At 50.6% G+C, this 54,327-nt stretch overlaps 1 protein-coding gene across 2 annotated transcripts; it reads right to left on the bottom strand.

The window, feature by feature from the left end:
- Nucleotides 1–16,808: 16,808 nt before the first annotated feature.
- NLGN2 (neuroligin 2) lies at nucleotides 16,809–51,311 on the bottom strand. 2 transcript variants are annotated; one of them, XM_033170030.1, is made up of 6 exons: nucleotides 50,824–51,289; nucleotides 41,841–41,897; nucleotides 32,285–32,434; nucleotides 27,149–27,334; nucleotides 19,713–20,502; nucleotides 16,809–17,661 (listed from the first exon to the last, which is right to left on the bottom strand). In XM_033170030.1, exons 1-6 carry the CDS (start codon nucleotides 51,287–51,289, stop codon nucleotides 16,842–16,844), a joined length of 2,469 nt encoding a protein of 822 aa, XP_033025921.1. In that variant the 3' UTR covers nucleotides 16,809–16,841. The 2 variants fall into 2 exon arrangements, with proteins under 2 accessions (XP_033025921.1, XP_033025922.1); XM_033170031.1 differs by lacking the exon at nucleotides 41,841–41,897 and having other exon boundaries at nucleotides 16,842–17,661; nucleotides 50,824–51,311.
- Between the last annotated feature and the right edge of the window lie 3,016 nt (nucleotides 51,312–54,327).

The following is a 54,327-nucleotide window of genomic DNA, read 5'->3' as shown; positions in this document are numbered from 1 at the left end:
CGCTGCTGTTAGGATCCATACGGTAAGCACGTGGCAAATAGGAAAAGTCGGCTGCGCGTTAAAATCCTACCAACCTCCGTCCCATCTTTTTGGAAGGAAGGAAGAAATGGTGCGGGCTCCTTGTTTAGAATATTTACGGCACCCCAAGTATCTCCACAGCGCCGCCTGGTGGAGTAAAAGGGATTCCCATGTGGTTTCTCCTTTAAATCCATTGCCTCCTTCCTGCTGCCTCTTCCATCATATATCAGGAAGCATTGTCTGTTTTAGCCTTCCCCAACCTGGCGCCCTCCAGATGTTGCCGACTACAGCTCCCACCAGTAGTCCAAAATATCTGGAGGGCGCCAAGTGGGTTGTTGTTGTTGTTGTTTTGCGAGGGGGTCTATTTCTATATTGCAAACAAAAACAAAAAGCAATAAATAAAAAATAAAAATTCAAAAAATCCTCAAAGCACTCGTTGGTCCTTTGATTATTTTTCGTCATCAGGATGACGATTTCTCTCTTCGCTCCCCCACCCCAATTTTTTTTTGCAAGGGTCGACCACCAGAGGGCAGCAAAGGCGCGACAATTCAGCGCAAGGCGACAGCATCGGGTTTTTAATGCTGGGTTTGGGGATGGATGATGGCTCTGCCATCTGCATTGCTGGTTTAGCAATTCCACAAATTATTTTTTTAAAAAAAACAACAACTTTGCCCGGTTAATTGCACGAGCGTCAGTCGAGGAATCAATCGCTTTACCCCTGCACAAAAAATGAGCACGAATGTAACAGGTTTGGGTTTAAAAATAAAATAAAATTGGAAAATGTTTTCCATGTGTGACAAAGGGGGACACCCTCGCTACTAAGGCGACCTGCAGTTTTAGCAAATATTCAGGGTTTTAAAAGCGTTTACTGGTGCTGCATCCCCAATTTAGGGAAGTTTTTAATGATTGATGTTTTAATGCACTTTTAACCTTTTTTTGGAAGCTGCCCAGAGTGGCTGGGGAAACCCAGCTAGATGGGAGGGGTATAAATAAATTATTGTTATTATTATTATTATTATTATTATTAATTATGGATTGGCCAGGCCTCACAATAAGACCGCAATCCCATTTCCATATGTGATCAGATCCAGATGTTTGCTTTGAGCCAGGATCCCACGTCTTCTAAAAATTCTCTCTGTCTCCCATTGCAGTCTTCCTCCAGATATTTGGACTACAACTCCCATCAGTTCCCATTGGGACAGCCATGTTCCCATCAGCACTGGCACCCGCCCTCCGGCTGATGGGAGCTGATGGGATCTGTAGTCCAAAACACCTGCAAGAGTGCCAGGTTGGCGAAGGCCCCTCTAAGCCGCTTTTCTCAGGCCCCCGGGTGCTTCCGGACTACAACTCCCATCGTCCGTGACAATTGGCTACGCTTCCTCAGGATGATGGGAGTTGTAGTCCGAAACATCTGATGGGCGCCAGGTTAATAACGAAGGCTGTCTTTGTGGTTCTCCCAGGCCCGGGAGGTGTTCTGAAGGCGGATCTTCAAGACACGCGAAATATAAGAAAGGGCGCCGGAGCATGCGCAGAGTGGGATTCGAGAAAGGGTGGGAGGGCAGCCCTCCTTCCTGCCGCCACCTTCGGTCTTGTGATGTCCCGTGTTGCTCATCTGAGGAAGGTGCCAAGGAAGTGTTCGGTGTAAATTGCATTCGCCAACAACACCTCCTCCTCCTCCGCTCTCCTCTGCCCCAAATAGCTCATCTCATCCTGGGGTTGTTGCTTTTAACATATACTTCCGTTCTATAAGTAAAAAAGCCAATGCAATTCTGGGCTGCATCAATAGGAGTATAGCATCTAGATCAACGGAAGTAATAGTACCACTGTATTCCGCTCTGGTCAGACCTCACCTGGAATACTGTGTCCAGTTCTGGGCACCCCAGTTCAAGAAGGATACTGACAAAGCTGGAACGTGTCCAGAGGAGGGCAACCAAAATGGTCAAAGGCCGGGAAACGATGCCTTATGAGGAACGGCTTAGGGAGCTGGGTATGTTTAGCCTGGAGAAGAGAAGGTTAAGGGGGGATATGATAGCCATGTTCAAATATATAAAAGGATGTCATATAGAGGAGGGGGAAAGGTTGTTTTCTGCTGCTCCAGAGAAGCGGACATGGAGCAATGGATTCAAACTACAAGAAAGAAGATTCCACCTAAACATTAGGAAGAACTTCCTGACAGTGAGAGCTGTTCGACAGTGGAATTTGCTGCCAACGAGTGTGGTGGAGTCTCCTTCTTTGGAGGTCTTTAAGCGGAGGCTTGACGGCCATCTGTCAGGAATGCTTTGATGGTGTTTCCTGCTTGGCAGGGGGTTGGACTGGATGGCCCTTGGGGTCTCTTCCAACTCTAGGATTCTATGATTCTAAGTGGCAGAATCCTGAGACCCAGCCTCCTCTCCTGCCCCCCAAAAGAAACCTAGCAGAAGGGCGACCAAGAGATCTTCCTCTGGCTATTTCCATTGCTTGTATTGTTCATGTGTTTCCATCTGGGGGATCTTTAGGGAGGAAGGTGAAATCTTCAGTTACAAGGGCCAGGACATAAATTTAACTGCTTCCCAGTTTCTGTAGTGAGAGACCATTTCCGCCTCCGCCTCTTCCTCCTCCTAAACTGCTGGGATTTATACTCCCCGCTCAGTCTGTCCATTCCCTCCTCTCCGACATCAGACCCCCATTATCCACAGGACTTTCTTCTGAAAAGAGAGAGGGTCTGGGGCTCACGGAGGCCTTCAAGCCAAGCTCAGAAGGTGGTGGAATCTCCTTTCTCGGAGGCTTTTGAGCAGAGCTTGGGTGGCCTGGCACTCCAGCCAGGGGCTCCACCTCTGAACTGTGCCCTCTGGGTCGTGTGTTCGAGCCCCACATTGGGGAAAAAAATCCTGTATTGCGGGTTGGACTAGATGACCATTGGGGGTCCCTCCCAACTCTAGGATTCCCCACGCGGCCTGCTTCCTTCTGCCCCTACTTCCCAGCCCTCTCTTCCTGCACCCAGGACCACCCCCCTAGCAGGAACAGCTGGAGCCACGAGAAGGAAACCAACTTTATTTTGCTTATTTACAGATGGCCTTCGTGCCCCGCCACTCCTCCGAGGATCTCAAGGTTGCATATACAGTTCTCCCTTGTGCCTGATTCCCCACAACACCCCTGCGAGGTAGGTTAAGCCGAAAGGCAGTGCCCGGCCTGTGGATCTGAACTCTGGTCTCCTCAAGGGGCTAGTCCTCATTGAGGTGGATAGCCATGTTGATCTGTCATAGTTATAAAACATAGGTAGGCAACCTAAGGCCCGGGGGTTGGATCCGGCCCAATCGCCTTCTAAATCCGGCCCACGGACGGTCCGGGAATCAGCGTGTTTTTACATGAGTAGAATGTGTCCTTTTATTTAAAATGCATCTCTGGATTATTTGTGGGGCATAGGAATGCGTTCATTATTTTTTTTCAAAATATAGTCCGGCCTCCCACAAGGTCTGAGGGACAATGGACCGGCCCCCTGCTGAAAAAGTTTGCTGACCCCTGAAATAGCTTATACAGGTGAAACTCGAAAAATTAGAATATCGTGGAGAGGTTCATTTCTTTCAGTAATTCAACTTAAAAGGTGAAACTAATATATGAGATAGACTCATGACATGCAAAGCGAGATATGTCAAGCCTTTATTTGTTATAATTGTGATGATTATGGCGTACAGCTGATGAGAACCCCAAATTAACCATTTCAACTTTGGGGTTCTCATCAGCTGGACGCCATAATCATCACAATTATAACAAAGGCTTGACATATCTCGCTTTGCATGAGTCTATCTCATATATTAAACTTCAGTAGCTAATGAAAACAATCGCTTACATAAATGGACTTTCCCACGATATTCTAATTTTTCGAGTTTCACCTGTATTTAGTTGATCTTTAAGGTGCCACTGGAATTATTGAAAAAGATGTTTTCACCTGCCAGGTAGGATGGACTGAGAGGTGCTCTACCTCTGAGCGATGGCCTTTTCTCCCAGATGATGTGGGGGGGGGGTCCTCTGGGCAGAGAAGGCTGTTCCCTGGCTGAGCCTCAGCCCGGACGCCTGGGTCCTCCTTGCCCCAGCCGAGAGGCAGGATGGTCAGGCTCCGAGCAAAGAGGAAGGGAAGCAGGTTTAAATCTGCCACTGCCAGCGTATAAATTATCCATGCCTGCCACCGGAGAATATAAATGAACCGGGGAAGGACGTGCCTGAGAAACCCCACAAGACACTTCTGGCTGCCGCAGGTTATGGAGCAGGAATGTTAAACGCCTGGTTGGAGGCACAGCTCTCCCGGGCTCAGCCCCAGGACCTATTTTTAGGCCAAATCGTCCTATAACGCCCTCTTCCCACTCGTAGCGCATGTTTGCTGACGTTTCTTTTTTGCCAGTGGGCTGCGTGGCGAGGGCCTCTGAGCACGCACAGAGTGGCTCTTGCTCAGCACTCACCTGGCCTCATTAATATATATGTGTGTGTGTGTGTGTGTGTGTGTGTGTGTGTATCTCTGTGATGGGGAGCCTTGACTTCCTTCATCCAGGCTAGCATATCACAATTTAGGAAAGTAGGGAGGAATAACTATTTGTTTGTTTGTTGCGTTTATACATGGTTTGTACATAGTTCTTCCCTTCTTCCATTAATCCACAACATCCCTGTGAGGCATAGAAAGGGGATTTGAACTCTGGTCTCCCCTGACGCTCTAACCATTGCACCCCACCACCGGCTCCCACACTACACCCCGAGCTTGGCTTGAGCCAAGGCCTTCCCTCTTGCCCCTCCAGAACAAACAGAGAGTTCAGCCGGTAGACTCTTATAATCTCAGGGTCTCGGGTTCGAGACCCGCAATGGGCATAAAATAGGGGGTCGGGCAAGACGGGCCTTCCGGCTCTGCGGCGCTAAGGGGAGGAGGCAGGGCCCCTGAGCATGTGCAGAGTGGCCTTTGAGCAAGGAAGCCCGGCTGAAGGTGGTCCCCTCTCACGCCCCTTGCTGGGGTTTTGGACTCTTGAGAGGGACCCCGGGACTCCCCTCCAGTCCGCATCTGCGCCCCCTCCCACAATAGAGACCCCCAGTTGCCTCCGTCCATCAGCCTCTTATCTGTCTTCCTCCCCCCCAAAAAAATCCCCTTTTTCCCTCCTCCCCTTTGCATCCCTCCTTCTCCTGAAAGAGGGGGCAACCAGGCAGGCGTTGCCATGACATCCCTCCGCCATCGCAGCCGCCCCCTTCTCCCCCCCCCATCCCTCTCTCTGCGACATAGTTGGGGGGTGCAGAGAGAGGGAGAGGAGGGCTATTTTTAGCAGCCTTGAGCGCAGAGGCAGAATGCAAAAGAGGGAGAGAGGGAGGGAGCCCCCCCTCCCCACGCGAGACAACGACATCGCCTCTCCCTGACTCTGACACGCGTCGCCTCCTCATCTTCTCCACGCGCACCCCCCCCCCCCATCCCAGTCCCCACAACTTCCCTTCCCACGTCGACTGGTCCACATGCGTGACTTGGGAAAAGGATCCCCCCTTCCAGGCAAATAAAATGACGTGTTCGGGGACACGTGTGTGTGTGTTGGGGGGGGTCTTTTCTGGATTGAACCCCCTCCCTTCCAGGAGCGCCGACCTCTCCGTTGCAGCCCCTTGGGGTGCCAACTTGAATAAATAATTGGGGGGGGCAGATACCCCCGTTCTGCATAATCGATCACACGATGGTTCGCCTGCACGTCATATGAATGGCAATGCGCATCGATTTTTTTTTGGGGGGGGTGGCAGGCCCCGTGGTCATAGCCAGGGGGGTGCAGGGGGGGGGACAGCTGCCCACCCTAAATAAATCAAGTAAATAAATAGAAATAGTTAACGAACTGACCAATTGCATCACAGATATCTTGGTTCTGCCCCCCCCAATAGATCCTGGCTACGCCCATGCCCCTTAAATATTTTATTCAGGGGAGGGGGTGGAAGGGACTTCAGGCCCCTAGGAGTTGGCGCCTCTGTTGCTCCTTGAGGGTTTTTTTTTTTTCCAAGGGGGGGAGAGAAGGATTTATGGGTGCACACTTGGAGCAAGGGAGGAGCAGAGAAAATATATGTTTTTGAGGTGGTGGTGGGGTGAGATTTAACAGACAGGGGCAAATGACCAGGAGGGAAGGGGGGGGGGAATGGGGCGGGGATGTGGACAGGATTTCTGAATCGCAGGGGGTTTGACCAGATGACCCTTAGGGGTCCCTTCCAACACTTGCCGGGAAATTCTGGAGCTTTGCTGCAGCCAGTCCGTGTGCAGGGCCGACGCGTCCATTTAGGTGAACTAGGCAGTTGCCTAGGGCGCCAAAATGGAGGGGGCACTGGCCAGCCTGCCCCCCACCGCCACCCGGTGCCGCTCCGCCAGCGACAGAGTGGCGGGGGAGGGGGAGCAGCCCGAAATCGGGCTTCTCCACCCCCTCCGCCCACGGCAGAGTGACAGGGAGGGGGGAGCAGCCCGAAATCTGGCTTCTCTGCAGGGCCGGTGCTAGGGATTGGCGGGGGGGGGGGGCGGACGCCAGAGGGTGATCTCGCCTAGGTTGCAAAAAAACCCTAGCACCGGCCCTGTCCGTGTGGACAATATTGAGCTAGGTGAACTCCGGAGAAGGCAGCTCCTGGTGCTCCAGTTTATCAGGAGTCATGAGGACTAGAATCATGAGCACAGCTCAGCGGCACAGCAGCTGCTCAGCATGCAGAAGGAAGCCAGTTTCGGTCCCCAATGGCATGTGCAGCAGACGGCGCTGGGAGAGACCCCGGGTCTGAAGCCTTGGAGAGTTGTTGTTGCTGCCAGTCAGTGTAGGCAATGCTGAGCTAGGTGGACCCCCCCAATGGTCTGACTCACTGCCTGTGTTTACGGGGGGAAGGGGCATAGGTCAGGGGCAGGGTGCTTGCTTGGCCTGCAGAAGTTTCGATCCCTGGCAGCAGCTGGGAGAGACTCCGGCAGATGTTGGGTGGCCACCTGCCAGTCATTCTCTAGGTATGATTCCTGCGTTTCTGGGGTTGGGCTAAATGACCGCTGGGGACCCCTCTCCAGCTGTACACAATCCTCTGACCCTGTGACCTTGCGAGGTGTGGTGTGAACTCTCCTCCCGGGGACGTTTTTTTTAGACAAAGAGTTTGGATGGCCATCTTGCTGGGGGGGGGGAATTTTCTCTTTGTGGTTTTCCTGCACTGCGAAGGGGTTGGGCTGGATGACCCTTGGGGATCCCTCCCGGCTCTCCCGTGACTCGCAAGGGAGAAAGGCAAAGAAGAAGAAGAAGAAGAAGAAGAAGAAGAAGAAGAAGAAGAAGAAGAAGAAGAAGAAGAAGAAGAAGAAGAAGAGGAAGACAGGAGAGAAAGCGGAGGATGGATGAGGAGGAGAGGCAACCAATGAGCGGTGGAGGGAGCGAGAGATGGATGGATGTAGAGCTTTAGGGAGTGGAAATGGCTCTAAATGGAGAGGGATGGAGCGGCAGGAGGGGGGCTGCCCCATAGCCCTGCCAAGCACACACACACCCCACCGCCCTCTTCCAGGCCTTTCTCCTTGCCTGCCCCCTCCAAAATCCTCTGCAGTGTCCCCCTCTGGATTCCCCTGCGATGCCACACATTCTGCACCGTTTGCAAAATATATATAGGTCACCGTCGCTTTTGTGCCACAGCTCTGCAATTGGGGGGGGGGGGGAGAGAGAAGCCGCAGGACCCATTGGCCTGGCCTGCGCAATCCCTGCCCCCCAAAATAACCAGGAGGCCAAGTCTCCCTAGAGATATATCCTTGCTCTCTCACCCTCCCAACAACCTTCTGCCTGCAGAGGGGTCACAGATCTCTTTCTTCGCTGGGGTTTTTTAAAGCAGCGGATCCTTTTCAGTTGCAATAGTTGATCCTTGGGAGATCCCTTCCTAGGCCACGCTTCAGGGATTCCAAAGTGAAAGGCCTAATGGGAGAGATAGAGGCCTGCCGGCGGCTGGGAGCTGTAGCCCCACACATCCGGAGGGCACCAGGTTGGGGCAGGCCACAAGCCCCGCAGTGCCCCCTGTTGGAGAGACTGGGCTTGCTCCCTGCCCTCCATTTTTTCCCTGCAGGTTCTGGGGGCGGGGGCAGTCCTGGTATGCTTGCCCCATAGTACCCTACACTCTGGAACTCCCTGCCACTTGACGCCAGGCAGGTGCCCTCGCTGTATTATTTTTCGGCACCTGCTGGAAGGATTTTTGCTAAGGCGAGCGGACCCAGATGTGCAGAACGTCGGTGTGTACGTTTCAATCCCCTTTCCGTTTCTTGCTGATTTTAGCCTTTTTTTAAAATGTTCCAAAGAGTCGGCTTTCTCCGACAAGCTTACTGTTTTGCAAACCGCTTTGGGGTTACTGTTCCTTTTATATAAGAAAAGAAAAAATTGGCTGGTGGTGTGAAAGTTTTAGGAAATGCAACGAATTAAATAAACCCGGGGATTCTCGGCGCTTTGGAAATCCGAATAGGATTGCTGCAGCGATGGTCCCGTAGGGAATCTATAGGGCAGAAAACGTGGGGCAGAAAGAAGGGTTCGCAACCCAGATTCAGGTGAGGCGTGCCCAGGCCCTTAGTGGGCAGTTCGGCATCTAGGGGGTGGTGTGCATTTGGGGTGGGGTTGTGAAGCGAGGAAATGGGGCCTGGGGAGGAGCGTTTCCAGGGGTTGGACTAGATGGCCCTTGGGGGTCCCTTCTGACCACGATTCTGTGTGCTGCCTCCAAAGTTTGCTCTCAAAGCCGGTTTGGGCAAAGGAAGTTCTGTTACTCTCCGTGCCGGGAAGAATCCAATTAAAATGAGCCGCGGGGTGTATTTTAACAGCAGGCTCGGCTGAGTGAGGAGGTGGATCTGCAGGCCGCGTTGCATAAAGGAGAATTTGAACCCGGCACCTTATGGGGAAGGGCCGCTGTAGCTCAGTGGTAGGGCATCTGCTTGGAGTGCAGAAGGTCCCAGGTTCAATCTCTAGGTAGGGCCTGAAATCCTGGAGGGCCGTTGCTGCCAGTCATTGTATGCCTTCCTGGCGGAGCCCTATGGTCTGACTCAGGTAGAAGCCCGCTTCCTAGCTGGGGATTGAACCCAGAGATTCTGCATTCGTAGCATGTGTCCTCATCCCCTGCTTTGGGGGCAAGGGCTCCTCTAGATGAGTGGCAGCCAGCCCCCCCCCCCAAGACAAGGAGGTGGATGCGGCACGGGGCACGTCCAGGCAACAACCCAACAGGAAGCACCCATTGCAGGGGGGTTGGGCTGGATGACCTCCTGGTGTCCCTTAGAACGCTACGGCTCTATGACAGGCCAGGTTGGTCTTCCTGACCCAGCAGCACCTCGACTTGGGCCGATGATGGCGCTCCAGGGTTTCCTGCGGAAAGTGGGGGCGGTTCTCTTCTATGATGTGCTTCTAGATCCTTTTAACTGGAGCCAACCAGGATGAGATCTGGGATCCAGCTAAGTTACGCTGGACACAAGGGAGGCGACTGCATCCGCTACCTTTGGCCGCTGCCACACAACACCTATTGGTAGAGCACATGGCGCAAGGGAGAGCATCCTGGGAAGGGGTGGCCTTTTTCTGGGAAGGGGTAGCCATTTTCAAACCGGCCTTATGCCATTTGGAGCCCTCTGGTTGTTTAGGACTACAGTTCCCATCAGCCTCTCTGCCAACTCCAGCGGTTTTGGACTCCAACTCCCATCGGCCCCTGCCAATTCATCTGTTTTGGACTCCCATCAGCACTTGCAAGTGATCTGGCTGTTTTGGACTCCAACTCCCACCAGCCCCTGCCAATTCCATTTGTTTTGGACTCCAACTCCCACCAGCCCCTGCCAATTCCATTTGTTTTGGACTCCAACTCCCACCAGCCCCTGCAAATTCCATCTGTTTTGGACTCCAACTCCCATCAGCCCCTGCAAATTCCATTTGTTTTGGACTCCAACTCCCACCAGCCCCTGCAAATTCCATTTGTTTTGGACTCCAACTCCCATCAGCCCCTGCAAATTCCATCTGTTTTGGACTCCAACTCCCATCAGCCCCTGCAAATTCCATTTGTTTTGGACTCCAACTCCCATCAGCCCCTGCAAATTCCATCTGTTTTGGACTCCAACTCCCATCAGCCCCTGCCAGCTCCAGATGTTTTGGACTCCAACTCCCATCAGCCCCTGCCAGCTCCAGATGTTTTGGACTCCAACTCCCATCAGCCCCTGCCAGCTCTGGCTATTTGGGTCTACAGCATCCAGCACGATGGGAGTTGTAGTCCAAGGCAGTCTTGCCAGCCCCAGGATACAGGCGGCTCTTTTCAAGGGTGAAGCCCCGGGGTCTTGGCCCCACCCCAACCCGCCGCAGCCCCCCACAGCTCAAGAAGCACGACCCAGCAGCTAAATCATTTTTTTTATATATTTACAATATCATTTTCCATTTCTTGCAAGGTTTAAAAATGTGTACAGCATCTCAGCTCAGACCCCCGCCTCCCCCCCATTGCACCCCAAGTTCCTCTTCTCTCGGAGGCTGGCGGGGGGGGCGGGCAACCCACCCCAGAGGTGTTTCGATCCACCAGCTGTCTCGGTCGTAACAAACCAACGAAATAAAAAAAAGAAAGAAAAGAGGAAGAAGAAGAAGAAGAGCACCACCTTGGATTTGTGTTTTTGATTTAAATCGCGCCTTCTTCCATAAGCTGGAGAAATGGTCCTTCTTTCCTGGGGTGGGCGGCAAGAGTCCGGAAGTTCGGGGAAGGGGCCCAGAGGACTCGGCCGTGTGTGTGTGTGGCCCCCGAGTGCAGGAAGGACTTCGCATTTTCTGCTAAACCCCAAAATCAACCCCCTCCTGGCCCAAAACCTAAAGTCTCATAAAAATAGATTTCTCTCCAGTTTGCAAGTGGGGAATAAGGGCGGTGGGAGGGAAGGGGAGGCCGACGGCGGAGGCCGGCCCTCCTTCTTGCGCCGCCTGAGGCGAGGTTCTTGGCAGCCATTTTGGGTCGCGCCGCTTGGCTCTCGAGCGCATGGCGGTGGGAAGGGAGGCGGCCATCTTGAAACGGCCACGAGGACGGGGCGGCGGCCATCTTGAAATGTCGGAAGGGGGCGGAAAGAAGGGCGACGAGGACAATGGCCGCCGTAATCATAGCAAGAATAAATCCTCTGAGTCGGGCTGCGAAGCCGACGGACGGAGGCCGCGCTTGTTTTTTTTTTTAGAAAACGGAGTTGCTGAGGCGTCGTTTCCCAGGCGGCCATCTTGAATGGCAGGACGAAGCCGCCCCCCAAGGAGGCCACGTTGGTTGGCTTTCGGAAAGCAAGGAATTTTGCAAACGGGAAGGGTCTGAAGGAGGACACCGTCGGAAACAGACGGAGGGGAGGCCCCACGCGGCAACCTTTCGATTTCGGAGCTGCCGCCATAGTTGTCATTCCCAGGCGGCCATGTTGGGTCGGTGGAGAACGTCTGGGCTGCCATCTTGGATCTCCAAACAAAATGGCCTGTGCTTTTCCTGCCGGCGGACGGATCCGGGATATTGCCGTTGGCGCTTTTGGGGTGCGCAGGGGTGAAAAGGACAAGGGGGCGAGGTTTTTTTTGGGGGGTCGGCATTTGGCAACAGTGTAAGGCGCTGACATCTCTCTTTCCGGAGGTGCGATCGCACCCCACGTTGGAACTTCATTCCGTTCCTTGGCACAGACTTTATTTTTTTGTTCACAGGAGTCCCAGGAAACTCGGTATTTGCAAAAACAAGAAAACAAGGCCCACCCCTCCCAAGCAGACAAACAAACAAACAAACAAACCACCCGGAAAAATATGCTCCCCACCCCCATCCAAGTTTGCTGAGTTTGGCACAGATTTTGCTTTTATTCCCCACCCCGCCCCGTCTATTTAATTATTTTAAATTTTTGTTTTCGTTCTTTTTTTTCTATTATTTTTTTTTACAAAATAATTGTTTTCCTTTTTTAAAAAAATGGAGATATCTATATATATATTTATTTATATTTATAATAAATTCTTTTATTCTTTTCTTTTTTTAAAAAAAAGGAAACCAAGTCGGAACATCGCAAAGTTAGATGGAGTCTCAGAATGGCTTAGAACCAAAATCGCCCTCCCGGCGCCCGACCTTCATCCACTCCCTTTCGTCTTTCCTCTTTCGCCGTCGTCAGAATATTTCGGGGGAAAATAATGGTCATCGTCCCGTCCCCCCCAAGAATGAACGGCAGAGGCACGAGAACCGAGGAAGGCAGCGAGAGAGAAACGGAGGGGGGGAGGGGAAAACGAAAGCCAAACACCCACCCAAGAACGATGTGCTTCTGAAAACAAAACCAAAAAAAAAAAAACACATTTCCCTTTCATGCATTGCAGGGGGTTGGACTAGATGACCTTTGGGGGTCCCTTCCAAGTCTACAATCCTATGCTTCTACGATCCCCCATCTTACAGGACCCAGCAAGTACAAGGTCACTCTAGAAAGAGCCTACTACAGCCGAGGAGAGGGCGAAGAGTCTCCATGGGAATCTCAGGCCATTACTGGAAGTGCAAGTGGATGCATAGAAGGGTCCATATTGCATGGCGGGATGGGAGACGGAAGTCAGGAACGAAGGATCGCCGGGTCGGGGAGTGGCGGCACACAAGAACGTGCCATTTAGACTTCGCCCCTGCCCACCCCCGTCTGAGAAACGAGCCACCGGCCCTCCCTTCCCCCGCAACCTACACGACCCGGCCCCCGAGCAAAAGAAGAAAAGGCACACACAGAAAGGAGTGCCTCCGGAGGAAAAAATAGCTGGCTCATGCAAGCTAGCCAAGCTGCGTATTACAGGGAGAGGCACGCGGGGAAGAAGGCTCAGTTCTGCGGAGGCGGGCATTGATCGAGGGCAGGGTTCGATGGGCAGGCAGGGCGAATGGGGTGGATTTGGCCCGCTGGATCAGGCCAATGGCCCATCCTCGCAGTGGCCAACCAGATGCAGGCAGAAAGCATTCTCCTGGTTTCCGGAAGCATCTCTGCCTCCGACTTTGGGGGCAGAGCACAGACATCCAGGCTAGTAGCCCTCGATAGACCTCTCCTCCTCCTCCGTGAATTTGCCTAACCTTCTTCAGAACCCAGCTGGGATGGTGGCCATCGCTGCCTCCTGTGGCAAGGAGTTCCATAGTTTAACTCGGCACTGCACGGAGAAGGACTTTGCACATTTGACTCGGTTTCCTGTGCTGGAGCTTCTCTCTTGAAGGTTGCCGTTTCCCTGCCTCCCCCGCTATCCCACCTGCCCCTTGGGTCGGTTGCCAACCCAAACGTAACTAGAGAGATGAAATCCAAAACTACATTTCACTCCAGGAGGAGAGAGGTCGGATCCCGCCCGCGTCATGCACGGAAAATCTTGCGCAAAGAGGGAATGAAAAGCCGGCCTTCCTGGAAGGAACAAGGGGGAAACGGGTTTGCAAAGGAGGAGGCGCACGTCTAAACCCACCACAACTGCCTTGTCTCTCGAATTAAGAGCCTGTATTGCGAGGGGTTGGACTAGATGACCCCTGGGGTTCCCTTCCTACTCTCCAATTCTACGAACCGGAGTAGCCGCCATCCGGTAGGAAAAGGCTGCAAATCGCTAGCAAAAGCACACTCTGCACTTTTGCAAAACTACAGACACCGTCGTTCTTCGGAGGGGGAGAAGCGTAACTTTTAAACCTGTTTCACACCAATTTAAATTTGCAGCTCTTGGCGGACCAGTTCCTTCCACGCTGGGGGCTTAAGATGCTGTTCATTCCTTCGCCGGCTACTGCGGTTGTTTTTAAATTGCTGGATGTTTCGCAGAAAAAGGGTCGGCTCAAGGGAAATGGGGAGGGCGAACAGGCTGGCATTTCCGACGCCAGAAACGTCCTGCGGGTTGTGCGGAACAAAACAAAATTGCACTTGCAAAACAACAACCCGCAATAAGGACCCACCTAGAAGCACCCACTCTGCGGACGTTTTATGCAGAGAAACAGGGTGCTTGCCGGTGACCTGCTTCTTGTGCCATGGTGCCAATTTATTTCCAGGAGAATCCGTTTGCAAGGAAATCCGATGGCATTGCGTCAAACCAAGGACCCCCCCTTTAATTTCCCATCGTCCACATATTGTTCACTGGAAACAACTGCTGTCCCAAACTCCCCACCCCCAGAGTTTCCCTGTCCTTCAAAAATCCAGAAAGGACACCTGCTCCTCTTTAAAAGAGTTCCTTCTAGCTTCCTGTGATTTTTTTTTTAATGGGCATTTTTGATGTCGAACAGCTACAGAGGTGAGGTTGCTTAAAACAGCAAATTGTGTGAAATGGGGAGAATGGATAGGTTAAAAAAAAAAATCACACCTGAATGTAGGCTGCTCAGGTATGCACCGCCAGGGGCAAATCGATCACATAAAATGTGGATTTTGTGGGCTTCACCCACACTTTCGTTTGACCCATATTTTGATCGTACTGTGTCCCGACTGATGAGGTTCGAGGGCTTTCCCGTCGTTCCACAGATGTGCTTTGCGGAAATCTGATCTTGCCCTCTGAACCGGATCCTATCAGATGTGCGGAAAACCCGAGAGAGAGGTTTTTGCTTACCCGAGCGTCCTTTCTGCGGGTGTGATCGGATCTTCGCGAGGCACGGCGGCAGAACGGCGAGAGAACCTCTTGGGACCCGGGAGTCTTAACCGGTAGGCGATAAAATCAAAGCACGGGTCAAGAGAAAGCGTGGGTGGCCGCCCTCACTTTCTGGCGCATTTCGCACATGATGGTAAACGCACAAGCGAGACCTGAGCGCAAGAGCCCTCTCCCCCCCTGCGGTTACCAGCAAGTAAAATCCAGAAGCACAACTGCCTCCGATTATGAAGGCAGAGCACAGCCATCATGTCTGGCAGCCCGATAGCCCTCTCCTCCGCGAATCTGCCTCATTCTCTTTCGAAGCCCTGAGAAACGGCCACTGCTGCCTCTTGTGGCAGCGAGTTCCACAGTTTAACTCTGCGCCGCACGAAGACGGGCTTCCGCCTGCCCTGAATCCTCCGACACCCAGTTTCAGCGGGTGCCCACGAGTTTGTGTTATGACATTGGGGGGTGGGGGTGGGGGGGGCAGAAATGGGTATGTTGGCACGAGACCTCCCAGTCAATTCGATCAGCACAAAGTGAATTCCGCCCAGGCGTGGCTGAATCCCACCCAGAAAGCAGCGATAGTTCAGAAGTTCGCAAGGAGGATGTTCAGGAAGAGAGGTGGGGTGGGGGAGCCTCCCCCCAACGCCATAGAAGAGGGGTTGTGGGGGGAGGAGAAATGATCTGGGGGGGGGGAGGTCTGGTTCTCCGAAGCAAAAGGCAAAGGATGTTCACCCCCTCCCAAACTCTGATGCCCCATGCCCCGCGATCGCCACTCCTTCGTTTCCTTACTCAAATCTTTAAAAATAAAATAAAGCCTGGAACATGCACCACACCTTTGTAGATTTTCTTAACAGCTCCCCCCTCCTCCCCAAATCTTGTAGTCACACCTTTCAGGGGGGGAAAGGGGATTTCGAGTTGTTGCGTTCAAAATTTCACCTTGGGAACAAGCTGGTTGACGCATGCGGCCCGCCCACCCCCACCCCGCTTTGGACCCCCCCTCTCTGGATTCCCTTCTAGATGCTCCACAGCCCCACACCGTCTTTTAAGTCGTCCCCCCCCCCCCGCACACAAAAAAACAACCTAGTGATTCTGGGCAAAGCTGTAGCTGTTGCACCAAATTGGAGGGAGGTGGGGGCAGCAAAATTGGCGGCCCTGCCCCCCAACGGACGAGAAAGGGAGGGTCAACTAACCCTCGGCAAATTGTGCGAGGAAGGCACTGGGATTTTGACAAGTACCCACCCCACGGTGAAGGGAGGAACGGACGGATCGCTCCTCTTTCCAGCAGGGCAACCCTTTTTCGGCAGCCGCAAACCAGCCTTGGGGAGGAACGCGCCCCTGCTTCTGTACTCTGGACGCGCACACCTCCAGATCTCCTTCCCTTCTCTCTCCATCCCCCCCCCACAACAGCTGAACAGGAGGGTAGCCGAATGGCACTGTGTGCGTGGACTCGAAAAAGGAAAAATAAGGGGTGGCGGTGAAAGAAAGAGGGCAGGATCTGCCTTGCCTTCTCTAGCAAACCTCTCTCAGCCTGGAAGGAAATTTGTCTGGGCTGGCCGGCTGCTCCCTCTGCAGCAATCCAGCACTGAGAATTAGACGCTGAGTGGACCACAGGGCACGAGGCTAACCGGCTCCTCTCTCTCTCTTTCTCCCCTCTCTCTGACCTTTGACCCCCACCCCTCCTTTCCACCGTCCATCCATCCATCCAAGCCGAGCTGACAGCTTTGAGTGGCGTCGCCGACCCCCCTGGGGGCAGAGGGACTGCCTTCTTTCGTCAATCACGGGCACGGCGGGGACTCTCTCCGCATGTTTCCCTGCGAGTCGGACTTCCCTTATCTCCGCCAGGAAGGACAAAGGATGCCTTTGACGGCCGGACCCGGATGGACGAGGAACGGCAGGCCAATCTTCCTCCCGGGAGCGCCAGCGAAAACCACGGCCGCTCTTCCGTCGCCCGTCCGTAAAACGAGGGGTGGAAGGCGACCCCCTTCTTCGCCTCTTCCCGGAAAGAACACCCAGCAACCCCAGCTTCCCGAAAGGAGGCGAGATCTCCGGTGCCGCCCTCCTCTTCTCTGCTGCCATGCCATGCCGCGGGTGTCGCCAAAGGGTGTCGGGACCCAAGCAGGATGGAGAACCTTTCCCAGCCCGTCCGTGCCAATTGCCGTGGGGACAGACGGGCGGACCTCTGATTCTCCCGACCCCTCCGTCAGCTAGACCCACCCTCCCCCCGCAATGTCGTACAAAAGACCCGTCCACGTGGCAGGAACGGTGGCCCCCCTCTTTGCCCGAGCGGGCTGGGCCGGCCGAGGGGCACGGAGGGGAGGGCGACTATACGCGGGTGGTAGAGTGAGGGTGGGGCAAGGTGTTGTTGTGTCCGGTGGGGAAGGTGTTGAAAGGGTGGAGGGCCTGCATGCCCGTGATAGTGCTGGGGATCATGGTGATGGTGTTGGGGGTCATCAGGGGCACGTCGTCGGGGGCGCGCCGCAGCGCCAGGGTGTAGTCGGGGGGGCAGGCGGGGCGCAGGATCTCGTGGGGCCGCAGCGGCTCCAAGTCGTGGGCGTCGTGCTCCGAGTGCTTGATCTGCAGCGACATGATCTCCTCCTCCTGGCCGCCGTGCACCAGGTCGTTGGCCGCGTTGCGCTGGGGGCTGAGCCGGCGCCCGCTGCGCAGTTCGTGGCGCTTGTCCCGCTTGTAGTACAGGGCGGCGAAGGCCAGGATGTTGAGGAAGAGGAGCGAGGCCCCCACGGCCACCGTGACGCTCAGTTCGGTGGAGTAGTCCCGCGAGTCGCCCGGGAAGGGGACGTAGCGCTGGGGGCGGACCACGTCATCCTCGTCCGGCGGCAAGGTGGGGATGGGCCGGCGTGTGGTGCTGGGCCCCACGCGGGTGGTGGGCCAGCGGGTGACGTAAGGCGGGATGCGGGTGGTGGTGGAAGTGTACGGCGGCTCGTGGAGGTTGTGAAGGTGCGGCACCAGCTCCAGCCAGAAGGCCACCTTGTTGGCGCGGTAGTTGTCTCGCACCCGGGGCTTCAGGCCAATGTGGAGGTACTGCTTGTCCTTGGTGTTGAACTTGGTCCACACCACCTCCTCAAAGCGGTTGGGCTTCGTGTGGATGAACTTGGTGTCCTGCGGCACCGGCTGGTTGGGGTCCCTGCGGAAAGGGAGGGAGGAGACGGAGGTCATCACCGTTACCATTTGCGTTAATTAAACTTCTTTTTAAAATTATTTCATATATAAATTTTAACAAACAAACAAGGCAACAACATTTCAACTTTAGCAATTGATCATTCCACCTACAACTTTCCCTCCTTCCACCCCTCCCTCCTTGGTTCCCTCAAAATTTCAAATTATGCTGCCTATCATCGTTACTCTATAGGTAGGCAAACTAAGGCCCGGGGGCTGGATCTGGCCCAATCGCCTTCTAAATGGACGGTCTGGGAATCAGCGTGTTTTTACATGAGTAGAATGTGTCCTTTTATTTAAAATGCATCTCTGGGTTATTTGTGGGGCATAGGAATTCGTTTATTATTATTTTTCAAAATATAGTCCGGCCCCGCCACAAGGTCTGAGGGACAGTGGACCGGCCCCCTGCTGAAAAAATTTGTTGACCCCTGCTCTACACCTTCACTTTATCTCACGATAAAAACAAAAAGTTCACTGTGATTTTTGCCGGCGCCTGCTATTGTGATTCGCTGCCCTCTGCAGGAGTCGGGGGATTGCTGAGCTGGCAGACTCAAGAGGCGCTGCAGGAATTGAGAGAAGCATTGGCTAGCTTTTCAGTTTCCCCCACATTGTGATTTTTGCATAACACACACACACACACACACCATGATTCGCAAGATATTGCCAGTTCAAAAATTATGAAACTGATGTCACAATATGCACTCCAGACAACATTTTGCCTAGCCCTAGTAACTGCCGCTCAGAGATCTGGATTATGTGAATAAATGCTACTTTTAAAGGTAAAGGTAAAGGACCCCTGACCATTAGGTCCAGTCGTGTCCGACTCTGGGGTTGCGGCGCTCATCTCGCGTTACTGGCCGAGGGAGCCGGCGTACATCTTCCGGGTCATGTGGCCGGCATGACTAAGCCGCTTCTGGCGAACCAGAGCAGCGCACGGAAACGCCGTTTACCTTCCTGCCAGAGTGGTACCTATGTATCTACTTGCACTTTGACGTGCTTTTGAACTGCTAGGTGGGCAGGAGCTGGGACCGAGCAACGGGAGTTCCCCCCGTCGCGGGGATTCGAACCACCGACCTGATCGGCAAGCCCTAGGCTCTGTGGTTTAACCCACAGTGCCAGCCGCGTCCCTTTTACTTTTTTTTTTTTTTTTTACTTTTACGTCTACTTTTACATCTTCACAAAACAATGTTTGTGAGGGATGGTTATTTTTAAGTGGGAGAAAAGGAAAAATACCGGGGGGAATCCAGTCCGCCTTAGAGCATCCTGGGTTATTGTTTCTAGAAGGTTTAATCAGCTTCCAAGTTTTAAAGCTGCAAAGGGCAGTAAGCTGCTGATCTCACCAAGGAAAGTAAATAGCAAGCAATATATCTTCTCCTAGTCCAGGGGTCAGCAACCGTTTTAAGCCATTGGCCAGTCCACTGTCCCTCAGACCATGTGGTGGGCCGGACTATATTTTTTAAAAAAATAATGAACGAATTCCTCTGCCCCACAAATAACCCAGAAATGCATTTTAAATAAAAGGACACATTCTACTCATGTAAAAACACTAGGCAGGCCCAACAAATAAATCAGAGAAGAAGAAGAAGAAGGAGAAGGAGAAGGAGAAGGAGAAGAAGAAGAAGAAGAAAAGTTTGGATTTGATATCCCGCTTTATCACTACCCGAAGGAATCTCAAAGTGGCTAACATTCTCCTTTCCCTTCCTCCCCCACAACAAACACTCTGTGAGGTGAGTGGGGCTGAGAGACTTCAGAGAAGCGTGACTGGCCCAAGGTCACCCAGCAGCTGCATGTGGAGGAGCGGAGTCGCGAACCTGGTTCACCAGATTACGAGTCCACTGCTCTTAACCATTACACCACACATTTTAAATAACAGGACACATTCTACTCATGTAAAAACACGCTGATTCCAGGACCGTCCGCGGGCCAGATTGAGAAGGCGATAGGGCTGCATCCGGCCCACGGGCCTTAGGTTGCCTACCCCTGTCCTAGTGCATCAATCCATTCGCACAATCGTCTCACCCTGTCTTGGCGAAGTTGGTCCAGTAGGTCATGACGACGGCGCTGAGCATGACGTCGTTCTTGGAGAAGTTGCAGGGGAAGAGGTCGGTGGCGCCGATCATGGGCACCCCGAAGACGTAGGGGATCTCGTCCCCGTGGGCCGCGTCCGCCCACTCGGGGCGCGTGTCCGTCTGGCAGTGGTGGTAAAAGGTGTAGAAGTACACGGGCGACTGGTATTCGGCGTGAAGCTTGGCGGTGGCCACGGCGGGTGCCACCCACTGGTGGTCGGTGAAGAGGGCCAGGAGGGTCTTGCGGCGCATCTCGCCGTTGTCCCGGTCGGCCCAGTCCGTGTACATGAACTTGATGGTCTCGCGAAGGATGTCCTTGCCCTCCGGGTAGCCATACAGGTTGTCCACAAAGTTGGAGATGGTGAAGTCGAAGTAGCTGGCCGAGATGCCATCCTCGCTCTCCATGGAGTCCTCCACGAACTTGAGGCCCTCGCCCTGGTTGACGCCAATGAGGATGTCGTAGTTGAGGAACTCGCCCTGCTGCATCAATATCTCCGGGTCGTCCGGGACCACGTCCCCGTCCACCACGGGGCCGAAAGCGATGTGGTAGCGGGCCGGCTGGATGTCCTGGTCTACCAGCTCCCGGTAGGCCTTGCGCCTCAGGCACTCCACTGTGTCGCTCGTGTCCATGTGGTCGCAGCCCACTTTGGAGGCCAGCATGCGGGTGTACTTGAGGGGCTGGTAGTTGACTGACCAGCTGGAGATGGCCGTGCCGCTCTGCGCGATGGCTTTCTGGAACAGACCTGGAAGGAAAAGGACAGTCAGCGGTCAAGAGGAAAAGGGAATGGCTGGAGAAGCCATTGGGATGTATTATTATTGTTACAGTGGAACCTCGGTTGTCGAACGTAATCCGTTCAAGAAGACCGTACGACTTCCGAGACTTTCGACAACCGAGGCGCAAAGCGAAGACCGCAAAGTCAATGGAGGAAATGTGCCTTTTTCTCTTTTTTGAGAAGAATTAGGAAGCCTTTCATCACTGCCTTACTGGCATACCACACTACACTTAAATCAGTTTGTTTGTTTGTTTGTTTGTTTGTTTATTGTCTCCCCCCCCCAGCGTGTTTTATTTTTTTCCTCTTGCTATTAAACTTACAGCAGTTGGGTGTATACCCCCTAGATTACTGCAAGGATTTATCAGCGATTCCTGAAGTGTGGTTTTTTTTTTTTTTGCTCTTCTCTCTTGGCTTTTGAGTTTGTTTGTTTTTCTTTTATGGAGCAGAGGGCACACTCAAATATATAAATATAATTTCCTGCTTGGATTCTGGCTGACTGGGTGGGATACGCTTTATGGATTGTGAATTTCTATACATATTGGATTGGGTTTTTTTAACTGGTGGACTCCTGCATAATTTAATCGGGATTATTTTGCTTTGTCCTTCCTTCCTGCTGACTGAAGAGGAAGAGAAGGAAGGAGAGGACAAACAGTAAAGAGGGAAGGGGGTAGAAGAAAAACTGGAATTGTGAGATACATACATACACAGGGGTACCTCGAAAGTCGAATGTAATCCATTCCATAAGGACGTTCGACTTCTGAAACATTCAATTTCCGAGGCATGGCTTCTGATTGGCTCTTGGAATCGGAAGAGCCAATCGGAAGCTGCTTGTCTGCCGCGCTGGATGTTCAGCTTCCGAGAAAACGTTTCAAAACCGGAACACTCACTTCTGGGTTTTCGATGTGAAGGAGCCGAAACGTTCAGCATCAGAGACAATCCAAAACTGACGTTTGGCTGTGTATGTGTACACACACACATGATTTAATACCAGGCATGTCCAAAGTTTCGAAGGGGCAGAGGAACCAGAGACCAAATTGCAAACATGCGCTGGATTATGGAGAAAGCTAGAGAGTTCCAGAAAAACATCTACTTCTGCTTCATTTACTATGCAAAAGCATTTGACTGTGTCGACCACAGCAAACTGTGGCAAGTTCTTAAAGAAATGGGAGTGCCGGATCACCTCATTTGTCTCCTGAGAAATCTCTATGTGGGACAAGAAGCTACAGTTAGAACTGGATATGGAACAACTGATTGGTTCAAAATTGGGAAAGGAGTATGACAAGGCTGTATATTGTCTCCCTGCTTATTTAACTTATATGCAGAATTCATCATGCGAAAGGCTGGACTGGATGAATCCCAAACCGGAATTAAGATTGCCGGAAAAAATATCAACAACCTCAGATATGCTGATGATACAACCTTGATGGCAGAAAGTGAGGAGGAATTGAAGAACCTTTTAATGAGGGTGAAAGAGGAAAGCGCAAAATATGGTCTGAAGCTCAACATCATAAAAACTAAGATCATGGCCACTGGTCCCATCACCTCCTGGCAAAAAGAAGGGGAAGAAATGGAGGCAGTGAGAGATTTCACTTTCTTGGGTTCTATGATCACTGCAGATGGTGACAGCAGTCACGAAATTAGAAGACGCCTGCTTCTTGGGAGAAAAGCAAAGACATCACCTTGCCGACAAAGGTCTGTATAGTTAAAGCTATGGTTTTCCCAGTAGTAATGTACGGAAGTGAGAGCTGGACCATAAAGAAGGCTGATCGTCGAAGAATTGATGCTTTTGAATTATGGTGCTGGAGGAGACTCTTGAGAGTCCTATGGACTGCAAGAAGATCAAACTTATCCATCCTTAAGGAAATCAGCCCTGAGTGCTCACTAGAAGGACAGATCCTGAAGTTGAGGCTCCAGTACTTTGGCCACCTCATGAGAAGAGAAGACTCCCTAGAAAAGACCCTGATGTTGGGAAAGATGGAGGGCACAAGGAGAAGGGGATGACAGAGGATGAGATGGTTGGACAGTGTTCTCGAAGCTACTAGCATGAGTATGGCCAAACTGCGAGAGGCAGTGAAGGATAGGCGTGCCTGGCGTGCTCTGGTCCATGGGGTCACGAAGAGTCGGACACGACTGAACGACTGAACAACAACAACAAATGTCCAAAGTCCATTTTGGGGGCCTAATCCGGCCCGCCGGTTGGTTTAATCCAGCCCCTGTGGCAGTTTACTTCCCAGGGTAAAATCCTTAAAAAAGAGCTCAACAACTTTGGGGTAAAATCGTAAAAAAAGCTCCAACTTTGGTCAGCCCTCATGCATGTTCACTTCATCAAATCTGGCCCTCTTTGGAAAAAAGTTTGGACACCCCTGATTTAAGACGGATCGTGGAATCCTTTCATGGAATGTAAATGGACTAAATAACAAAACGAAAAGGAATAAAATAGTGCATATCTTAACAAAGCAGAAATTAGATATCATTTGCTTAACAGGAGACACATATAAAAAGACAACATAGAAAATTACTACTAAATAATGGTCTGGGACAAGAGTTTATCTATTCTGATAAAACCAAAAAGGGAGGAGTAATGATGTATGTTAACCCCAAACTAGATCCTAAATTCACCTTTAAAGATGAAGAAGGCGAAATGATGGCTATTAAAGTGAGACTAGGTGGAGAACCAATTACTATAGTGGGAATTTATGCCCCTAATGAATGGAAAATTGATTTTTAAAAATCTGGAAGAAAAATGGTTTGATCTGTGTGATACTAAAATAATAAGGATGGGTGATTTTAACAGTGTTGTTTCCCTTGACTTAGATAGAACTGTACTGAAAACTGATTCAAAAGAAGGGAAACTACCAAATGCCTTTTTTAAAATATGGTGTCCAATTCTGACTTACCGTATTTTTCTGTGTATAACGAGGTTTTTTTTAAAATTAAAAAACTATGGTTAAAATTTGGGCTTGTGTTATACATGGGTAGTGCTGAGGGGTGACGGGTGATTGGTTGCAGCCATGAGCATGAGATTCTCAGCGGCGATAGGGCAGGTGATTGGTGGCTGTGTGAAGCGCTGTTGGCGATAGGCTGCCATTGCGTCAACTGGGTGGTTGATTGGCAGCTGCCGGCAGTGATCGGGCAGTTGATTGGTGTCTTCTGTGATGCGTGCAATTGGTAAAAAATCTCAACAACTCTGGGCAATCCCTCCCCAAAAAAAGCTTAACAACTCTTGGCAATCTCCCCCCATTTTCTTAATTTTGAGGGGGCGTCTTATACATGGGGTGTGTTATACACAGAAAAATACGGTAATTGACCTATGGCGACTTAAGCATCCATTAGAATGTCAATCTACTTTTTTCTCAAATGCAAACAACTCTTCAAGCAGAATAGACTATTTATGGGCTTCGAAAGAATTAACAACCAGGGTAAAAAGGGTAGGAATTCAACCTAAGACACTATCTGATCACAATGCCATCTTGATGCCAATAACAGGTGAGAAATGTTCTTCATTTAGGTGGAGGTTAAACGATGAGGTGTTGCAAAATGAACAAACTGTGAGTATGGGGCAACACTCCCTACAATAATTTTTTTACCTCAACCTAAATAAAGCAACTCATTTAAGTTTAGTGTGGGAAGCCAGTAAGGCAGTGGTGAGAGGCTTCCTAATTCAACAAAATGCTTTTCAAAAAAGGGGGGGTAAAGAAGCAAGAGATATTAGATGCTCTACTGAATAAAGTGAAGGAGTTAATCGCAAAACCAAAGGATAAAGATGTATGTCAAGCGATTAAACTCTTGCAAGCACAATTTTTGATGTTGGTTAATCAAGAGATTGAGATGAAAATTTAATTAATGAAACAAGAATTTTTTTTAATTTGCTAATAAACCTGGTAAATTATTAGCATGGCAACTCGAAAAAGAAAGACAATAAATAATATTGTAGATAGATGAGGATAAGCATTTGACTAGCCTAAAAGAGATAAGGAAAGTCTTTGAAAAAAAATCATTCTTTATTATACCGTTGTGAGAAGGAGGACTTTAAGAAAATGGATTCTTATTTAAGTGACTGTTACCGGTACATACCCCGGAGTATCTAAGGAAAACCAGCAAATTCTGAAAGCATCCATATCTTTATCGGAACTGCAAATGGCAATAAATCAAATGAAGATGGGAAAAGCATCAGGGCCAGGTGGACTTATTGCAATTTATTATAAAAAGTTTCAGGGTGCACTTATAAAACCAGTTAAGGATCGCATGAGCAGAATTTTGGTGATGGGAGTAGTCACAGCCTCATGGAAAGATGCATTCATTACTTTGATCCCCAAATAAGACAGCAACTTAACAAAGACCAAAAATTACAGACCTATTTCATTTATGAACTACAAACTATTTGCTACAATCTTGGCTAATAGATCGAAAAGGACATTAACTGAGTCAGTCCACAGAGAACAGGCTGGGTTTTTACCAGGCCGACAAATGAAAGACAATATAAGAAATGTAATTAATTTAATAGAGTATCTGGAAGTAATAAATGAAAAATAGGCCGCGCTAATCTTTCTAGATGTAAGAGAAAGCTTTTGATAATATTTCATGGTCATTTATGATTAAGGTTTTTGAGAAAATGGAAATAGGTAATTCTTTCGTAGCAGGAATTAAAGCAATCTATACTGATCAATCTGCAAATATATTAATAAATTATATTCTTTCAGATAAGTGCCAGATCTGCAATTGTATTATGAGGCAGCTTGTTTGTGTTGGTTAAAAGAATGGATTGTATTGGACAAGGAAGTATCTATATAGAGTCTGGGAGAAATATAAAAAAACTGCTGGAAAGAAAAACACATTTACGGTTATCTCTCACTGCAGCAATTACAATTAAGACAGTTAATATGGACAGACAATGGGTGACTTACAGGGAACTGTTGGATATTACGGGGTGGGGGGTGGGGACAATGACCCAAACTCAAATCAATGGAAAACTTAAGGAGTCAAATTATGGATTGGTTGCAATATCACCAGATATACGAGATGTAGAAAGAATGGATTTCTGGACCAAAGCTCACAATCTGAAAAAAAATTCTTACAAAATAAGGATAAACTTCTGTCTAAAATCTATTTTTTTATTATTATTACAATGGGAAACAAAAGACGAGCTTGTTAAAGCTTCAGTGAGACACTGGGCAATAGATATAGGACACAATATAGATCTTAACCTCTGGGAGAAACTTTGGAAAAGCGACCTGAAATTTACTGCATGTTATTTATTGAAAGAGAATTATTTGAAAATGATTCATAGATAGTACCTAACTCCAAGTAGGTTGGCTACAATTTATAAAATATAATCAGATAAGTGCTGGAGATGCAAAGAGGCGGATGGAACATTCTTTCATATGTGGTGGAACTGTAAAAGGGTAAAAGTATATTGGGAAATAATTTATAATGAATTGAAAAAAAAAATGTTTAAAACTACTCCCCCCCCCCAAAAAAAAAACCAGAGTCCTTTTTGTTGGGAATAATCCAGACAGAAATTCCTAGGTGTCAGAAAAGGTTGTTTATTTATGCAACAACTGCGGCCCATGTTTCATTAGCCCCCAAATGGAAAGTGAGCGAAGTCCCAACCAAAGAGGATTGGCAACTTAAATTGACAGAAAATGCACAATTTGCAGATTTAACACATAGAATAAGAGAGCAAGAAGAACATATATTTAAAGAGGAGAGGAAAACATTTATTGAATATATGGGAAATAACTGTATACAGCTGAAAACGCTGGCAGCACTAAGATAAATTCAACAGAGTAAATACCGTATTTTCCCATGTATAAGACTAAGGTTGGTTTTTTTTAACCAAAAAAATAGGTTTAAAATTGGGGCTCGTCTTATACACGGGTAGTGCTGAGGGGCGTTTTCTTAATTTGAAGTCCCCCAAAATAGGGGGCGTCTTATACTCGAAAAAATGCGGTGATTTTTGACAGCTGTAAAAGTGGAAAACTGATTTGAATGGTTATAGTAAAATATGCAGGAATGTATGATATGTAAAATGAACCATGGAAGCAGAAGAAGGGAAGTCACTTGATATTTATTTTGAAACATATAATAATAATAATAATAATAATAATAATAATAATAATAATAATAATAATAATGAGTCAGTCCCCAAAGACCTGTGGGAATGAAACAGTCTTTGCCTGCTGGCAGAAAAAAACCCAGGAAGGAGCTGGTCTGGCTTCTCGGGGGATTTCCAAAGTCTGGGAGGAGCCACCACCAAGAAGGCCCTGGCTCATGCCCAGCTCAGCCAAAGCTGGCTGAACGGAGACTGGGCCCTAAGTCTCCCCCCCCAGGGGGTATTCTGTGGGGTGGGACCAGATTGGGGGTACTCCTAGGCCTTTTTCAGTTTGGCCACACGGGTAAATAACTATTTCAAAGGTTTATTTCCCATCTGCCAGGTTTGGGCAAAATGGCGGCCCCTGTTGCCGAATGTGGTTTGGATCTGGTGCAAAACTGTGCTGCCTCAGTTCGCTCCACTTTGCTTTATATCAGTTTCTCATGCACGGGATCGTTTGCCTCCCCCCCCCCAAATAACCCCCTGCAAACCCGCCGCCATAACGCCGAACGAGCCGGGCGCTACCTTCCGAGTGGTGGGATAGGATGAGGAGGTTGACGCACGAGGCCCCGGCTCCCGAGCCGAAGATGGTGATCCGCTCCGGGTCGCCCCCGAAATGGCCGATGTTCTCGTTGAGCCACCGCAGGGCCTGGATCTGGTCGAGGATGCCGTAGTTTCCCTTGGCGGACTGGTCGCCGGTGCTCATGAAGCCTGCCGAGGGGAAGGGGAGAGAGGAAAAAAGCCGTGTCAGGAGGAGGAAGGAGAGCGCAAGGGTCTAGGGGGAAAGGCGCGATTTAGTGCAGTCCGATCCACCTACAGCCGATGTAGATTTAGGCTGCGTACGTCTTAAAACACAGCCAGTCCGTTGCTTTTTCTCAATCCGGATCGAGGCTGGTTTGGAAGAAACAGGATGCATTCGTAGACACATACATATTTCTGTTGATAATAGTAATAATATTATAATATTTGTATTATTTATACCCAGCCACTCTGATACCTCAGATTTCTGTGGAAAACCACACACACACATCCCTTTTGATGCCTCAGATCGCTACTTTAAAGAAAAGGTTTTGTGTTTTTTTTTTGGTTTCTTTAAAAACAGATTCAAATTGCCTCAACTTTCTAAGCATCTGGGTAGGCTTGTCTTAAATGATGATGATGATGATGAGAATAATAATAATTTATTACTTTTACCCCACGCATGTGACTGGGTTGCCCTGGCCACTCTGGGCAGCTTCCAACAGAATATAACATGTTTTTAGCGGGCGCTGAAAACGGGGCCTTGCTTGACCTCTTGCTCGCTGCCACACCAAGCGATCGGGTTCTTACAAATGCAGGAAACGGGAATCATGAGGCCCCGTAGCAGCGCCAATTCTGCCAACTGAACCAGTTGAGTTTGGCAAGGCGACTTTGCAGGTAAACTGGTCCCAAGTTCCAGTTACAGGTAGGTAGCTGTGTTGGTCTGCCATAGTCAAAACAAAATACTGCATTTTTCGCTTCATAAGACACACTTTTTTCCTCCTAAAAAGTAAGGGGAAATATCTGTGCGTCTTATGGAGCGAATGGTGGTCCCTGGAGCCGAATTTCCCAGGGGCCAAAAGAGGATCATGCTTTTTATTTTACAAAGAGAAAAGGGGGTGTTGAAAGGACCCCGCTCAGCAGCTGATCAGCAAGAGATCGGGAGAGAGATAAGAGTCCCGGCTCCCTTTCAGCCCTGCCCTCCTTTGTTGAATGTGCTGCAGAGGGAGGTTGTTTGTTTCCCCAGCAATGTGTGACTGGCTGATTAGATTATCTGTCTGGAAACTGTAGAAAAGGCTCCCTTTCCTTCAGAAGCTGCAGAAATGTGAGTTAAACCCCATAAAAAAATTATGCTTTTTGCTTTTCCCCCTTTGGAAAAGGAGCTTTGCTTTTCTCCCTTTGCAAAAAAGCTGCAAAACTTTTAGCTGATCCTCAAAAAAAACCAGGGCTTTTCCCTTTGCAAAAAAGCTGCAAAACTTTTAGCTGATCCTCAAAAAAACCAGGGCTTTTCCCTTTGCAAAAAAAAAGCTGCAAAACTTTTAGCTGATCCTCAAAAAAACAGGGCTTTTAGAGGAGGAAAACCAGAAAAAAAATTAATTTTTTTCTTGTTTCCTCCTCTAAAAACGAGGTGCGCCCTATGGTCCGGTGCGCCCAATGTAGTGAAAAATACGGTAAAATAAAAAATTCCTTCCATTAGCACCTTAGAGACCAACTAAGTTTGTTCTTGGTATGAGCTTTCGTGTGCATGCACACGAAAGCTCATACCAAGAACAAACTTAGTTGGTCCCAAGTTGTTAGGTATCCTCCGGCCCATTCCGGTTCCCCCTCTGAATGTGGAACGGGCTCCTTCGGGAGGTGGCAAACTCCCCTTCCTTAGAGGTTTTAAAGCAGAGGTGATTCCTGCATTGCAGGGGGTTGGACTAGATGACCCCTGGGTCCCTTCCTACTCTATGATTCTATGATTCCATGCTTCAACTCCAACCGGCTTCCCCCCCCCAAAAAAAAACATCTGGCAGGCACCAGGTTGCAGCAGAGGCTGTTCCTGACCCTCTTATCTTCCTCCTGGCCCCGATTCAACACACAGCCCAGAGGAAGACACCTCTCTCCTGCAGCCCTTTCTTCACAAAAGGAAGCTCAGCAAATCGATCGATCGGAAAAGGCCTTTCTTTTCTGCTTCTGCTCAACGCTCCCGTCCGCACGGCCACGTCTCCTTTAAAATTAATCATCGCTCCATCCTGGGGCGCCCACTTTTTTTCTTTTTTCTTTTTTGCTGAAGATAACGAGGCCTCGCCGTTAATTATTAAAAGCTTTTTAATGAAATATTAATTTCGACTGCGCCTGGGTAAATTTTACACCCATAGGGGGAACGGAGGCGAGAGGAAGGGGCCGAGACGGGGCTCGAACCGGCGGTCCGATGCAGATCCGGCAGGCGAGGCTGAGCCTCGGAGGAGGAGTCCACGCTCCAGGTCAGAATCCCACCCCCCACCCCCCAGCACCCAGAGGCCTCCTTTCCCACGTTACGCAATGCCTGCGTGCATCTTCCCCTTTGCGGAAGGGACGTCGTAGCTGTGTGGATAGGGCACCTGCTTGGAATGCAGAAGGTCCCAGGTTCTATCCCTCGTGGCCTCTCCAGGCGGGGCGGAACTAGATGGAGCTAGAGTCTGGATCCGCTTCCCATCGTCGGCAACCGTCTGTCTCGAGAGACAATGGAGTGCGCTTCCGGGGTGATGGCAAACCGCTGCGTCGGTAGCATCAAAGTGGAGGTCCTGGGCTGCCCAGACGACAAGACCCCCCTCTCGGCCTCGCAGGTGTGGCCCAAATGAAACCAGAGTAAGATGCTTGGCACCAGTTTGGCTGCAGGAGTCGCCGGAAGGAGGCGTACAAAGCACCACCCAACCGCCTTAGGGACTCCGCTCGGGATTTGTGTAGGGTTTACTCCTGAGACTTTTATTCTCCCAAAGATGTCCAGCAAGGCAGCGGAGTTTGAGGATGAGAGTTTTCCTTCTCCAAGGTGGGCTCCACCTGCCCCTCACTTCCCTCTACAGAAAATGCAGAAACTGCCTTCTTCTTCTTCTTCTTCTTCTTCTTCTTCTTCTTCATCATCATTTATTATTTCTACCCCGCCCACCTAGCCACTCTGGGTGGCTCCCAACAGAATATTAAAAACACAATAAAAGATCAGAAATTAAAAACTTCCCCAAACAGGGCTGCCTTCAGATGTCTTCTAACAGTCAGATAGTTGTTTATTTCCTTGACATCTGATGGGAGGGCGCCACCACCGAGAAGGCCCTCTGCCCGGTTCCCTGTAACCTCACTCCTTGCAGGGAGGGAACCGCCAGAAGGCCCTCGGAGCTGGACCTCAGTGTCCAGGCTGAACGATGGGGGTGGAGACGCTCCTTCGGGTATACAGGGCCGAGGCCGTTTAGGGCTTTCAAGGTCAGCACCAACCCTTTGAATTGTGCTCGGAAACGTACTGGGAGCCAATGTAGGTCTTTCAGGAACATTGGGCCCCCTCCTGGTCTTGTCCGCTCCATCTGCCAGAGTCTGTCTTCGCATGCAGGGATTGTCCCTAACTCACTGAGGGTTTGAGACCCATTGGCTGCCCTCACCTGGTTCAGCCGGCTAGTCGAATCCATTCCCAGGGTGTGGCCCCTGTCGCACGCTGACAGCTTCTAGGAGCCACAGGTGAGAGCGGAGTGCAGGTGGGGGGCCAAAAGGTGGACAAACTAACCCAGAAGGAGCACAGTGTGTCCCTCCCCCCTCCAGTAACAACCCAGCCTGCTATGTTCCTATTTATTTCAGAGCAAAGAGGACTAGAATCTTGCTTTATTTTAAGGGCATTTGGGCATAGCTCAGCGAGTAGCGCTGCCCTGCCTGCAGAAAGTCTCAGGTCTAGTCCCTCAGAATATCACTTGCCTGAAACCCTGGGGGGTCGCTGCTGCCAGTCAGTGTGGACAATATTGAGGTAGACAGACCCCCCAAAGGTCTGACTCGGCAGCTTCCTACGTTCCTAACGGCCCTCCTGCGCACATAACGCTCATCCAAACGTACAAGTAGAATCATGGAATTGCCAAGTTAGAAGGGACCCCGAGGGTCATCTAGTCCAACCCCCTGCAATGCAGGATTCTTTAGCCCAACATGGGGCTCGAACCCACAACCCTGGGATCAAGAGTCTACCAACTGAGCTGTCACAGCTGTTTTAAGTCCAGGGCAAAGGCGCATCACAGCTTGGATACCCATGAGTATGAGAAGGGTCAATTCGGAGCAGAAAGAAATCTGTTTTAACAAAACACCTTGCTTTAATTTTTGGCATATGGGCAGGGAACAGGTTGACTGTTCCGAGATCAGAACAGGAGTCCAGATTTTTCTCTCGCCACGCACGACTTCCAGAACGCAACACCGGTTTTCATTTCTCTGATTTTTCGAAATGCGTCCTTCGCAGGAGAGGCAGAAACCAAAACGCCCGAAGGCTTTCCTACACACCTTCCCACCGCCTCTGCGTCCGGCCTGCCATGTCTGGTGTAATTTATTTCATTTGATTTCAGTAAAAATTATACACTGCTTGATTGTTAAAAGCAACAAGCTCAAACCAGTTTGCAAAAAAGGAAGGAAGGAAGGAAGGAAGGAAGGAAGGAAGGAAACGACAAAATTACCAGCACGGAAATTACCAACAACAACAACACTTTAAAACTTTAGAAAAGTTAACGTGACAATAGACTGAAATTCGCATCGCGCCATACACAAGTTGTTGGCCGCAATTTGTTTTTAACTATCAGAAAGCGCTTCAATTTTATGCGTCCGTTCCTCCCCTCCCCGCCAAACCAGTTTCGATCCGAATTGAGGCGAAACGAACGCATCGAGCCGGTAGTGCGCACGCAATGCGAGAACGGCAGAGGTAGACGAAACCTGCGATTGCGCAAAAAATGGTTTTGTGCGGGCAGCTGCTCGGTGCCCCGCACCGCCACTCCTCCGAGGTAGGATAATTGGGATAGAGGAACGGAGAGCAACTATGTTAGGGGATGCGAGAGAGGAGAGGGAGAGAGAGAGAGAGAGAGAGAGAGAAGAGGGGTCAAGATTTTGGGCTCCGTTCCCCCAGGCCACCCCAGCAAAGGTACCAATAGGGCAGCACGCAAGCCCCCCTACCCAGCACGCCGAGCCGGTAATTCATGGTGACGACTATGACGTTCCCGTATGCGGCCAGGACGCTGCCGTCGAACATGTTCCCGGTCCCCTCCATATAGGATCCACCGTGGATGAAGAGCATCACCGGTTTCTTGCCGCTGTCCCGGATATCTGCGGGGCGAGAAGGGAGAGATGGGTGCCGTGAGGGTGGGACAGTTCCCTCCGCGACGGCCTCTCGCCGTTCCTCTTCGGGAGGAAGGCCAGAGAGGTTGTCCCCTAGCACGCAGCTCCTCTCTGTGTGCCGTTCTTCCGCGAACTGCAGGGGGTCAGGATGGATGACCTTTGGGGGTGCCCCTCCCGACTCTGAGAGTCCATGAATAACGGAGCGGGAATCGGTAGCTGAGGACGGCTGGGAGGTTAGTGGGATGGGAACAGGGGGGAACGGGCAGCGTGAGTTATCGAAACCAGGCGCTCACGGGGCCCCTGAAATCGTTGGGCCTTTGGGAGTCACGTTGTGTGAAGGGTTAAGGGTGCCCAGCGCCCTGAGGAGACCCCTATTCCCCTCACACGGCTACAGTCCTCCATCCCTTGAAAATAGGGATGGATGTGTTAAGCCATTCTGGGAACTGTAGCTCAGAGAGGGGGTCTCCTCACCACCCTGAACCGAACCACAACTCCCAGGATTCCTTGGGGGAAAACCGTGACAATTTTGGCAGTCCATGTCACTTCCCGGGGAACTCTGGGAATTGCAGGCCTGCAAGGGGAAGAACGGAGGGGGCGTCCTCTCGACCCTCGGCAAACTACAGCTCCCAGAATTCTCTGGGAAGCCATCGCTGTTGAGAGCTCTATAAAGACAGGGTGCGAATGTGGCTTTGGCTGGGAACCCCAGCGGATCCAATAAGGTTACGAGATCCAGAATCCTGGCGGGACCCCAGGCCCAAACCGATGACCAGGGAACTGGTGGGGCAGGTGTGTTTTGGGGGGAAGCAGATGAGCTGGGTCGCAGGCCAGAGATGAATGAACGGAGGATGGCTGAAGTTTAGCCAATGGAGCGGTGCTTGTTCCCCTGAAAGTTGCGGGGGCCTTTTGGATTTTTGTGGTGTTTTATGTGTGGTCGTCGTCCTCCCCACCCCGCAACACCTCAGCCCATCTTTGGCCACTGGGATAAGGTGGTCCAAGGCGAAAGGGCTTTGGGGGGCTGCGACCCGCTGTGCCCCCGAACCGCGCTTCCCTGGGGGGAACGCGGGAAAAGGGCAGCCCCTCTCCTGAAGCCCCTGCTTGCGTTTCTAGGTCACATCCCATTTCCATGGCAACTTGGAGCCTAATTAATTCGCTGCAAGGGGAGAGCGTTAATTAGACGCACCAAGGTCTTAATTAGCAGTTTCCACTCAGTCCCTCCCCCCCAACCCGCCTTTCCTGAGGGGAACAGATGGGGAAGAAGGGTGGGGCCAAAGGAAAGGGGATCATGACTCATAGCATCCCCCCCCCCAAAAAAAACAACCCCACACATGTGTGTTTGACTTTGGGCAACCTGGGCCCCCCCTCGCACTAGCCCGGCCTTTGCTCAAACCCTCTCGGACTCCCTCCGTCCGAATCCCGAGACGCACCTCCTGTTTTCTCCAACCCCCCCCCTGCGCCATTTCTCTTTCTCTCGCACATATATATATCTCAAAACGCCGTAACGAAGCCGAGTGTTGGAAGATTCAGGACAGGCAGCGGAAAAGTCCTGCAATCTGCGGAACTCCCTGCCACAGGAAGCGGTGGCGGCCGCCATCTTGGGTGGCTTTCAAAGAGGGCTGGGCAAAGTCGCAAGGGAGGAGAGGGCTGTCGTCGGCGACTAGCCAGGATGGCTCTGTGCTGGCATAGTTGTGAGGCCGTTGGCCTGATCCTGCTGGGCTCTGTGTATGTTCCTATTTCCTTGTGAGCATACTGCAGGTGCCCTCCTTCAGGTAATGTGTCAGGTAACACAAGGCTATATTTTCGTCCTTTTGCCCATCAAATTCACCGGCTGGCCTCAGTTCTCTGGTAAGAACACCCGAAAAACAACAGGCCCAAGGTCACCCAGTGAGCTTCATGGCCAAGTGGGGGTGGGGGGTGGGATTTGAACCCTGATCTCCCCCTCATGTCTTAACCCAGCACTCTAACCACTACACAACACTGCTGTTGGGACTCCAGCTCCCATCCGCTCCAGTCAACCTTTAGAAATGCCAGATCAGGCCGATGGCCCATCCTGTCCTCACAGCGGCCAACCAGATGCCGGTGGGAAAGCCAGCACGCAGGATTCGAACACAAGAGCCGCTCTCCCCTCCTGCGGTTTCCGGCAACTGGGGTCCAGGAGTGTTGCTGCCTCCGACCGCGGAGGTCAGCGCACAGCCATCCTGGCTAGGAGCCACCGATATCCCTCTCTTTCTCCTCCACAAATTTGTCCGATCCCGATTTGAAGATGTATTCCGTACGTGGGATAATTCATCCGGCGGCAGGGAATCCCGTTGGTTAATTACAGCACGGGACGCTTAATCTGAAGGTTGTGGGTTCGAGACCCAAGTAGGGCCAAAGATCCCTGCATTGCAGGGGGGGCTGGACTAGAGGACCTTCGTGGCCCCTTCCAACTTAATGATTCTTTGTTGTGTGAAGATTGGTAGGTCCATAAATGCTACTGGGTGGCCCTTGAGTTGGTTCAATACTGGCACCTTCCAGATATCTTGGACTGGAACTCGCATCGACCCCGAGCCAGCAGGGGATGATGGGAGTTGTAGTCCAATGGGCGCTGCTGTTTGAAGGATTTGGAGGGCACCCGGTTGAGGAATGCTGCGGCAAGTCCTCTCCCTGTTGTGGGCGTTCAAGGAGAAATGTAGGGAGGTCCAGCTGTTTGCCGACCTTCTTTAGGCTCGGCATACAGATTGCCGGTGGCAAGCAACAAACCAGAGCTGGAAAAGGGTCCAGAAAAAGCCAATTATCAAAGGGATGGAGCGGTTGTGGCGTTTGGGAGTTTCTGGTTTCAGAGAAAAGGCCAAAATAGGAGGAGTCCGCGAGATTAGGCCTTGCACAGAGACCGAGAAGAGTTTCCCTCCCTCTCTCGCAACACTAGAACTCGTGAACGTTGGAAGGTAAAAGAAAGACCTCTTTCACGCTTCCTCGTGCAGCAACGTTGTTAAACTATGGAACTCCCTGCCACAGGAAGCCAACACAGACGGCTTTAAAAGAGGATTGGACCAATTCATGGAGGAGGAGGAGACGGCTTTGGATAGCCAGGCACCTTCATTCTACATCTTTAGGTGCCGGGCGAAAACGTTCCTCTCCGACCCGGCCTGTGTCTTTTTTAATATTCCACAGACTTTTAAATGAGTTTGTGGGAGAGGGGGGCTATTGTTTTAACTATTTATTTGTGCTTTTATACTGTATTTTAATCTTGTGAACCGCCCTGACATCTTTGGATTATAATAAATGCGATGGCTATATTCTACCATCAATAGGAAACAGCAGGTGGAAACGAGGCTCAGGTCCTGGGTTCGAGTCCTGCTTGCAGGCTTCCTCTTACTCTTGGGGCATCTGGCCGGCCACAGTGAGAACAGGATGCTGATCCGCCCAACCCTCTCCTGTCAGTAGTTTTGAAAAGTTCCTGCCTTCAGGAAACGCTACCCTGGCTGAGATTCTGGAAGGAAGATGAGCCCTGGAACCAAAGTATATATATAGCGGGGTGCATATTTACGGTAATAACTTTGGAACTCCCTGCCTGTTGATGTCAGGTACGTGACTCCACACTTTTTGGGGTCCCTGCTTTAAACATTTTGTTTAGGCAAGCCTGTTTAAGACACGTAGCTCGTTGACACGTGTTTTAATCAGTGCGGTGGTTTTGTTTTGTTTTTTTTTAGCTTATTGTTGATGCTAAATTATCTTTCGTCCATTATTCCTAAACGTTTTTTTTTTTTACCCATCCTCTTATAGCTTTATCCTTTCCGTAAGCCGCTCTGAGACCTTTCTCTTCTCCTTGCGATCGAGCGGCTGGTGCGTTTTGCCAAACAAAACAAACAATGGGTAAATAAGCGGGGAGTCAGGCTAGATGACCCTGGCGCCCCCTCCCAACTCTACAATTCTATAATCTCCCTTCAAGGCGTTTAAACAGCGCTCCTCTCTGAATTTGGACCCGTTTCATGCTGTATCCTCTACTGTATCCTCTTGCACTTTGTGGCGTTATTTTAAACGAACGCCGTGTCAACTGCCCTGAAAGGAAAAAGAAATAGCCCAGGGACATTTTATTTTTAAGACCTTTTTACTTAGGTGGGATACGGCCCCTGCTCTCTGTCCCATCCTGAAGCAGCAAACGCCATTCACTTCGGACATGTACTGGCTGCCAAATATGGTCCCAGGCGCCCCCAAAATCTTTGGACGGAAGCGTTATTTTTAGTTGGGGGTTTCTAGCTGAAATTGCTTTTGGATTGTTTTTAGAAGGTTTCCACCTGTTTTACAAGGCTTTTGCATTTTGCTTTTCAATTGCATATCCGTTTGTAGCCCCGGGACCCTCAGGGAGGAACAGCAAGCTATAAATTCAATAAAGGATAAAGAACGAAAGATGATATTATTATTATTATTATTATTATTATTATTATTATTATTATTATTATTATTATTATTATGCGCCCAGGTTTTCCTTGACCCATGAGACCACGCCCCAGGCTTCATTTTTCTGATTTCCTATATTCATTTACTTTTGCACCTCTGTTTCACTGGTTTCAAGTCACACTTTTCGTTTCAGCGTCAAGGCTTCTTGCTTTTAACCCACACCTCTGAAACGTTGTTGTTGTTTTAAATAATAAGCAATTTGGAGTTGTTTTATGTAATACAAAGGAAACGTATGCGGAAATTAGATACTTGAAATAAACACCTGTCCTGTGCTGCCGGAATATGGCCTCGTTGGTACGGGAGAAAGAAAGAAAACCTCTGCACGTGCTCAGGAACACACACAGGGAGTGTTCCGAAGGGCGCGCCGCGTCTTCAGGACATGGTTTTCTAAATGCGTACTCTTCGGCCGAACCACGCAGCTCACAATCTTAGCTCACTAAGTGGACTAGTTTATAAAACAGCCGCAGTTCCTGCATTGCACGGGGTTGGACTGGATGACCCCATGGTGTCCCGACTCTCCATTTCTATGACTAATTCAATAGCTTGGGATTCTCTCCCCCTCCTCTGCTTTCCAGAGGAGCAAGTTCTCCTTTCGCCTATGTTGGAGAGGGGGCCACAGGATGGGACAAGAAAGGAGTTCTTAAGTGTACGATGAACCCCAAATTCTTTCCCTGCCTTAACTCCACCAAACTCTACCTATTTAGTAGAATGGAATCGGTAAAATCCTGAGCAGGCACCATTTCATTGGTTTCCCCATGAAATTATGAAAGCTAGTGCAAGGAAGGGGGAAAGGTTCTGCCCCAGTGTCCCTGTTCCGCTAGTTTTCTACTTGCAGGGAGTCTTTTTTTTAAAGATAACCAGTGTCTTCCCTGCTCTGCTAGTTTTCTACTTGCAGGGAGTTTCCCCCCCAGATAACCAGTGTCTGCCTTGCTCTGCTATTTTTCTATTTGCAGGGAGTCATTTTTTATATAACCAGTGTCTGCCTTGCTCTGCTATTTTTCTACTTGCAGGGAGTCTTTTTTTTAGATAACCAGCGTCTGCCTTGCTCTGCTAGTTTTCTACTTGCAGGGAGTCTTTTTTTTAGATAACCAGCGTCTGCCTTGCTCTGCTAGTTTTCTACTTGCAGGGAGTCTTTTTAGATAACCAGTGTCTGCTTTGCTCTGCTAGTTTTCTACTTGCAGGGAGTCTTTTTAGATAACCAGTGTCTGCCTTGCTCTGCTCGTTTTCTACTTGCAGGGAGTTTTCTTTTAGCTAACCCCCCCCCTCCACAAACACACATATCTAGTAGAAGATTGAAAAATGTGGTCCTTCTCTTTCAGTCTAAAGAAGAAGAAGAAGAAGAAGAGTTTGGATTTGATATCCCGCTTTTCACTACCCGAAGGAGTCTCAAAGCGGCTCACATTCTCCTTTCCCTTCCTCCCCCACAACAAACACTCTGTGAGGTGAGTGGGGCTGAGAGACTTCAGAGAAGTGTGACTAGCCCAAGGTCACCCAGCAGCTGCATGTGGAGGAGCGGAGACGCGAACCCGGTTCCCCAGATTACAAAGCCACCACTCTTAACCACTACACCACACTGGTGTAGTGCAGCCCATTCTACACCCCGGATAAACCCTCGTTGATCTATTCGTGTGGCAGCACCTAGCCTCTGGAACTCCCTGCCTATTGACACCAGGCAGGTGACTTTTCTGGGCTCTTTTCGGGACCTGCTAAAAAAAATTTTTTTTCTTCAGGCAAGCCTGCGCAGACATGCAGAACGTTGGCGTACGTTTTAATCTGTTTTTTTGCTTTATTGCTGATTCTTGTTTGTTTTAAAGAGTCACTTTTTACTGTTCTTACTGGCGATTTTATTGTTTTCTTCTGCTCGTAAAGTGTTTTTAGGATTTACTTATTTATTTTTTTACAATCAAGCAGTGTATAAATTTTAAATAAGTGAAATAAAACTGCTCATTCTGCCGCCATCAGTAAATGTGGCAACGGGTGCGAAATAAGGCCTCTCTCTTTGTGCTTTCCTCTCCTGCCATTTGCATAGTTTTTATGACAATAAAAACCACACACAAATGGTTCTGCATTCAAGAGCCTCGGGTTCTGCGAGATCAGAAGTGTCAATTTCCGCTCTTAAACTAACCACAGTTTCCTCCACCACCATTACATCCAAACTGCGGTTTCCTGGAAACACTGTGGTTTGTTAAAACGCACCACAATCAAATTGTGGGTTTGACATACTGGCTTGTTCTGAAACCACAGGTTTAGAGAAACCACAGTTCCGGAGATCTGGACGAAATGGGAAACTGTGGTCAGTTTAAAAGCGGAAGCTTCTCATATCCTCCTCAAGGCTGAGCGAGAAGAAGGAAAGAAGGCAGGAGCAAGGGGGAAAGTTTCAGAAAAATTTGGGACGTTTTTTCATTTAGAGAAAAGACGATTAAGAGTTGACATGATAGAAGTCTGGTATGCATGGCCCAGAGAAAATTATTTCCTCCCTCTCTCGTGGCAGCAGGGCATATAGTAATAATAATAATAATAATTTTTATTACTCTGGGCGGCTTCTAGCAAGAGATTAAAAATACATTAAACAGAAGTTGAACAAAGAAAGAAAGCCTTTCTTCCTGCGGCGCTGTTAACCTGTGGAACTCCCTGCCACAGGATGGCCACCAACTTTGGATGCCTTTAAAAAAGGGCTGGGCAAATTCTCGGAGGACTAAGGCTGTCCAGTAGCTCATTTACGAGAGAACATGGTCTGCATAGCCTTGGAAAAAAGAGGCTGGAACCACAGCGGGTGTGCAAGTGCGCGATTTTGCTAACAGCACAGAATTCCCCACTGTTTTAGGTCATTTTTCTTTTCCTGCATGGGATTAAAATACCGAGGGGAGAGTTGCAGTTTGGGCTCTTGTTGGTATGAAATAACACCAGGGCCCACGAGTCCAATTTCTCCGCTCCATCTAATAAACCAAAAAATATATATTCCGGTCCACCAAGTTCCTGCTCTGTCTGCGCAATAATTTGCTGCAGGACCCTTTAAAAAGAAAAAGAAAACCAACCCAAAGCCCCAAACCCTTTCTTGCTTTTTCTTTCCTCAAATTAGAACTCTCAGCGCCGTTCCGATCCTGGCGAAATAAAGGGTTGTGGTTGCAAAAAGAAAAGGGGGAAAGAGGGAAGATATCCGCAGCTCGCTTTTCGGCGAGACGTCCCCCTTCTTCTCTGACAATTTCACGAAAATTCCCTGCTTGGCCATTAACGGCGAGAGATATAATTCGGCAGGGTCACCAGAAACACAACCGTCTCATTGTTTTGGGGCGAAAGGGGATGGAAAACAGTAAGGCCACTGCTGACGGGGAGGGAAAAAAAGGGAAATGATTCTTGCCTTGTTTGGTCTGCTGACTTCACCTGGGCTTTAAATGGGCGCATCGTTGCACCCTAAATCGGTAAAAATATCTTGTATTTATCGGTTAGCTTTGGGGGTCAGCCCCTCTGCTCAAGGGGGGAAGAGCACTTTGCTTTGCATGCAGACGGTTGCGGGTTCAAACGCCGGCGGAGTCTCCGTTTTAAAAGGGAACAAGGAAACAGGCGACTCTGCCAGAGACCCAGTGAGATGCTGCCAGCCAGAGCGGGTAACACTAGCCTAGATGGGCAAAAATGGCACAAGGCAGGTTTTTTTTCTGCGTTTCTCCCAATTAGGCAACATTTCTTACGAGAAGCTGTGGGTGTATCCTGTTAACCAAACAGCCAAAAGCACCTACAATCCTTTCACTCTCTCTCCAGTTCCTTTCTTGCCAGCTCTGAACTACAATTCCCACTTCGCCCCCGGTGCAAAGCGGCGGTTCGAGTCCGCGGAAGGGGAGCCGGGTCTCGTTGGGACTCCCAACTCCCATCATCCCCCTGGCCATTGGGCCACGCTGGCTGGGGCTGATGGGAGTTGTAGTACGTCAACATCGGGTTGAGGGAAGCCATTCTCGGCTGCTGGCCCAGAAAACAAGGGAGCAAAGTGACTTTTCTGTAAAATGGGCACAAGGGATGTTGGGTCACCATTGGCTTTTAATTCCGTCAGTTTGGGAGTGACAAGAAACGCCCCCCCTCACAAATGGGGACTTTTAAGGGGTGGTGATGGCTTGTTTTAAGGGAGACCCCCTGGTTGGTGGGGGGAAACCCCAAATATATATATTTTTAAGTTCGATAAGGCAGGTAAGCAATGGGAACTAGAGAACAGCACCAGAGCCCCTTCCCATGAAGCCCGTTCCTCTCTCGCGATGAAGTAAAGTTCAGAAACTGACCCCCCTCCAAACAAAGAAGCCACTTTATTGTGGAATTTGTGAGTGGGCAGGATTATGGGAAACAGGCCAAAGGTTGGTTTGGTTTGGTGGGGACACCAGCCATAGCTGTCAACTTTCCCCCTTTTAAAAAAAGGGAAATTCCATTATTCCGAATGGGATTCCTCGCGAGAAAAGGGAAGAGTTGACGGCTATGCTTGCCACACCCCATACCCACCCACAAATACAAGCACACACCCAAACCCCAAATGAAATTCTTCCCTTTGCAATAAAAATTCTTCTAAATCTCAGTAAATCTGGCTGCATCGGGGGCAGGGGGGGGCATAATGTTATTGTTATTGTTTGTTTCCCTTCCAAAAAAGAAAAGGAGGAAAAAAAACAGAGGGAAAGGTAAAGGAAGAAGGAAGCGAAAATTGTGATGATTTCGGAAAACAAGAAGGGGGGTGCGCTTTCCTAAAAAAAAAAAAAAGGAAAAAAAGGGGGGAGTGGGGAGGGTTGCTTTTTTCCCAAAAGTTTATATATTATTTGTTCTGGTTTCTTTTCTTTTCTTTAATCAATATATATATATATATTTTTTAAAAAGAAGAAGAAGAAGTAAAAAACCAAAAAACCAAAACCAAAAAAAAAGGAAAATATTTTGTTTTTGTTTTGTTTTTTTAAAAAAGCAAGATTTGTGAAACATGCAGGAAAAATACCTTCGTCTGGAGAGGGATTGTTAGTTGACACCTCCTCACGCTTTTTCGTGAGCGGACCTAAGAGCAAGAAAAAAGAAGAAAAAAGAAAAATGGGACAAGGGGGTAAAAAGAGAGAGAAAGATCAAGAACAAAAAAAAGAGATCGGGTTGTGTTTTTTTCCGTGTTTTTTTTTTCCGTCTGGTTCATCAAAAAGGGGGAAAAAAGCAATATTTCTTTTTCTTTCTTTTAGCAAAATACAAACAATTTTCGTTTTTAAAGGTTATTGTTTCCCCCCCTGGGTTTGTGTGTGTGTGTGTTGCTGTTGTTGGGATATTTTTATTTATTTTTTCTTCCCCCCCCCACCGAAAAAAGCATATATATATATATATATATATATATATATATATATATATATATATAAGATTTATATATATGACACAGAATTATAGAGAAACCGGACGCTGTGAAATTAAAAGTTGGTTAGAGACGAACCAGGTTGGGAGGGGTGGGGTGGGGGGGGTTAGATCCCGAAATGGATAACAGAACCATATGGACTACCTCGGAGGGAGAAGTTCTTTGCTTGCGGTTCCTGCATCGCAGGGGGTTGGGCTAGATGACCCCTGGTGGGCCCTCTCAAGCCTACGACCTCGGGAGGTGTTGCGCTCTCCTCCATTGGAGGCTTTGAAGCAGAGGGCCGTCTGTGGGGGATCCTGCAAGATGAGATTTCCCTGCATCGCAAGAGGGGGTGGGGTTGGACTGGATGACATTTGGGGCTCCCATTCCAGCTTTACCATTCAACCCCCCCCCCCGGGAACAGCGGCCGGGGAGACGGCAGACAAACTCACTTACTTAAGGGCTACACCAAATTCCTGCATTCGCAAGGGTCTTTAAATCGGAAACGGGCATCTTAAGAAACCCGTGCGCCTGCAAAAACCGTCCTGTTTTATCATCGGTGCTTTCCCGCCCCCAAAAGAAAATGTTTAGGGGTACTCTCGTTTTGACTCGAGAAAATTGCCATTTTAGAGTTCAAATCGAGGGAAATGAATACAGCAAATGGACAAAAGCACAAAGATTCACAAAATGTTTAGGGCTCTGCGCACCTCCAGGAAAAAAATATTGTGCATTTTTTTACTGCAAACAGCCCTTGTGATCCCCGGATGAAGGGTCGTACCTTGGATCTCGGACACCTCGGCTCCCGAACGAAACCGGCTCCCGAACAATCGAAAACCCAGAAGTGAGTGTTCCAGTTTCCGAAGCCGAACGTCCGGCGGGGGGGCAACTTCCGATTGGCTGCAGGGGCTGCTTCCTGCGGCCAATCGGAAGCCGCGCTTTGGTTCCCGAACGTTTCGGAAGCCAAACGGAACTCCCGGAACGGATTCCGTTCGACTTCCGAGGTATACGGCTGTATGGAAATTTAATAATAAACGAATGGCGGCAGCATCTCCTCGTGTAACCGCTCAGAAATGCTAAAAACGCTAAGCGGTTTTAAATAAAATGAAATGAAATAAAATATGCTTCTATGTGGCTGATTCCTATTGTCAGGATCGAGTCACTAACCCACTTCCCGGGTTGTGGTTGTGGTTGTTTACGGCCTTTAATAGGTGTGTGACATCATTTCACAGTCATGCAGAGGGTCAGTTCGCCTGGCTGCTAACCGGAAGGTTGGCGGTTCGAGCCCACCCACGGGCGGCTGTGGGCAGGGACCCCGCATCGCAGGGGGTTGGGCTAGATGGCAGCTCAGGGTCCCCCTTCCAACGTGATAATTCTATGAGAAAGCAGGCGTTCCACAGGTGCAGTCCCCCTACGCAGGCAGAACTGTGTGTGGAAGCTGCACCCGTTGGACTCCTGCCTGCGTCCCAAGCATCCTTCCGGAAGATGTGGGAGGAATGAACCGGGAAGCAAAGAGGACGGTGGTGATGACTGGAGAGGGAGGGAGAAGGCAGAAAGCGACAGAAAGCGGGAGCGAACCGGGAGCTCTTTTTAATTGGTGTCCTAGAGAAAAGGTTCATCTCTCCGCGGCGAAGCCAAGAGCCCAGCGGGACGCAGGAAAGAGGCGCCGAGGCGGGATCCGCGGCGTCTGGGAGGCAGATGGGAGAGGGGGGGCGTGTGTAGCTGCCGCAAAGCCGCAGGACGTCGGGAGGGATCCATAAGGTCATCCATCTCAACCCCCTGCAGCAGGAGGAAGGGGTGTCGACAGGCAGCGCCGCCTGAAGAGCGCTGAGCTGGGGGAGGAAGCACAGGAAGGGGGCAAAGGAAATGTCGATGCCCCCCAGGGCCCCACTGAGCCCGATCCTGTCCCTTCCCGGAGAAGGGGGTCGGACTCTTAAGCCCAGGAGGGGAGAGGCATCTGCCTGCATCTCCAAGGAGGAGGTGCGGAAGGCAATGCAAGCAGGCCCCTCTGGATCTCTGGAACTCCCCGCTGCAGGAAGAGCCGAGAGAGTTTTCCAGGAAGGCCACGAAGGATCTGAGGTGGGGGAGCTGCAACCGAAGGGAAATCCTATGCCGAGAGAATGGAGGGAGAGTTTTGGGGGACGGGGAAAGGAAAGGCGAAAGGCTTGGCTCAGCTCGGCCGGCCAAAATCTGGGGCAGCGCGGCAGCTGGGGCAACTTCCGAGCGTCTCCCTTCCCCGTCTGCTCCCTGACGTGACGGGGAACTGGGCATTTGCGGATTAAGACAGAAGGATTTTTCACGGGCTGGCGACTCGCCCCGGGGCAGCAGCCGCCACCGCTCTATAAAGAGAGCAACGAGAGGGAGGGCTTAGCGGGAGAGCGAAAAACAGGGAGAGGTAGGGAGAGAAGGAGAGAGGGAGGGAAGGGTGGACGGAGGGAGGGAGGGGGCTAACCACAAGTGCCCCATCACCCTCCTGACCTGCGCTACTTTCTCGGGGCAAGCCCGCGGATCCTGCCTCTCTGCCCTGACATCGCCCCTCTTCTTCCACCAGCCCACAATTCAAAGCACGGCCTTCTCTCTTGACTCTCTCGGGAATTCCTGTGGCACGCGGTTCCGGAGGTTAACGGCCGTTCATGCAGAGAACGACGACGAAAAAGGGAAAGAGGAGGCTCCTGGTGTTTTGGGCCGACCCAAAGGTGGCTGAACCCAGCTACTTATCAAAGGACCCGATCCAATGGAATTTAGCTCGTGTTGCAGAGGGTTGGTCTAGATGACCCTTGGGGTCCCTTCCAGCTTCTGTGATTCTATATGAATGCATGCGGCTTCCCACTGGATCAGACTATAGCAGCCTTTGCCAACCTGGTGCCCTCCAGATGTTGGGGGGGGAATTTTATCTGCCATCGGGTCCGTCCAACATGGCAGCGGTCAGGGATAATGGGAGTTGTAGTCTGACGCCTGGAGGGAACGAAAGATTAGGGAAGACTGCCGCGGAGGTGTCCCTGAGATTAAATTTTGCCATAAATGTCTGGTGTGTGTGTGTGAAGATTATTTTCCCCTATTGGGGAGGGGTGGAATTGACCCTCAAAATTGAATTTAAACATCCATACAGACAAACCTTATCTGCATTCCTGTATTTTTATCTGTAAGTCGTCTTGAGACCCATACTGGGGAGAAGGTGGGATTTAAAATTTAAAAATATATATTTTAAAGAAAATTTGTCCAGAGGGGTTACTCTGAGGAGGCCCAGGCTTCCATACTCATTTCCTACAGCTGCATGTAATAATAATAATAATAATAATAATAATAATAATAATAATAATAATAATAAAAAATTATTTTTACCCCACCCATCTGGCTGGGTTTCCCCAGGCACTCCTCTGGGCAGCTTCCAACAAAATGTTGAAAATACAATAAAACACCAGGCATTAAAAGGTTCCCTAAACGGACGGATGGACGACTTCCCTATCAAACAGGAACATCAAAAGATCCAGGCTGCAGGATCAGGCCAATGGCCCACCTAGGCTGCATTCATGCCAAATGTTAAAAGTGCTGCGATACCTCTTTAAACAGTCATGGCTTCCCCCCAAAGGATTCTGGGAGCTGTAGTCCGTTAACGGTGCTGAGAGCTGTGTGGAGACCCTCGCTATTCCCTTCAGAGAACTGCAATCCCCAGAGTTCCCTGGGAAGAGGGACTGGCTGTTAACCCTCTCTGGGAATGGTAGCTCCGTGAGCGGGAACGGCGGAGTCTCCTCACCACACTCAGCCCCCTTGACAAACTACAGCTCCCAGAATCCCTTGGGAGAAGACGTGCCAGTTTGACCTCCCAACGCCACTTCCCAGGGAACTCTGGTTTGTTTGTTTTTGCTCTGTGAGGGGGAAGAGGGGTGTCTCCTCACTATTCTCAGCACCCTCAACCAAACTACAGTTCCCAGGATTCCTTTGGGAGAAGCCAGGACTTTCAAGCGTTCAATGAATGTGGCCCTAGGCCAGTCTTTCCCAAACTTGGGTCTCCAGCTGGACTACAACTCCCATCGCCCGTAGCTAGCAAGACCAGTGGTCGGGGATGATGGGAATCGTAGTCCTGGAGACCCAAGTTTGGGAAACCGCACGGTGGGGCAGATTCAGTTCGGGGGCTTCCAGTTGCTGGCTCCTCTTTAAATGGAGCTATCCCACACCTGGCCTGGCATTAAATTTACCTGTACCTGCTCAGATTGGCTAACCCCCCCCCCCACCAAAACCCAAGCCGCCAACCCTCTTTCTCCTTCTCCTGTGGGCCTCCTACCCCCACTACAGACCCTCCAAGAGTCCCTATTTTCCAGGGTTATCCCCAGCTGTGATACCTTCCGCTCCGAGATATTTGGGCCTCTTGTGTTTTCTATCCAGGACCCTCCAAGTGTTCCTATTTTCCAGGGACAGTCCCTGTTTTACAGAAGCCATTCCGGTTTCTGATTTGATCCCGGAATGTCCCACTTTTCCTTAAAGGGGTAAAGGGACCCCTGACCGTTAGGTCCAGTCGTGTCCGACTCTGGGGTTGCGGCGCTCATCTCACTTTACTGGCCGAGGGAGCCGGCGTACAGCTTCCCGGTCATGTGGGCAGCATGACTAATCCGCTTCTGGCGAACCAGAGCAGCGCACGGAAACGCCGTTTACCTTCCCGCCGGAGTGGTACCTATTTATCTACTTGCACTTTGATGTGCTTTTGAACTGCTAGGTGGTCAGGAGCAGGGACCGAGCAATGGGAGCTCACCCCGTCGCGGGGATTCGAACCGCCGACCTTCTGATCGGCAAGCCCTAGGCTCTGTGGTTTCTCTGTTCCGGGAAGTTTTTAATCTGTGACATTTTAACGTATCCTAATATCTGTTGGAAGCCGCCCAGAGCGGCTGGGGAAACCCAGCCAGATAGGCGGGGTACAAATAAATTATTATTATTATTATTATTATTATTATTATTATTATTATTATTAAAACCACAGCGCCACCCGCGTTTCCTTAGTTTCTTTAGGACGTCCCTATTTTCATTGGAGAAATGCTGGAGGGTATGGAGTTATCCGACCCCCGAGCCGTCCAAAGGCAATCCTGTATAAGGAACGCTTGTTGTTTTTTAAATGCTTTATTACGTTTTTTATATATGTCGGAAGCTGCCCAGAGTGGCCGGGGCGACCCAGGAAGACTTGCGGGGTATAAACAGCAAAACTACTGCGATGGAACGGGACGTCCCTATTTTCACCGGAGAAATGTTGCATCCCCGCTGCCTCGGCCTCGTCCAGGTGAGGACAGGTGAGGGCATCCTTGCGGAGGCTGGACCAGGGAGACGCGAGAGCCTCTTCGCCGCTCAGGTGGGGAGATGGAGTGGGGGGGGGGGAGGAGCAGAAGGCAGGGATCCCAAATGGGACCTGACATTTCTCTGCGACGCCCCGGGCGGCAGCTGGGGAAAAGCATGCCACACGGAGGGGAGGGAGAGAGAGAGAGAGAGAGAGAGAAGATGTGGGGCACGGGGTGGGGGGCGAGGGGCAGAGTGTGGGGTTGCGGGGTAGGGAGGCCGGGGTGTGTGTGTGTAGGAACAGGGGCTGCCTCTGCCAGGAGCAGGTGCCCCACCACGCGGGGGGAAAAGACGCTCCGATGCCTTGTGTGTGTTTTTCTGCCTAGCGGTTTGGGATTTGCTCCCCCCACTTCTTTAAATGCAACCCCCCCCCTTTTCCCGGCCGTTGCCAAGGAAACTGGCTTAGCAATGCTGCAAAAAAAGAGAGAGGGATGGCTTGGTGGGAGATGGAAGGGGTGGCGTGGGGGGGGGGAGAGAGAAGAGGCAGCTGGTTTCTCCTCCTCCTCCTCCTCTTTCCCGCCATCCCTCCCTCGCCGTTCTCCGCCCCGACCGGCTAAGCCCCCCAACCCCTGACCCTGAAGTTAGTGGGGCGGTTGTAGGGTGAGCGTCGAGGGTGAAATGCTGGAAGGAAGGGGGGAAACATGGCCTCGGGGAGACCCCAAAGGGCCGCAGCAAAGGATTCTGGGAGCCAGAGCCCACTGGGTTTTTGGGGAGAGGAGCCCCCCTGGTTCCTAGAAGGATGCAGCTCATCGCTAGACCCGGGGCCGCAGCTTAGGGGCGGGACACCTGCTTGGCACGCAGAAGGCTCCATCCCTGGGGAGCGTCCTTCAGGTAGGCCTGGGGTCCCCGTGTCGTCCCCAGGGCTGCTGCCAGCCCGTGTAGGCTGCACTGAGCTGCAGAGGTCTGGCTTTAGGTATAAGGCATTTCCCTGTCTTCGTACATCTTGAGCTGCTCAGGGGGACAGCTGATGCTTGGAGTGTAGAAGGCCCCGGGTCCGATCTCTGGATAGGTAAAGGAGCCCTAGCAAGCCGCTGCTGCCAGTCAGAGCAGGCAACGCTCTGCTAGATAGGCCGATTTGGTCTGAGACTGGGATTGCTCCGTTGGTGGATCATGAGAAGAAGAATAGTTTTATTATTTGCAGCATCTGACAGGATGCATCTGAGGTTCTTAAATAGGGGTTGGATAGGAACCTGCCAGGCATTCTTTAGCTGAGACGCCTGCATAGCAGGGGGCTGGACTAGATGACTCACGGGGTCCCCATCCAATGCTGTGATCTGGAGCAGAAAACTCAGGTTCGCAAGCTCCAGTCCATCTTTCCCCAACCTGGCGCTGCCTCCCTGATAACGTCTGGACTACAACTCCCATCAGCCTGTGGTCCAAAAGATCTGGAAGGCGTCCGTTTGGGGGAGAGCGAATCCTGCACTTATTCGACCCTAGCTGGGGAAAACGGAATGAAATCAGGTGTGGGATTTCCATTCCTCCCCGAAGGAGAGCAGCTGCGCATTCAGGGTGAGCCTGAGGGTGTGAGATGCATCAGGCAGAAGAGGCCGCTGTCGATGGCCGCTAGCCGGGATGGCTCTGCTTCTGAATCCCACAGGAGAGGAGGGTTGCTCTAGAACTCGGGACCCGCTTGTGAGTTTCCCGCGAGAGACGCATCTGTTTGGCCACTGCGAGAAGACGGTGCTGGCCTAGGTGAGCCTTTGGCCTGGCCTTAGGGCTACTGGCACAGCTCGGTCAGTAGAGCACGAGGCTCTTGGTCGCAGGGTTGTGGGTTCGAGTCCCACGCTGGGCAAAAAAATTCCTGCTTTGCCGGGGGTTGGACTAGATGACCCTCGGTGTTCCCTTCCAACTCTTCCATTCTAGGATGCTTACGTTCTGCTTGTGGGCTTCCTATGGGGGGCATCGACCTGGCCACTTCGAGAACAGGATGCATTTTGGAATTATTATTATAAGCCTTTTAAACATTTGTTTCTGGACATTTGGCTCAGTGGCATCCTCTTCGGGCTCTGGGAAGGGTCTCCTCGCGAGCCACGAGGATTTTCCAGCTCTCTCCCGCCACTTCTGGGCTTGAATTGAATCATTTCTTTAATTTGCACAGATGGGGAGTTGCCTGTAATTGCCACCGTTAACTTTTATAATAATAGCCCAGTATACCTTTTCCATTTCCCCCTGCTTTTCGATTTCCCTTCCACATTATAATCAGTCAATCGATTCCCAACAGACTCACAGAACCAGAGAGTCAGAAGGGACCCTGACGGTCATCTAGTCTAACCCCCTGCAATGTAGGGATGTGCCGCCGACCCTGATGGGGGGATCGAACCCGCAACCTTGGTGTCACCAGCACTACGCTCTAACCAACCGAGCTGGTTCAACTAAACCAGGTAAAGACAAACTCGGCCCTACAGATGTTTTGGGACTACAACTCCCATGATCCCTAGCTAACAGGACCAGTGGTCAGGGATGATAGGAATTGCAGTCCCAAAACACCTGGAGAGCAGAGTTTGCTTATTCCTGAACTAAAAAGGTAAAGGTAAAGGGACCCCTGACAGTTAAGTCCAGTCGCGAACGACTCTGAGGTTGCGGCGCTCATCTCGCTTTACTGGCTGAGGGAACCGGCGTTTGTCCGCAGACAGTTTTTTGGGTCATGTGGCCAGCATGACAAAGCCGCTTCTGGTGAACCAGAGCAGAGCATGGAAACGACATTTACCTTCCCGCTGGAGTGGTACCTATTTATCTGCTTGCACTTTGACGTGCTTTCGAACTGCTAGGTTGGCAGGAGCAGGGACCGAGCAACGGTAGCTCACCCCATCGCGGGGATTCGAACCGCCGACCTTCTGATCGGCAAACCCTAGGCCCTGTGGTTTAGACCACAGCGCCACCCGCGTCCCATATGCCTGAACTAAACCGTTCTTTTAAAAATTATAATAACAAAGGATGCTGGTCTAGCTGCTCCGATCCTGCAGAGCTCTTCCGATCGCAAAAGCACTCTGCACATGCCCAGGGGTGCTGCTCAAACTGTTTCTCCAGCAGCCAGGAACCTAGCGATTTGAGGGATTTGGGGTTACACAGGGGAGGCTGGTAGAGCTAAAGACGAGGAATAAATTATGATGGTTGTTATTATTATTATTATTATTATTATTATTATTATTATTATTATTTAAAAGAAATGGTTCCCTGACTCCCTGACCTACCGCGCTGGAGAGGGGAGTGGGGAGAGGGGCGAGACAGCTGGCGGGGGGAGGGTTGGGGGGGGGCTCGTCCGTTTCCGCTCGCCCTCCCCCCTTTGCACCCTTACCGTCCTCCATGGGGACGTAGATGTTGAGGTACAGGCAGTCTTCGCTCTGGTTCTGGACGTATCCTGCCACAATCTCCAGATTCTCGGTGAACCAAACCGGCAGCATGATGCCCGGGAGCATTCCGTGGATGTTCTGGGGGCAGACGGGGGCGAAGGCCGTGGCGTTCCGCACCTCGGACCAGGAGGCGGGCGCCTCGGGGGGCTGGAATCGTCTCTCGCCGACGGGCGGCGTGGCGTACGGGATGCCCAGGTACTGCACCACGGGTCCGAGGATTTCGTTGTTGAGGTCTTTCTTGATCCCCCGCAGCTTCCCGTAGTTGGTGGGCACCACGGGGTACTTGTCCTCGGGCTTCTGCCCCGAAAGGGGCAAGGAGCGCAGAGCCAGGCCCAGCAGCCAGAAGAGGAGGGCCGAGCCCGTGCGGAGATTCAGCACCCGCAGGACGAGCCTCGAGGGCGGGAGGAACATGGCGGACGCGGCGGTGGGGTGGCGGTGGGGTGGGCAACGGATGCTGGGGCGGGCGGGGCGGGGCTGGGGGGGATTGGGGAGAGGAAGGAGCGTCCTCGCGCGAGGAGCGGGCGAAGAGGAGGGTAGAGGAAAGGGGCGCGAGCCGGGCGCCCGCAGGAGCAGCAGCAGAAGAGGAGCAGGAGGAGGCAGAGGAGGAAACCACCAGGAGAGCGGCCCGAGAGGAGAGGATTAAGAAGCCCGGAGGTCTTAGCGAGAATCGCAGGAGGGTTTTCCGGCAGAAGAAAGGCGTCTGTTGCGTTCCATCGTGGCCCGGGAGAGCGAGAAGCGTCCAGCCAGACTTGAGAAACGCACCTAGAGGTCAAGAGATGGGGGGGGGGGAGGGAGGGGGGAGAATCGAAGGGAGGGGTGAATAAGAGGCAAAAAAAGGGAGAAACGGAAAGGAAACAGGATGGGTGGAGGGAAGGAGAGAAAGAAAGGGGTTTTAAGAAAGAAGCCATCCTCCGTTCATTAAACCCTCAGTTAGTTTTCTTCGCCTAAAATTGACACACCATAGATTTAAAGCAGAGTTTCCCCCTTTTTAAAAAAATGATTCTGGGAATTATAGTTCCGAAGGGGCAAACTACAGTTCCCAGGATTCTTGGAGGGGATGGGGAATGTGCTTTAAATGTACAGTACACACAGCTCCCACCCCCCAAACCCCTTTACCTTCCCCTAAGTGCTGCCCCCTCACTTCCAAAATATTTTATTATTTTTTGGCTTGAGAACTGATCTGCATATTGACTTTATGTATATTGCGCATGTATCTTTCACGATCTCCTTCGCATTTTGCTTGTCTTCTCTCCCCCGCTATTTGTAAGGCCTCATTGGACAGCCACTTTGCTTTCTTGCATTTCTTTTTCATTGGGATGGTTTTCGTTGCTGTCTCCTGTATAATGTTACGAGCCTCCACCCTGAACGACTGAACAACAACAAATATTGTGCATGATTACATAACAATGTTTTATGCACTTCACACTTCATGAGGAAGTTTAGGACCAAAAGTGAGATTGTTCCCTTAAGGGAAAACAGGTCCATTTGGACAAAATATCTCCTCTCCCTCCTTGCAAAACTATTCCATTAACCACACTTCCATGGGAGTGACGGACCACGAAACCAAATGCAACCTGAGAACATAAGGATCAGGCCAGCGGCCCATGTAGTCCAGCGTCCTGTTCTCACAGCGGCCAACCAAATGCCCATTCTGGGAAACCCGCGAACAGGATTCGAACACAAGAGCCGCTCTCCCGCTCCTGAGGTTCCCCGCAACTGTGATTCGGAACTTTTTATTGTCTCCAACCATGAAGACAGAACACAGCGGGCGACACCAGCCCTCTCCTCCTCCACGAATAGGTCCTATCTTCTTTCAAAGCCATCCCAGTTGGTGGCCTCCTGTGGCAGGGAGTTCCACAATTTAACTACGTGCCGAAGGACTTCCTGTTATCCGTCCCGAATAGCCCGACCCTCGGCTTCGTTGGACGTCCGCTGGTTCCGATGTTTACGAGACAGGAGAACCAACAGATTCAAAGGAGATTCCGACCAGGAAGAAGTTTCTGATGGCAGCAGCTGTTCGACAGTGGAACAGACTGCCACAAGAGGTGATGGACTCTCCTTGGAGGTTTTTAAGCAGAGGTTAGATGGCCGTCTGTCAGGGATGCTGAGATTCCTGTGCAGGGGGAAACCTTCTGATTCAAAGAATCACAGAATCGTAGGCACCCCACGAATCATCTAGTCCAACCCCCTGCAATGCAGGAATCTCAAAATCTCCAGGACACATGGCAATCCAACCTCTGTTTAAAAACCTTCAAGGAAGGAGAGACCACAACCTCTTTGGACAGAGGTAATCATCATGGGATTTTACTTTCTTGGGCTTCATGATCACTGCAGATGGTGACAGCAGTCACAAAATTAAAAGACGCCTGCTTCTTGGGAGAAAAGCAATGACAAACCTAGACAGCATCTTAAAAAGCAGAGACATCACCTTGCCGACAATGGTCTGTATAGTTAAAGCTATGGTTTTCCCAGTAGTGATGTATGGAAGTGAGAGCTGGACCATAAAGAAGGCTGATCGCCGAAGAATTGATGCTTTTGAATTCTGGTGCTGGAGGAGACTCTTGAGAGTCCCATGGACTGCAAGAAGATCAAACCTCTCCATTCTTAAAGAAATCAGCCCTGAGTGCTCACTGGAAGGACAGATCCTGAAGTTGAGGCTCCAGTACTTTGGCCACCTCATGAGAAGAGAAGACTCCCTGGAAAAGACCCTGATGTTGGGAAAGATGGAGGGCACAAGGAGAAGGGGACGACAGAGGATGAGATGGTTGGACAGTGTTCTCGAAGCTACTAACATGAGTCTGACCAAACTGCGGGAGGCAGTGGAAGACAGGAGTGCCTTGCGTGCTCTGGTCCAGGGGGTCACGAAGAGTCGGACACAACTAAACAACTAAACAACAACAACAACAGCAACAACAATCATCATGGACTTTCCTGGACATGCCTCTTTCAATTCTGATTTCTTCCGAAACCAGGTATGTGCGTTTGCGTGCGCACATGCAGGTAAGCAGCCATTTTGGGGCGCGACACAAACCCACCGTTCCCTTGAACCTCCACCCCAGGCAGACTGGAGTGCGTATCGTTTCCCACGCCGAACCCGATCCCGGCGGGATTCTGCACTGCGCCGGGAGAAGCGCCGTCCTCTCCCGCCTCCCCGTTTCCAACCGTACCAATCCTCCCCGGTGGATTCTACCAGGTCTTTAATTAAATAAAACCCGAGCTTTTTTGTTTATCATTCACAATGTGGCAATTAGAGGCAGGAACGTGTAATTAGTACCAAATTGTGTCTGGGAGAATCCAAAAGGCCCAGAGAGGGGGGGGGAGGCGGTGCTGGGAGCGCGTGCCAGAACCCGACGCCATCAGAACAGCCGACGGACGGACGGACGGAAAGACGGACACTTCGATGCAGGGGAAGGCGAGGCAGAACAACACAGAAGCTTGGCGCCGGCCTC

This window comes from Lacerta agilis, chromosome 14 (genome assembly GCF_009819535.1).
Source record: "Lacerta agilis isolate rLacAgi1 chromosome 14, rLacAgi1.pri, whole genome shotgun sequence".
Classification (NCBI taxonomy): Eukaryota; Metazoa; Chordata; class Lepidosauria; order Squamata; family Lacertidae; genus Lacerta; species Lacerta agilis.
This window is presented reverse-complemented; position numbering and strand designations above follow the sequence as displayed.

Bases quoted from the DNA above. Each gene is read 5' to 3' on its own strand.
- NLGN2 (XM_033170030.1), bottom strand. From the start codon at position 51,289: ATGTTCCTCCCGCCCTCGAGGCTCGTCCTGCGGGTGCTGAATCTCCGC. The intron at 32,435-41,840 runs GTATTTTTCCTG...CTCGCCCCGCAG, and splicing joins CAATCCCTCTCCAGACGAAG to ATATCCGGGACAGCGGCAAG. The intron at 17,662-19,712 runs GTGAGACGATTG...CCCTTTCCGCAG, and splicing joins ACCAACTTCGCCAAGACAGG to GGACCCCAACCAGCCGGTGC.